The sequence below is a fragment of the Oryza sativa genome, chromosome 7, assembly GCF_034140825.1.
Source record: "Oryza sativa Japonica Group chromosome 7, ASM3414082v1".
Classification (NCBI taxonomy): Eukaryota; Viridiplantae; Streptophyta; class Magnoliopsida; order Poales; family Poaceae; genus Oryza; species Oryza sativa.
The window spans coordinates 22,330,241-22,397,222 of NC_089041.1; the positions used below are offsets into that span (position 1 = coordinate 22,330,241).

At 43.1% G+C, this 66,982-nt stretch overlaps 6 protein-coding genes across 9 annotated transcripts; 5 read left to right on the forward strand and 1 right to left on the reverse strand.

Annotated features, from left to right (window-relative positions):
- Window positions 1-792: 792 nt before the first annotated feature.
- On the forward strand, window positions 793-3,701 carry LOC4343562 (uncharacterized). Of its 3 annotated transcripts, XR_001547372.3 has the most exons (3): window positions 793-2,139; window positions 2,891-2,963; window positions 3,364-3,701. XR_001547372.3 is itself a non-coding variant. In XM_015790232.3 (2 exons), exon 1 carries the CDS (start codon window positions 849-851, stop codon window positions 2,133-2,135), a length of 1,287 nt encoding a protein of 428 aa, XP_015645718.1. In that variant the 5' UTR covers window positions 793-848; the 3' UTR covers window positions 2,136-2,139; window positions 3,364-3,701. The 3 variants fall into 3 exon arrangements, 2 of the variants coding, with proteins under 2 accessions (XP_015645718.1, XP_025882537.1); XM_015790232.3 differs by lacking the exon at window positions 2,891-2,963; XM_026026752.2 differs by lacking the exons at window positions 2,891-2,963; window positions 3,364-3,701 and adding an exon at window positions 2,228-2,536.
- A 2,857-nt stretch (window positions 3,702-6,558) lies between these two features.
- Window positions 6,559-12,609, forward strand: LOC4343564 (uncharacterized). The gene is made up of 3 exons (XM_015791013.3): window positions 6,559-7,912; window positions 8,648-11,008; window positions 12,320-12,609. Exon 1 carries the CDS (start codon window positions 6,574-6,576, stop codon window positions 7,906-7,908), a length of 1,335 nt encoding a protein of 444 aa, XP_015646499.2. The 5' UTR covers window positions 6,559-6,573; the 3' UTR covers window positions 7,909-7,912; window positions 8,648-11,008; window positions 12,320-12,609.
- Window positions 12,610-13,868: 1,259 nt separating this feature from the next.
- On the forward strand, window positions 13,869-22,037 carry LOC4343565 (eukaryotic translation initiation factor 4G-like). Its single transcript, NM_001422199.1, has 12 exons — window positions 13,869-13,996; window positions 14,153-14,354; window positions 14,471-14,649; window positions 14,760-14,903; window positions 14,996-15,060; window positions 15,169-15,228; window positions 15,520-16,866; window positions 16,950-17,094; window positions 17,175-19,929; window positions 20,746-20,940; window positions 21,027-21,377; window positions 21,495-22,037. Exons 2-11 carry the CDS (start codon window positions 14,200-14,202, stop codon window positions 21,358-21,360), a joined length of 5,379 nt encoding a protein of 1,792 aa, NP_001409128.1. The 5' UTR covers window positions 13,869-13,996; window positions 14,153-14,199; the 3' UTR covers window positions 21,361-21,377; window positions 21,495-22,037.
- A 2,019-nt stretch (window positions 22,038-24,056) lies between these two features.
- On the forward strand, window positions 24,057-26,902 carry LOC9267874 (uncharacterized). 2 transcript variants are annotated; one of them, XM_066312048.1, is made up of 3 exons: window positions 24,057-25,367; window positions 26,181-26,276; window positions 26,552-26,902. In XM_066312048.1, the coding sequence occupies exon 1, from the start codon at window positions 24,528-24,530 to the stop codon at window positions 25,287-25,289; it is 762 nt and encodes a 253-aa protein (XP_066168145.1). In that variant the 5' UTR covers window positions 24,057-24,527; the 3' UTR covers window positions 25,290-25,367; window positions 26,181-26,276; window positions 26,552-26,902. The 2 variants fall into 2 exon arrangements, with proteins under 2 accessions (XP_066168145.1, XP_015646502.1); XM_015791016.3 differs by lacking the exon at window positions 26,181-26,276.
- A 787-nt stretch (window positions 26,903-27,689) lies between these two features.
- Window positions 27,690-29,357, forward strand: LOC4343567 (uncharacterized). The gene is made up of 2 exons (XM_015790168.3): window positions 27,690-28,799; window positions 28,990-29,357. The coding sequence occupies exon 1, from the start codon at window positions 27,834-27,836 to the stop codon at window positions 28,332-28,334; it is 501 nt and encodes a 166-aa protein (XP_015645654.1). The 5' UTR covers window positions 27,690-27,833; the 3' UTR covers window positions 28,335-28,799; window positions 28,990-29,357.
- Window positions 29,358-39,664: 10,307 nt separating this feature from the next.
- Window positions 39,665-43,580, reverse strand: LOC107277068 (cysteine-rich receptor-like protein kinase 10). The gene is made up of 7 exons (XM_015790541.1): window positions 43,493-43,580; window positions 42,122-42,250; window positions 41,894-42,021; window positions 40,668-40,875; window positions 40,338-40,575; window positions 40,101-40,257; window positions 39,665-39,961 (listed from the first exon to the last, which is right to left on the reverse strand). Exons 1-7 carry the CDS (start codon window positions 43,578-43,580, stop codon window positions 39,665-39,667), a joined length of 1,245 nt encoding a protein of 414 aa, XP_015646027.1.
- Between the last annotated feature and the right edge of the window lie 23,402 nt (window positions 43,581-66,982).

Sequence of the window (66,982 nt, forward strand, 5' to 3'; positions counted from 1 at the left end):
GCTTAGGAAGATGGCAATCGCAACCACCCGCAGTGTAGGGTATGCTATGCTTATCCATATGGCTTATTAGCTAATAAAAAATAATTTATGAGTAAAAATTTTATATATAGGTCCTTATTGATTAAAAATAAATATTTTAAAATAAATTATTTTTAAAACATATAATCTACTTAAAATTAAGTTTTAAAAATTTAAATTTTGGCACATAAACATGAACAAAACGATTGCATTGATAGACCGTATATATAGTAGGCATTGTGGATTTTTAACTTGTGAGAGTATAGAATTGGATAAACATTACATAGACTCAAACTCAATAATATTGCACAATATTCTCTAAGAATTTGTGTCAAGAGTTCAATTCATGGGGTGTGTATCGGTTGACATTCAATAAATTCTTGTTGATTTGAACAATTTAGGATAAAAACAATTCTAACATGAATGTAATTATAATTTAGGAGTATAAAATAGAGGATTATAAAATACATGATAGACCATTTGATTGGATAGTAGAAAAAAAACAAAAATCGAATAAGAGAGGTAGACTTAAAAAAAATTCAATATATTAGAACTCTTGTTAAGTTTTCTCTAAAATTTCTATATGGTTGTTCATTCCATCGAAACTTCACACAACATGACATGATTTAATATTTTGTTTTAAAAGTTTTCATAGAAAATTATCCAACAGGATTAAAGTGGCGCTTATGCCTTTACCTCTCAAAGATTCCCATAATTCGTTTCATCTTCTCTTGTTTTCAGTCTAAAGTACCCAAAATACCCCTAACCACGTTTGACCTGGTCAGACCCCACTCCCCGTCCTCCCCACTCCTCACTCCCATTCCGCCGCGATGGCCTCGCCGCGCCAAAACCCTGCACCGGCGCCGCCGCCGCCGCCTCCGGTGATCCTCACTGACGACCTCCTGGAAGAGATATTCATCCGCCTCGACACCCCCGCCGACCTCGCCCGCGCGTCCTCCTCCTGCCCGCCCTTCCGCCGCGTCATCACTGACCCCTCCTTCCTCCGCCGCTACCGCGCCCTCTACCCGCCGCCGCTCCTCGGCATCCTCCCCCGGGACGCGGATGCCTTCCTCCCCGCCGAGCCGCCCCACCGCAGCGCCCCCGCCGCCGGCGCCGTCGACCTCTCCTGCGCCTTCCTCCCCGACCGCCACACCTGGCGCCGCCGCGACGTCCGCGACGGCCGCATCCTCTTCTCCCGCGAGGAGGAGTACTACGCCCCCGACGACGACGGCGCGGACGTCCTCCTCATGGATCTCGCGGTCTGCGACCCCTTCTCAGGGCGCTACGCCATCCTCACCGAAATACCGCAAGACCTAATCGACCCCCTCGATCTCGAGGGCCAGAGCTTCCTTTGCTTCGAGCCCTTCCTCGCCCCCGCCACCGCCGCCGACGACGACGAGGACGAGGTCGGCGGCGCCTCGTTCCGGGTGATGTACATGGCGCGCGGCCTGACCAAGCTGATGGCGTTTATCTTCCCTTGGGAAGCTGGGGAATGGCGCGCCGTGGAGTACGATGGTTGGGCTGCTCTGATCAACGGGACATCGACTTGGCTCGCCGAGATGTTCTGGCGATTCCATGTACATGGCAACATCTGCTGGCTTTTGGATTGGGCGAACAAGCTCCTGATCCTGGACACCACAACAAATCAGTTGTCCACAATTGAGATGGTTCCCGGCAGCTGGAAGAAAGACATTGTATTCCTGGAGACAGAGGAAGGTCAGCTTGGGCTGTTCGTTCTCATCAACAATTTTTATACCAGCTTTGACCTCTATTATGCTATTTGGCAAGATAATGATAAGGGAGTGAAGCAATGGCGTGTAATAGAGGCTATCCAGTTGCCCTTAAATTATTGGTATGAAAATCTCCTGGGGATTGATGGGGGTTACGTGCTCCTGCAAGGGATTCCAAAGGGTTCAAAATCATCATGGCAGGCCTCTTCGCGTCAAAATGGATCATCACAGGCCTCAGAATCTTCGTCAGAGGTGCCGGAGCATGTTTGTTTTTCGGTGGAGGTCAAGACTTTTCGGGTTGAGAGGTTTTGTGGGACTAACCATGCCATCAAAACTGCTAACCTGTTTACCAGTTACCCACCATCGTTGTCGCCACCGCGCTTATGAAATGGTATTTTCTTTTGTCTCATAGGCTCATGTTCTTGGTTATTTTTGTTTGGCATATGCTTCATGCAAAGAAGTTATCCTTTGTGATGCAGGTATTAGAATCTAGTCTGTACTGGTACTTAATCTTGTACAGACCTTATTGCAGTTGCAGCAACATTATATATGTATGTTCTGCGCATCATGGCCATCACAGAGCTTGTATGCATTTTACGATGCATTACTGCTTTAGGTTATTTTTAGTTTATGCCAGCCATTAGTGCTTAAATTATTGTGTTGCTGATTGCTTATCAAAGCCCTGAATAGCAGAATACGACAATGACCAATGTCTTGTTGAGTTGTTGAACAATTATACTGGTGTCATCACACTTTGAGTTAATTCGAATGATAAAGTAAATTTGCAAATCATTTAGCCTTCATATAACAGATACGCTGGCAATGTTCTACTAAAAGTTGGGAGTTGGGAGATACTGCAGACATTCATTTTTTGAAAATACATTTTCCTTATTGTTAGCTAGTCCTCATGTAGTTGTATTACACCAAAGGGTGCCTTAACTCTGTGAGTTTTTATAGGCTCTGTTTGTTGTCTGTACTCCCAACAAATTCCCTTAAGCTTGATGTTCTTGTTCTACAAATAGCCAACTGAAGTTTTTATATGAAAGTAAATTTATTCCCAGACCCCCAGAAGTTATTAGTCTCAGAATATTCATCTAAAAAATTGCCATAAGCTTATGTACCTTTTCTTTTCATTATTGTAGGGCAACAGTTGGGCACATATAGGTCATGTTATTGGGAAAATGATTGGCATGATATTATCGTTGAAAGCTTAAGGTAGTGTTCCGATGTTCAGAAAGAAGTCAGTGTTCCCTTTGCAATCCAGGTCCCCCGTTTAAAAATAAATAACCTCCATCATATAGGTCTTGCCATGTTTGCTAAATAACTGGTGCTGTCATCGTGCAGTGTGCATCAGTTCACACAAATACATGTGCTTGTGCATGTAATACTGAAATTATCATACTCCATTTTGGTTTCAAGATTTCAAAAGTATGCAGTGCCGTCCATTTTTTTTTCTATCCTTTTAATACACAGTTTAATGACCTTCAGAAAAAAAAGATTTATAGTTTAACTATAAATCTTGAATGTATGGTTTTTCGGTGAGTATTAAACTGTGAAGATTAATAAATCTGTTATCATGTTCATAACAGTTGTTTCTTACTATATGTATTTGCAGGAATTCTACTATTCTGCTGCTGTTCGTTGGGGAATAGCCGTGATCTGTGGTCCTGCTGCGTCTGCACTCGCGCTAGGCTAGTCTAGTTCACCTTTGCCTGCTTTTGCTAAGTACTTCACGTTACCTGTCAAACACTTGTTAAGCACTAATCCATGGCTAGGTATATTTACCAGACTTATAATACACTTTCGTTGTGTTTCGATCTAAGCTGCTTGCTAGGTACTAGCTAGCTTATTATGTTATCAAACTATTTTCTTTCTTCTGAACGCTGATATGCACTGATGATGCGAATGCTGTGCTGGTATTCGTAGCAGAGCTCTGGTCCATTTCCAAGCTAATGTGCTGCGTGTGGAGCTCAGAGTTTCCATTAGATATCTGGTATCTAACTACCTCACTTCTTTTGGTGAGCAAATCGCTTCCTAGTTTTGTTTTATTGCTTCTTTCTGCTGCAATTAGATGTCTGTGTCCAAATAGGAAATCACGGTTCATCTCTAGAAGAATTTCAGCCAGAAGATGTGTAAATGTTGCTATGATCTTGATCCCACGGCTCGTACAAATTTCTTGATCGGGAGATTCATGTTACACCAGTAATATATGCTTCGTTACATCTGGGGATAAAAAAAAAGAGAGGAGAGATAATACTTACGAGTTTGCATTCCAGAATTCACTTTGGAAGTTGAATTAATCCATATGTAGCAAGCAGCGCGCAACACATAATTCATGTAGATGAGTGCTGGTCACATGAACACATCGTGACAATGGGGATTGATAACATGCATGGTTGTCTGTAAGTTTCTCGGTCTCGTCTGACAAACCAATGCAGCTTCTAGCCACTGACGTCACACTACATCTTGGAGGTTTATAAGAGCTTCAAATTGCTGTGTTATATTATTATACAATGTAGGGTTGATACATCAGATATCTAAATATCTATGCTGCTACGATGATAATACTTATCACTTCTGGAGTGTTTTTAACTTTTATATGTAGCAGTGGTCATCAACTTTGGTTATAGGTGGCAATGGCATGTAGGTAATGACAATAAAATTATCTTAATAGGTTATAAGACTTTCTAGCATTGCCCATATTCATATATATGTTAATGAATCTAGATATATATATGTGTCAAGATTCATTAACATCTATATGAATATGGACAATGATAGAAAGTTTTATAACCTGAAACGGAGGTAGTACTGTATTTTGGGCAGAGGTAGTACTCAATGAAATAGGGATGACAGGTGCTGATGCATGGAATGGCACTCAGTTGAAAATAGAAATGTTCTTTCAGGATAGTTTTCTCTTTTCCAATGAAGATCATGTGAAACACAATATATTGCATTTTCAATTTGTGTTGAGAGAGAGAAAGAGAGAGCGCAAAGTTGATTCCTTAATTTGGATTATGGGTTGAGAACACGTTTTTCACCTCTATATGAATGGAAATAGCCAAATATCCTACTCAACCGTAATCGTGAATATACAACGCCTGCTTCTATATATCTACAAAAGTACAATTGTATATTTTTATAAACCATTATAATCTACGTCCACCATGATCAACAGGCAGCATAAAACTCTCTTGTTTACCTGCTTAATAAGGTAATTTTTTAGTCATTCGAACAAAGTAATACTAGCTCATTTTAGGGCATTTATAATGGTCATTAATAGATGTCTCTTAGTGTTGCTAATTATGAATATTTGTTAATATGGAAGAGAGATAAATAGGAGAGACAAAATACCGTTGCTATATGGTAACAACGGCTCAATAATGACTCATAACCTCTATTGGAAACATGGTTGTATAAGGGTGAAAAAGGAAAGAATAGCAATAGAATAATATTTTTTTGAGTTAATGGTTAGAGTATTTGTTACGTCAATTATTGTAAAAGCACGGTCTTTAAATAATCTAATCTTGTATTGTCTAAGAGATCATACTCATCTCGAACATGTCTTAGTCTTCTCTTTACTTTACTTTGTAGTATAACTGCATATCTAGTTGCTGTGGCACACCGATTAGCCTTATCGTGTGATGGACTCTGACGCCATCTGGCCTCGTGGGCTGTCTCACAGAGCAACTCGGCGAGTCACGCAATGTGAAAACCGAGTGTCCTATTGTCTGGATGGGCACCATCTTGAAGGTTGCCAATTGCATCTAAAGAGACCGCATATGTATGGGCATGAGCTAAAAACATAAGGATATGTGTGCATTGTGAAAATTCTAGCATGATACTAAATCAGACCAAACACACACACATATATATAGATCATACCATTAACCAATCATATATGCAATTATAATGATACATAAATATAACTACGGATAAACACATATAGAAATCTTATATCGTCATAAAGTTAAAGTGTGTGTACAAAGAAACATTGCACGAGAAAGAGATTATAGAAACACATAAATGGTGCTTTTATATGCGGTGAGAAGAAAAGGTGCTTTTGTTGATAAAAACTTATCGGGCACGCAAACTTGGGTTAAGTTGGCATTGCGCGCTAAAGGAGCACGTCACCTACACTAATCATTTATGAAAAAGTAAGGGGTTATTGATTTAGTCCATTTAATGAATGGTGCGTCACACTAAAAGATAGATAGATAGATGAATGGTGAGTCATATCCAAGATAGATAGATAGATAGATAGATAGATAGATAGATAGATAAACGGATAGATAGATGAATGATGATGCATTTGCACTTGTAGGCGTGTGTTTTATGACACATTCTAAGTGGATACGACATAAATTTACGTGATTTTCAATACCACGAGTAATCTAATTCAAACATATAAATTTCATGTTATAAATTATATATGAATATAAGGGTTTCTAACCTTTCGAGTGAATAGAATGCATATTAGCATCAAAGTTCAACCCCTCTTGTAACAATCGGCACCGCCATTTAAAAAGCTCACAAGAAGTTCTAGTGTTGCTAGGTTCTAAAATTATGATTTTACTGGATTCTATCATATCAAATCACATACCTACAAATCTAACACTTTGGCAGCTAACCAGCTGATAAATTTACAAATAAAAATTTGAATATAAATTCATATCCTCAAGTTGAAGAGATCCCAACCCTGAACCAGTGACCGGTTAGGTACTTAGGTTTACTCCCGGTTTCTTTAACATGGCTAGCTGGTTGCACGCAGTGACGTACTACAATAGACACCCCTAGACGCATCCCACACACACCAATCTGTCTAATGGCCAACCTTCAGTTTCTCCTAAAGCGGCTGGCCAAACTGCGGTGCTTCCGCCGCCGCCGCCGCCGAGCGGCCAAGCCCAACGCCGCCACGCCCTCGCCGGCGGCGCGGCCTGCCCCGACGCCTACGCCGACGCCGCCGCCGCTGGCGGTTCTCAGCGACGACGTCCTGAGGGAGATCTTCGTCCGCGTCCCGTCCCCCGCCGACCTCGCCCGCGCCGCCACCGCCTGCGCCGGCTTCCGCCGCGTCATCACCGAGCCCTCCTTCCTCCGCCGCTTCCGCGCCGCCGACAACCAGCCGGCGCTGCTCGGCTTCATCGACGTCGGCGGCGGCTTCGTCCCCGCGGAGCCGCCCCACCCCAGCGCCGCCGCCGCCGCGGGGGCAGCCGCCCGCGACGTCGTCGACTTCGCCTGCCCCTTCCTCCCTTCGTCCCCGGATCCCTGGCGCCGCCGCGACGTCCTCGACGGCCGCGTCCTCTTCTCCCGCGGCGCCGTGGGCGGCGGCGGCGAGGTCGACGGCCAGGACGATGATCCCGGCTTCATGGACCTCGCCGTCTGCGATCCCCTGTCCAGACGCTACGTCCTTCTCCCCGCCGTCCCCGCCGACCTCGCCGCCTCCGCCCAGCTCCACAACCTCCTCGATTTACAGCCCTTCTTCGCTCCGCCACGCGACGACGACGACGACGGCGGCGGCGGCACGTCATTCAGGGTGATGTACATGGCGCGATGCCAGTCCAAGCTAGTCGTGTTCACCTTCTCCTCAGATACCCAACAATGGAGCTCCACCTCCTACGACGGATGGGGGATTTTGGTCGCAGCAACTCCATCTCAGGAAACCGCATTGACCCAACGCCACCATGCTCACGGCTGCATCTTCTGGTTCTTGCGTTGGGCGAAGAAACTACTTGTGCTGGACACCTTCACGATGGAACTATCCACCATCAACCTCCCATCCAGTGAACTGATTGAAATCCAGCAGGTTGCAATCGTGGAGTCAGCGAGAGGCGGGATTGGGATGTTTGCCATGGTTGACGAGATATTGGACAGCACATTCGACATGTTCTATGTGGTTTGGGATCCCGAGGGCGCGAACAAGTGGCCATTGGAGAGGCTGATGAAGTTGCCAGTGGAGTTTCGGTACAACCTGGTGGGAGCAGCTGGGGGTTACCTCCTTGTTCAGGGGATTTCAGTGCAGGGGCCTGTGCAAGATCAGGTGTGCTTTACGGTGGAGCTCAAGACTTTCAAGGTTGAGATGTTCTGTGAAACTAGGCGTACCTTGATAGGTGCTGATCTGTTTGCTGGATTCGCCCCATCTTTGTCGCCACCAAGCGTATGAAATGGTAAGCTTTTCTTTGTAATCTTTGCTTCGTCTAGTTGTCTGCCATGTTCTTTTGTGAGGGAGAAAATCTCCATTGTTATGCTTATGCATTGCATTAGGCCATGATCAGCTTGTTGTTATTGTATTAAGCATTCATTATATTCTGCCCAGCATGGTTATCATGTAAATCGGATGCATTTGACAAATTGTTAAGGCTTTAGGTTATTATTGTTGTCCATGATAGCTTTCATTGCTTAGATTTATCTATTGTTAGATACCTTATGAAAGTCAGGAAATCAAGAAGATAATGTCAGGTTCAGGACTTTGTATGCATGTCAGCAATTAGAAAACTACTTCGGTTTACAACTTGTATGTTTGTTTGTTATGCTGATGCCCTGTAAATCTGTAATCTCTAGATCCATCTGATTGGCTTAGTGGTCCCTGAATTTTGAATGTTAGCCATCCGAGCTAAACTGCACTTTTTAGTTATGAACACAATGACTAAGTAAAGAGAAGATTGAGCACTTAGTATTTATCTTGAGCTGCCTGAGCTCAAGTGTTGAACTTCAAATATGAACATCGGAACTTGGAAGTATGAATGGAGAATGAACACACAAGTGTTATCTTAACTGTCTGAACTAAACTACACTTTCTGATTAAATCAGACTGATTTCGAACATGGTATCTTGAAACTAAGGAGTAAATATTTTTGTTGCATCCATCATAGTGACATCTAATTAACTGAGTGCATTTTCAGGGACAGATGGACGCTGGCCTTTCTCTGGATCATCCTTCTGGAGTTCTGGTGTTGGTGAAGGGACCATGATGGTGTATTGGTGTTGTACTTTTGTTCGGCTACAATGCTAGCAGGCAGAGCCTCCATCAAACTTGTTTCCTGAGTGCGTGTAATCAAAACAAGCTGTCGCTAAACCCAGTCTTTGTCAAATTAGAGTTGGGCGCCTCGGGAAAAAGAAAGAATGAGAGTGTTGGGTAAAACCGAGTGTGTCGGATAGTGTTGGGCGGTACCCAGTCCGTCGGTTAAGTGTTGGCCCGAACCAATGTCGGAATAAGTGTTGTCTGTCAGAGTAAGTGTTGGCTGAAGTTGTGGTCTTGTGGACCATGTCGATTGAATAAGCATTGGAATTTGCATTTTGTGTTTTGTTTGCAGCAATCATGCAAGTTCGCTTTCCATAAATGAAAGATTCAGGTGGGGTCGCAGTCCGCCGACGGCAAGTGTTGAAACGGCAGGAGCTCCTTGTAAGCCAGCTCCACGCGCTGCCTCCGCACCTCCCAGTACAGCCCGCCGACCTCGCCGCTCGTGCGGCCGCCGCCGCCGCCGACGGATGCAGCGGCGCATACCGAGCCGTCCGTCGCATTGGCCAGGCACTCGCACCAGGCGCCGCTCTGGATTTGGAGGTTGGAGGTGTTGAGGAGCACCAGAGTGGGAACGAGGATGAGAGGTGGAGCACGACGAGGTAGAGCATGGTGGAGTTGACGCGGAGGAAGCCGAGGGCGAAGGTGCCGGTGAGGGCAATTCTGTCTTATGACTCGACATTCTAGCGAAAATAATTTTGAAAACACACAAAGTGGTCAAAATGGAAAAAGTGACGGTGAATGCGCGTTAAATATGCTGAAGCGCGTTACATATTGTCATTTTAGCGAAACGTGTTTTTGGATGGTATTCCAGCCAAACCGCCATTTGAAGGTGGCAAAATATCAGTTTTCTCCACACCCACAGTTCAGCTGCCAGGTGGGCCCGAAGTCTAAACCCTACTATTCCCAGATTCCCACCGGCCTCCGAGGCTCCGATTCCTTCTCTTGCACACCACACTCCCCTCCGCCCAAAACCCCAAGAAACCCCCCATCGATCCCCTTCCATCATCAACCTCCGGCGATTCGCCTGCCATGGCCTCGCCGTCGCCGTCGCCGTCGCCATCGAGCGCCAGCAATCAGCGCCGCTCCCTGCCGCCCTCACCAGCGGCGGCCTCCTCGGTGGGATCCTCGCCCGCATTCCCACCCCGCAAGAGGCGCCGGTCGGGGCGCCCGCCTCCCTTCCTCGGGTTGGCCTGCTACGACGGCTTCTACCCGGCCACGGAGCCCCACCCTTCCGCCGAGCGCGCCATCGCCCTCGCTCGCAAGGCCGATTTCGAGTACGGCTTCGTGCCGTGGGTGCCGGAGGAGGAGGCCTGGGGCTGGTTCCCCCTCGACGCCCGCGACGGCCGCGTCCTCATCCAGTCCAAGTACTTCCCCGATGACCCCGACGGCGGCGACTTCCCCCGCCCCCGCTTCATGAACTACGCCGTGTGCGATCCCCTGTTCAAGAGATACGTGATGCTCCCACCCGTACCCGACGACCTAACCGCCAATGAGGGGAGCCTTGTTGATTTCGGGCTCTGCCTTGCCCCCTCCCAAGAGGATGAGGCGGATACATCGTTCAGGGTGATATGCGTGGCACGGTACAACACCAATCTGGTCGCGTTCGTCTTCTCTTCCGTCACTAGGCAATGGGGAATCGGTTCGTCTTCCACCTGGAGTTCTTTGGGCACAGAAGAGCCCCCTAACCGCCATGGCCTGAGTTGCTTCGACTGTGTTGATGGCTGCTTCTACTGGACAGTGCCTTCGGCGGACAAGATTCTTGTGCTTGATGCCATCAAGATGGAGTTCTCTGTTATCAACTATGCTCATCGTGTGGAGGACGGCTTTCGGGCTTGCATTGCAGTTGATACAGAAGGAACCCCTGGGATGCTGACTGTTGGTGAATACTTGGGGAATAGAGAGTTTCGCTTCTCTCGCATCGCGAAACAAAGTGACCGTGAATCTCCCAATGAACGCCTGTCGGAGAATATTATACAATTGCCCAGCAACTGCAATAAGTACTTCACCTTAGGTGCAGCTGAGGGATTTATTTTCCTTAGAGGCATTCCAGAAGAAGAGAAAGTAGAAGACTCTTCATCAGAGGATCTTTACATGGATCCTGAAGAAATAGAATATTATTCGCTCAATGTCAAGACTGTTGAATTTGAGATGGTCTGCGCGATGGACATGGACAAGTGCTACTTTCATGTTTGCCCGTACTTCCGCTTTTCACCACCATCGGCAAAACCATGTGTTTGAAGTGGTAAGCTTGTTGTCATAGCAGTTATCAATGTGGGGTTGTTTTATATTTATTTTGTTTATGCTAGCAGTAGTTTGCTGTCTAGTAGTTCAGGTAGAGGTAAGCTTCTTATTTTTGGGCACTCAGTTTATCTCATCCTCAATGTTGCAATGTAGCTTGTATGCTGCCACCTGTCTGGGAATTTGTCAGTGATATATGTTATGTGTATTTAGATGGTCTTGTAGGATCTAGCTCTTAATCATCCTGTTATGTTCTGAAGGTAGTGATGGTTTGGTTCTGTCTGGCATAGCATCCAGTTGCCATGCATGATCATGCTCTGGCAACCAGGCAAATAGATGACACCAATTTCGTTTTAGGATATATCATTTATCCATTCTCTGCTGTGGGATAACTTGCTTCCAACTTTAAGAATTAACTAGAGAATGAATATTGTGTATCCAGAAAATGCGTAAGTTATACCTGTCATTAATGTTCTGATGGACCTGAACCCGGATCTTCATCTGGGAAACTTTGTTCCTGTCAAGTAGAACAAACAGAAAACTTCATCACTGCTTGCTGTTCAGCACCTGCCTCTTTTATAAATAGACTACAATGTACTAGGAAATTTATCTTAGGTCGCAATTCCATTCCATTCCCAAACCCCCAAATAATCTCTTCCTTTCAGATTATAGCATGTACAGCCATTTTCTACTTATCCCATTTCATTTTGGTGTATCTTTTGTTGTTGTTTGTTCTATAGACCTTTTACCTTCTATATTTTATGAGCACCACATTTTGTCCAATTGATCCCGTCCTATGGTTATCTCGATAGAAAATAATTTTATTAGAAGTAATGGCGCAAGAGATCTGTTGGTTTATTTGTTTAAAGAGTTGGTGTCCATACTTGTATAGGCTTCTATCTTACCAATTTCAAGTTTGTTGTGACTCATGCTCATATTCTGCTTATTACCAATTCTTACTTTTCTTACTATTGATTAGTGGCGAGCAGAAAAACATGTCATTCCATGGCTCATATTGAGCATTCCAAGTCAATCTTCATCTTACCTCGAGCTGAAGCTCAGGCTGATATCCTTGCTGATGATCCTATCCTACTAACCCCATAACATTTTTGTTCGAGGGGTCATCATAATTTTGTGTTGGGACTGTTACGAGGTTTCCTGTAAAAATTTGGCAACACATTGGAAAAATATATAGGACATGTATGGTGTGGTCGGGTGGAATATCAGGCATTAGGTGAAGATGTGAATATGGTAAAAAAAAATCCTTTTGCATTCACAGTAGGTGTCTGTAAAATCTAATTAAATTTATCTGCAGGGATGAAGCCGTGCTTTTGAGCCCATACTCGTGCCATGCATCCGTACTGCTTGGAAGTGCAGGAGGTTCAAAATGGTGCTGCCATTCTGTTGACCCGGATGTTCTTGAGCCTTGGGTTATATTTATCACAAAGTAGTCACTAATGTAGTTTAATAGACCGTATTAAGTTAATGTAAGCAAGACTTGCTGCTGGCAACCTTATTCTCGAACAGTAATCTGTTAGTGGCTTAGTGCCGTACTGTTATTCTGTGCTGGACTTCATCAATGTGCAAGACTGTGCAACGCTCTGAGATGGGAATGTGCTGGAGAATTGGAATGCAGTGTGGACGGGGTATAGTATATATGCAATGGTGAGATTCACAGCTTGCTGGTTTCCATCGAGAAGCTAGTGCCGGTGGCTGTCCCCGAGCGATCGTCGTAATCTTTGGAGGAGGACCATGCAAAACTAGGCAATTTGCCACTACAAAACTTTGTTCGTTTGCTGTGTTCATGTAGAAAATTCCTTGAAACGCCGTTCGCCAACATGGGCCACCTAGTCCAAGCAAACGGGTCGATGGGCCCTAACTCAGAAAGGCCCCAAGTACGGCCCCCTAGTTCTACCATGATTACCTTTCTCTCCTTTTTTAATTACCATCATCACTCAGGCCCAGGTCTGTCTCCAACTGCAATACCGCAATTCTCGCCTGCTTCCACCAAAATTCACCGGTCCTAAACCCCAACTCGTTTCCAACTCCATCTAAAAGATTGAATCCTCTCCGTATCAAAACACCAATATTAGAAACACACTTGCTACAGTGTTTTGCCCCCGCGCACGCTTTTCAAACTACTACACGGTGTACTTTTTTGTAAAAAGTTTCTATACAAAAGTTGCTTAAAAAATCAAATTAATCCATTTTTTTAAAAAAATTAGCTAATACTTAATTAATCACGTGTTAATGAACCGTTCCGTTTTCCGTGTTACTGTAGCGCGCTGGGAAAACGTCCAAACGAACACAGCCTTAGAAACACACAGGAACAGAAGAGAACTCGGCTGACGCCTGCGAATCCTACTCGTTCGTACCGAACACGATCATCGCGGTTGCTGCCAGATATAAAACGCAACCCACACCCGTTTTGCCGAGTCGAGTCGAGTCGACTAGTCTCCCGTCCCGAGCGCACGCACGCACGCACACGCCTCGCAACCAGGCGAGCGAAGCGGGCGGCCGCGCGAGCCAACGCCAGCCATCCAATTCCGCCTGATCTGTCCTCCTTGACCGCTCAAGGTTCGCTCCCCTTTTTTTCCCCTACTTTTTTCCCCTAAATCCCAAAAAACTAACACCAATAATATAAAACAACAATAATTTAGATTCAATCGAATTTTAGAGATAAAAGATGAGATAAAAAATAAAAAATAATTCTGTTATTATTCAGTACAGTAGTAGAAGGACAAGTCCCAGACTATATCTGTTTTTTTCTCTCTCTCTCTTTCTTTTTCATTGCCCTGTTTGGTTTCGTATCGTATGCAGCTAGACTACTACTAGAAGCCCCCGACCCCTCCCTCTTCTCTTTCGCTTCGCCCCCACTCTTCACTCCCCTCCCCACCCCCACCCATCAATTTCTTCGTCCGTCTCGTGTTAAGCCGCCCCTCCACTGGCGACAACCAAACCCTAGGCCGCCGCCGCCCCGGGAGGCCACCAGGTAAAGCGCTCGTTCGTCCATCCCCTCCGGCGAGGGCCGCTCTCTTTGCGCGGCGGCGGGATTAGGGTTCGGTTTGGTGTTGTTTTTTTGCTTTGTATGCGGATTGGATTTCGGGGCGGCGATTTATTTGGGTGTTTGGTGTTTGGTTTGGATCAGGGGGAGGAAAAAGGAAGAGGAGGAGATCGGAAGTGGGAGAGGGATTTATGTCCCAGCGAGGGGACAGGGGCGAGGGGCACGCGAGGAGACCCGGCCGGTCCAGCAGCTTCGGCGGCGGCCACCGCGGAGGCGGAGGAGTCGGCGGCGCGGGCAAGGGCGGCGGGGGCTCCTCCGGCCAGCCTCCCCTCGCAACTAACCGCAGGTAACGATTGATTGATTGATTGATGGATTGGATGCCCCCCCATGATTTGATCTGGGGACGAGCGGGCTCCGAGGAAAAGCTAGGGTTTTTTACTGGACTTTTGGATCCGATTGCAGCTTCAGGAAGTCCGGCAATGGCCATGGCGGGCACCAGAGGGCTGTGAGCCAACCCGACACGCACGGCTTCCAGCCTGCACCTGCCCCGACCGCTCTGCAGACGCCGCCGCTGCGCCCGCCGGCACCTCAGAATGCGCCGGCGCATGTCCCTGTTCCCGCACCACGTCCTCAGCACCATGGTGATTTATCGGCCTGTTCCCTTATGTTGGATTACAAATTAGAACAATGTGAAAAAGGCGTCTTTTGATGTATTGGTTTTGGTGATCGCATGCATTTCTTGAATGAGCAGATCCGTCTGGAGCGCGAGCACCCACCCTACCACCTTCCAGCGAGAACACGGCCAATGCGCCACCACTGAAAGGTATTCCTCATGCCGCTCCAAGGGCACCATCAAGGATTTCAAGCACGTCCACTTCACAAGGAGCACCAAAAGGTTTGGTCCTCGTAGGGGGGTTGTTTGCACCTTGTAATTGATATCCATGGTATACTACTTTGTTAACTGCCTGCTGCCACTCTTCTTTACAGGTGGAGCATATAATCTTCAGTTTGGCAGTTTCCCAATGAATGGTGGAACTGGTGGTAGCACAATGGTACGCTCTTCAACCCTGTTCTTGCAGCTTGCAGTTCTTATTTCAATTTGGTCTAGTTTCTGGTTCTTTTTTTCACCTTTTTTCTAATTTCCAAATACTTTTGCATAGCAATTCCCTGCCAGGACAAGCTCAGCTCCTCCTAATTTGGATGAGCAAAAACGCATGCAGGTATTTTCTCCTTCCCTTGGCCTTTACCATTATTGTTTCTCTGCTTTATGTTAGTTTAATTTGGTGGTATTGGCTATGATTTTTAGTGCGCTTTTGTTAGATATATCGATAACAGTATGTTGTCAACAAATGCACCAAATAATTTATGCTCCTATGTATAATATGCTTTCAGGAGATTTGAGCAAGTCATGCCTTTTTTTGCTTCTATTGTTGATATTGTATTGATAGGTGTTATTAATTTTCAATATTCTAAAAGAATGTATTATTGTGTTATCTTTCTTTGGTGTTTAGGCCCTCCCTGAAGGTCATAAGGTTGTACCTTCTGGGCTTGTTCCACAAGCTCCAAAACATCAGCAGCAACAGCAGCCGTTGCAGCAGCAGAAGCAACAGCCGCAGTCACAGCCACCACTGCAGCAAACAAGAAAGGATGTTGTTAGTTCTAATCATTCATCGAAACCTATCAACCCTCACATTCCTTCCCAAGTTAAGAGCTCTGTGCATGTCTCACCATCCGTGCCCAATGTTGCACCACCAAGACCCCCTGTTCAGCAGATACCTGGGATGCCCATGTCAATGCCATTTCACCACCAGGCACCCTTGCAGTTTGGCGGTCACAACCCACAAATTCCACCACAGGGAGTTGTGCCCAGTTCACTACAAATGTCTATGGGATTGCATGGCGCCAACGCACCCCAGGTTGCACAGCAAATGTACATCCCTACCATTCAGCACCATCATCAACTGCAACCGCCAACAATGATGCATCAAGCAGCAGGTATACCTTATGGTCCAGCTGCTCATCAACTCACTCAGATGAGTGGTATGATGAATGTGGGGGTGGCACCTCAGTTTACTCCACAACAGCCAAATAAGTATGTTACAGGCCCAACTCGGAAGACCACAGTCAAAATTACTCATCCAGATACTCATGAAGAATTGAAGCTCGATAAGAGGATGGACTCTTCTGGGCAAAGGGGTTTACCTAGTGTACAACAACAATCCCAGCCGGTCAGTACTTATGGATCTCCTATGGGCTTCTACCAGCAAAATTCGTATAACCAGTCAACTATGTTTTACCCCACAACCTCTGGTGTCGGTCAGGTTCCCACTGTATCACAGGGTCCTAGGTTTGTATCCACACAAACAGTTTCATACATCAGCCCATCGATGAACACAGGTCCTGGCAGTAACAAGGACAACCTAGCAGGGTCTACAACATCTGGACACTCCCAAGTCACAGGCAAACCACACCCAGCTGGTTTGCACATGGAGAAATCCGGGGTACAAACGGTCACGATAAGTGCGCCGCCTGGTAAATCAGATGTGAACAAGTTAAAACCAGCTGAAGATGTTGTATCACATCGACAAAAGGATAATGAAGCTGTTTCTGGGGTCCGTAAATCAGGTGAAAATGAGAGCAAAGCTTCACCGATCACGGAGAAGCATCCCACACCAGTGAGCCAACCCTTACAAGCTCTAGCTGCAAATCCAGAAACTACAGCAGCTGCATCTTTTGTTGTGAATTCTGTTCCTGGAGATGATGGAAAAAGCAAAGAATCTATTCAAAGAACTGGATCATTTAAGGATAGCAATAAGAACGCCACTAAGGACACCAGGAATTTATCACAAGAACCACAGGTAGTCCTGTAAAATATTCTATTTTTGCAATTTTCTGTTGTTTTGTACGTTTTGCTCAACAGCTTATATATTGTTTCGTTCAGTCAGCTTCATCTGCTGAAGATTTAAAGGTGCATACTTCTGTAAAGGATGTATGTTGTGGTGTTAGTCTCATGGAATCCAAGGGTGTGAATAAAGAGTCTGAACAGACCAATGCAGCTTCCGCTTCACCGACTGAAATGTTAAAAGGTATATGCATTATGCACTTTGAAAATCAATGCCAAAACAGTTGTATTGTGTTGCTTTGTTTAACATGTTTGCTTTGGCAGCTGCTGATGCTTCTAGCATTGATAGGAGCTCTGCAAGATCGACCTCTGAGAGCACTGAGAATGTTCAAGAAGTAGGAAAATCTGATGTTGCTATTGGTGATTCTGAGAAAAGTGGAATAACTAACAAAGTTTCACCAGATCTTACAAAGGATGATATTTCTTCTGGTTCAACTGGGAATGAATCACATGAAGTTTGCACGCTAGATTTGGCGGAGCAATTACCTGTGGGAGCTTCTAATCCTGATAATTTAGATACTGCAACTTCTGTAACTGACCAGGGACAGCTTCTCAAAGAACCCAGCTCATCAGTATCTGATGAGAATGTTATTATGGACAGATCGCATCAGAGTGCTGAAAAAATGTCAGATTTGGTTGATGACACTGTTGCTTCTGTTGCCAGTTCTGAAACTTTGCCAGAATCTATAATTCAAAATGCCAATGCTAAAGGTAACACAAGTGGTAATCAGGAAACAGGGTCTGCTACATCTAGCAATATTCTTAATGTGTTGCCGGTACCTCATTCAGTGGCATCAGAGGATCCACTGAAACCAGAAAGTATGTTAAAGGATCAATCGAGTAGTGCACCAGCAGCCTCTGCTCGACCAGTTTCAAGGGAAAAACCTAGCGTGGAAATTACCAGAACAAAGTTTACAGCTGTGAAAAAGAAGAAAAGAAGAGAAATGCTTTCAAAAGCTGATGCTGCCGGGAGCTCAGATCTTTATAATGCATACAAGGGACCTGAGGAAAAAGTAGATTTCATTGGTGCCTCAGAGAGTCTTGATAGTTCTTCAATTGCTGATCATGAGCTACCAGACGAGTCCTCCGAAAAGGAGGTTAATATGGGTGAGGACGAGGGAAAGAAAAAGGTTGAGCTTGATGATTGGGAAGACGCTGCAGAAATGTCTACTCCAAAGTTGGAGAGGTCTGATTCCAGCAATCAAACAACCGAAGCTAATGGGAGGAAGAGATATTCACGCGATTTTTTGCTAACTTTAGCACAGAGTTGTACTAATCTTCCTGTTGGTTTCCAGATGATTGAGTACGCCAGCGTTCTGTTCCCTAATTTGGCCGGAAAGTCTTATGTTGTTGATCACCCAAGTCCTGGAAGGGGAGCTGACAGGCCAGCATCTCGTGGTGATCGCCGTGGTGTTGTCATTGAGGATGATAGATGGGGAAAGTCGGGCCATCTTTTTGGTTCTGGTCGTGATATGTCCATGGACAATGGCCCTCCAACTATGAATCACCGTGGTGCTCCAGGAGTTATGAGGAATCCACGAGGTGGGCTTATTAATGTAGGACCGGTTGCACCTCAAATGTCTCGAAGTGGCTCTGATGCAGATAGATGGCAGCAGAAGGGTATATTCCCATCTCCTGTTACACCCATGCAAGTAATGCACAAAGCAGAGAAAAAATATGTCGTTGGCAAAGTTTCTGACGAGGAAGAAGCTAAGCAGAGGCAACTGAAGGCAATACTTAACAAATTGACGCCACAGAATTTTGAAAAGCTTTTTGAAAAAGTTAAAGAGGTGAACATTGACAATGTGGCAACTCTTACTGGGGTCATTTCACAGATATTTGACAAAGCTTTGATGGAACCAACATTCTGTGAAATGTACGCTAATTTTTGTTTCCATTTGGCTGGTGCACTGCCAGATTTTAGTGAGGATAATGAAAAAATTACATTCAAGAGATTGCTTTTGAACAAATGTCAGGAGGAATTTGAGAGGGGTGAAAGAGAAGAAGCTGAAGCAGACAAAACTGAGGAGGAAGGTGAGATTAAGCAAACTAAAGAGGAAAGGGAAGAGAAAAGAATCCGTGCTCGAAGGCGCATGCTTGGGAACATTAGGTTGATTGGGGAATTGTACAAAAAGAGGATGTTGACAGAACGCATCATGCATGAATGCATTAAAAAATTGCTGGGAAATTATCAGAACCCTGATGAAGAGAACATTGAAGCACTGTGCAAATTGATGAGCACAATTGGAGAGATGATAGACCATGCAAAGGCTAAGGAGCATATGGATGCGTACTTTGATATAATGCTGAAGCTTTCAACAAGTCAGCAATTATCTTCCCGTGTTAGGTTCATGCTGAGAGATTCAATTGATCTCAGGAAAAATAAATGGCAGCAAAGGCGTAAGGTGGAAGGCCCAAAGAAAATTGATGAGGTGCACAGGGATGCAGCTCAGGAACGACATGCTCAGTCGAGTAGGTTAGCTCGTGGCTCAGTTGTTGGTTCTGGTCCAAGGCGAGGAGCTGCACCTATGGATTATGGTCCTCGTGGCTCAGCAGCAGCATTGGCTTCTCCAAGTTCTCAGCAAGTTGGCCATAGAGGAATGCCTTCGCATTCCCGAGGGTTTGGTACCCAAGATATCCGGTTTGAAGAAAGGAGTCCTTTGGACCATAGAACAACTGTCCTTCCTCCGCGTAAGGATGAAGCCATCACTCTTGGGCCACAAGGTGGCCTAGCAAGGGGTATGTCTATAAGAGGGCAGCCACTGATATCAAATGCTGAGCTTTCTTCTGCTGATAGTCGCAGGATGGTATCTGGTCCCAACGGGTATAATTCTGCTTCAACTGCAAGAGAGGAACCTGGCTCGAGAATTCCTGATCGCTCTGGAAGAATAGCACCAAATACACAGTTTGCTGGACCATCGAACAGGCCTGCCAGCCAAGAGGGCCGTTCAGGGAATAAATTATACTCTGAGGATGATTTAAGAGAGAAATCTATTTCCGCCATCCGGGAATATTACAGGTAATATTTTGTAGCCTCTGAATTTTCATACAAACTATTTCTTCATTTTTTTGCCAATAACTATTATGTTTGTTACAAATTTTGATTATAATAATGACTTACTGTCTTCTTTTGGCAACTGCTAGTTTCTTAGGGTGTGTTCTTTACCAACTCTTCCCAACTAGACTCTCATTTTCTACGCGCACGCTTTCTAAACTGCTAAACGGTGTTTTTTTTTTTTTGGAAAAAAAAACTCTACAGGAAAGTTGTTTTAAAAAATCATATTAATCTATTTTTCGAGTTTATTTTAGCTAATGCTTAATTAATTATGTGCTAATGGATCAGTCCGTTTTGCGTGCGGGGAGGTGAAGTTTGCAATCTCCACCTCCGAACACAACCCTGTTTCGCAATTATTTTAGGCAACTACTAGTGCTTTCTAGTTTAAATTTGTCACTTCTCATTATGTGGATTTCAAGTCTGCTGAGGTACCCTTGTTTCTGACGTTGGAGTACTGGGGGTTTATGAATGCTGGAATTCAAACTTAAGACTTAAGGGATAGACAACATTCTTGTAACGTTGAGCCAGTCACAAGATTGGAGGGCAATTACAACTTCTTTTCCAATTAATTTTAATCTTGAGATATCTATTACTGTGTACTTTATTTAGGAAGCTAGGGTGTTGTTCTTGGATTTCAGTTTTTATTGAGTAACATTTTGTTACTATTACTAAAAAATTTAGAGGACCACAAGAACAGTTTATTGTGGTCCTCTAAATTTTTTAGTAATATATATGAGTCCTCTGCATTGTGTGCTAACATATATACAACTATTTCGGCAGTGCAAAAGATGAGAAAGAGGTTGCTTTGTGTATTGAGGAGTTGAATGCTCCAAGTTTCTATCCCTCTGTCGTATCACTGTGGGTAAATGATTCTTTTGAGAGGAAAGATATGGAAAGAGAGTTGTTGACAAAGCTTTTCGTTAGTCTTTGCAACAGTCGAAATAATTTATTGAGCAAGTCTCATCTCACTGCAGGGTAATTGTTTCTCTTCTTTTCACTCCTATTGACTCTACTTTTGTTTTTTACATTTTACTGTATACTGAACACATGGTTACTTCCAGACTTGCGACTGTCCTTGGTTCATTGGAAGATGCTCTAAGTGATGCTCCAAGAGCTGCAGAGTATCTTGGACGGCTTCTTGCAAGGTTTGTGGTAGAAAGCATATTGTCCTTGCAGGAGGTGGGTACATTGATTGAAAAAGGTGGAGAAGAACCTGGAGAGCTTGTACATCATGGCATTGGAGCTGATGTCCTTGGTGCAGTTCTAGAGTCGATCAAAGTAGAAAAGGGGGATTCATTCTTGAATGAGGCCAAGGCAAGCTCCAACCTCAAGTTGGAGGATTTTAGACCACAGCATCTCAAGAGATCGAAGTTGGATGCCTTCATGAAAGCATAAAGAAGCTTTGTTACTAGGTAAGTCGGGTGTTCTATAATGGCTCATCCATAGTATGATTTAGATCTATATGTCAATCAGTGCTTTATTGAGATTGTAAAATCCTCAAGTTCTAATATACTGTTTTGGCTGAACAGCTTACCGATTCATGGGTGTTGGCACCATGGAGTTTTTGGCATCAGACCAGCCTTTTTTTTATTGACAACTGGAAAGGCCCATCAGATGCTGCCCCTACTTGGCATGCACCCATTAATTCTTCCAGGAGCTCATGCTGTGTGAATTTTCTTCATCCTGTTCAGAGTTGGTTCTGATGGTAAATTATGGAATTGTCCTCGATGTTTGTTGCCAATAGTTAGTCCCATTTCGAGTCGGCCGTAGCGAGTATCAGGGTTATTTTTTTGTGATCACAGGGGGGAGAAGTCTTTCTAACCAATGTTTGTTGGGAGTAGGGAGAATTCTAGGTTCACAGCTTGATGCCTCCCGTGGCTTCTGACCAATATTTCATTGTGATAAGACTTTGTAGTTGCTTATAACTTATCGGCATTTTCCTGATAGCCAAATGTTTCACATGACTCACCTACCACTGCCTTTTGTTTAAATCTTGCTGTACGTATTTCTGTCGCTCTTTTACTTGGTATATATGTTTGTGTGTATTTCTTGGACCTGACGTCCATCCGATCATCTTGTCTGACGTGTAAACGGGCCTCGTTTGATTTATGTGGTGTAGAATTGTTGCTGTCCCTTGGCAAATTAGAGGTGATCTCTGTGTCTCCTTTGCGTGGATCGCACTATTTCTGATGCTCCAACGCGAAGGGAACGGGTGCTTACACAGTTTGAGGTATTGGTGGAATCGTAGATTATTTCCGAAGGATCGTTGTTGGGTCATCTTCTCACTCTGTGTACTCGTGAATTGGCATCCTTGGAGGTACTTACTCCGTTAACTTATTTTGTGATGATGTATGGCTGAGACTTCATTTCTAAATCCATGGGGGTATGATAAGGTTTTCTGTTTTCTCCAATTCTTGTGATGTTATTATGGTATGGGTGTGTTTAGTTCACGTCAAAATTGAAAGTTTGGTTGAAATTGGAACGATGTGATAGAAAAGTTGGAAGTTTATGTGTGTAAAGTTTTGATGTGATGGAAAAGTTAGAAGTTTGAAGAAAAAGTTTGTATCTAAACACGGTCTGGTCTATATAAATACGACTATATAGGTGCATCTTGTAGACTTTTATGGTTGCTTTAGCCCCATGTACCGCCTCGATCACTCTCCCACCTAATAAGACATGGCTAAATTTAACACGGTCTAAAATTAATATATGTGACTTTAAATTTTTTATACACTATAATATTGATATAAAGTCATAATCATACAAAAGAAATCCAAGTGTTAATCTAATGATGTACTCCCTTCATCTATTTTTGATAGTAATATTTCTAAATCTGAAAATTTTATTTTTGATAGACATATTTTAATCCAACAACTTATCATCTTAATGACTTTCTCGGATTTAATGCGTGACTCTTCATTCTTTCACATAAAATTGGCTACATGAGCATTGAGGATTATAAATATTAATGAATCGCTTGTTTACGAGAAATGACTAGTAGCATGTTTAAATGGATGATAAATAGACTTACTTATCCTTGGTCTGTGTGCCAAGATGAAATATGACTATCAAAAGTAGATGGAGGGAGTAGTTGTCATCTAATAAAATTTAATTTATCACAAAACAATTATTGATTAATAAACATTAAAGCTCCCATCGGATGGCCTATTCAGCCAAAGAAAAAGCCAAAATTTGAATTTTCAAACTTAATTTTGACATTGATTTTGAGATATTTTCAACGTAGTTTCTTTTTCAGCATTGGCTTTTAAATCACCGAGAACACATATATATTACCTCCGTCCCAAAATAAGTGCAGCCGTAGATATCCGTGCCCAACGTTTGACCGTCCGTCTTATTTGAAAAATTTGTGAAAAATTTGAAAATATTTAGTCACACATAAAGTACTATTCATGTTTTATCATCTAATAGCAATAAAAATACTAATCATAAAAAATTTTCAAATAAGACGAACGGTCAAACGTTGAACGTGAATAGTGCAAAACTGCACTTATTTTGGGACGGAGGGAGTAAAAGTTTTACCTAAAAATTCATTTTTATTCTCTAATAAGCCGTTTTGGCTTATTAAAAAAAAGCCAAACGATGAGGCCCTAGGACCTTACTCAATGGAATACACCCTCCGTCCCTAAATACTCCCTCTTCTTTTGATAGTAATATTTTATCTTGACACAATGATCAACAATAAGTAATTCTACTTATCATCCATTTAAATATGCTACTAGTTATTCCTCGTAAATAAGCAATTCATTAATATTTACATTTCTCATGTAGCCAATCTTGTGTGGAAGAATAGAAAGTCACGTATTAAATCTGAGAAAGTCATTAAGAAGATAGGTGGTTGAATTAAAATATGCCTATCAAAAGTAAATTTTTTAGATTTGAAAATATGACTATTAAAAATAAATGGAGTAGATGGAGGGAGTATAAGGGATTTTGGTTAGATTCACATACTAGTATTGTATTTAGGGCCCGAGGGAGTATTATAAGTTGTTTTAACTTTTTTTTTTAAGTTGGGGGCTTTATCTGGGTTTATCTGGGTCATATTAACTACTCCGTACATCACTTGCCCATCCGCCTCACTCCTGCCCAGTCCCCCTACTGCTCTCGCCGCCCCGACCACCGGCGGCCGCCGACACGATGTCCTCGCCGGAGCAGGAGCCGATCTACGACCTACCTCAACTCGCCGACGAGCTCCTCGAGGAGATCTTCCTCCGCATCGCCTCGCCCGCCGACCTCGCACGGGCCTCCGCCGCCTCGTCACCGGCCGCTCCTTCCTCCGCCGCTACCGCTCCCTCCACAAGCCGGCTCCCCTCCTGGGACTACTCGGCCACGACGGCTTCCACCCCGCCGAGCCGCCCCACCCCTCCGCCGCCGCCGCCGCCCGAGCCCTCGCTCAGGCCGCCGACTTCACCTTCTCGTTCCTCCCGTCCCCCTGCCGCTGGATTCAACAGGATTGCCGGGATGGCCGCGTCCTCCTCGAACGCAGCCTATCCGACAACGACGACGCCGGTGAAGGGGAACTCGTCCCGTTCGACACCAGGAACATGGCGGATCTCGCCGTCTGTGACCCCGTATCCAGGCGTTACGTCATCCTCCCCCCAATCCCCGACGACCTGATCACCTCCGGTGAGCAGGAGGGCCTCCTCGTTTTCGAGACCTTCCTCGCTCCCGCCGCCAAGGAGGAGGAGGAGATGGTGGGCACGACGTCATTCAGAGTGGTGGCGAGGGCGAACTACGAAAGCAAGGTGGTCATCTTCGTCTTCTCTTCACTCACCGAGGAATGGCACAGCTCCAGATCTGTCAGTTGGTCTCTCTTGACCGCCGATCCCTGGTTGTCGTCGACAGCTCAGGCGCATCTATGGTTTTTCCCGCGTTACTACGCGCACTTCGTCTACTGGGTGATGCATCTGGTGGATATGTTGCTCGTGCTTGACACATCCAAGATGGCGTTCTTCACCATCAACTTCCAGTGGGATCGAGACTTTGCTATTCTGGAGACAGAGGAAGACATGATTGGAGCATTCTGCCTGAAGGGAGACTTATCCGGAAGAACTCACCTCTGTTATGGGACTAGGCGAATCGATGCTGATTTTGCCGATAGTCCACCGTTGAACTTAGACAAGACAATCCCCTTGCCCTTGCCCTTGGATCATTGCTATCACATTATAAATGCAACCCAGGATACTTGCTCTTGCAAGGGCGGCGACTACACTCGTCCAGACGCACTACGGAGGAGGATGATACAGATATGCTATATTTCACATTGGAGCCCAAAACAATGCTTCTCGAGAAGGTTTGCGGAATGAGTAGACCAAATGTCACTGCAAAGATATATACCAGTTTCCCACCATCCTTGTCACTGCCAAGTCTGAATACTGAATATGGTAAGCTTTTTATTATAGCATCAGTAACATCTTGCCAAGTCTGGCCTTGGGGATCAGCTCTTGTGATGTGGATTCAATGTTGATAAAGTGTTTACCTTCCTGGTTGTTCCCGGATTGCTGGTTTTTGCTGTGCCAAAATGACCTCATATGTGCTTGTGCATTCTTAACCATTGTCACCATTTTGATTGTATATTGTTTGACAATTTCCTAGAGTTGCAGGCTCACCGAAACTATTATCTGTTGTTTGAAAGGTTTTTTAAATTGAAGAAATAAGAAATGTGATCATTGAAACTTCAGAAAGCACATTTAACTCTTATCTAAGGCTCTGAGCTACATGCAATTTTTTCCCCGTTTTATAGTCGTTCTGACATAAATGGAACCTATTCGTGCAGTGTGGTTACTCTGGGCATATCCAAATTAGCTCATCCCTAGATCTCCACAATTGCCCCAATTCATTTCTTCTGCCCCTTAGCCATTTATTATAGTTGTGTCTTCATCCGAGTTGTTTCGTGGTGGTGCTTGAATGGCTAGTCATACTTGGGAGTAGGGAATGCAGCCGTGATGATTTGCAGTGTTGCTCTACAAATTAGCAGCAAACTTAGTTTTGCACAAAATGGTTTCTGGTATGGAACAGCACTGGCACTATTAGATTGCAGACCATTGCTACCTACATGGCAGATATGTATAAAAAGATATGAATGTGATATATCATATGAATATAATTTAATGATTACCCATAGCCTCACATATATGAACCAATAGTGGGTTCAGTTATACTGGAACCAATATAACTGACTTTTACCATTTTGTTAGCTTCGATGCTTCTTGTCATACACAAGCACAACCTAGGTCAAGGAACAAGCAATCAACAAGATAGACCAGGAATGGGAACATTGGACTTACTTTTAGGTCTGTGGCTTTGCTTACCAGATTTATAGTCTATGTCATGTTTTATCTGAAAATACATTCAAAGTGATTTTTTTCAAAATGAATTGGCCATCATGGTTTTTGTATCTGGTTTTGCATGTACCATGTACACCCTTGGTCCCAAAAAAAAAAAAAACCAATCCTAGCTAGAATTGGTTTTTTATGGGAAGGAGGGAGTAGCTATCATTTATAGAGTATAATCACGTTATCCTCCGGCATGATGAATATCTGGTTTTTTTCTGTATGACTGTATGTAGGCTTGTTTGGTTCAATGAGAAGGAGTGCTCAGGAGCCAGGAAGGAATATCTTGGTAGACATGAAGCTACAACTGACGGTGGTGGCATCTATCAGTATTAGTTTGTTCAAACGTTGTCTAGTTTGTTTAGGTAGTCCTATTCCACTTTTAGCCCTTGTGATGTATTTTTGTATTTGGTTGCAAGTCAAGTCAGGCAGATCGTGGCTTTTGGAGCTTTTCAGGTTTGTCCAATAGAATCCTGTGAAATTAAGGTGGATGGAATCTATTAAATGTTTGGAACCATGTTTTGTCTGTCATCTTGAGCATAAACTTCTTTCTAACCTTATGCAATTGCTCGGATAAATTCTGTTGAGTTCTTTAACCCACTGGCAAATTCTTAATTGTCATATTGTGATATTGTTTCTGAACATTGATAGTGTGAACTGAAGTGTACTTTGGGGCGTGAGGTCTCACATTTAGAATATGATTCACTGATATTTGATGTGGTAGCTTGCTATAAAGCTGTATGCAGGGAAACTAAAGTTCACTGTGTTTCAAGATCGAGCTGATTTAAGGCGATTTACCTAGCGGTAAACGCAAAACGAGGTGTTCTGCAAAACGCCAAAAATAGGGGGCTGTTTACAAAAATCCCACTACACGGCCACAAATTGACCGGTGAGGATTGTATGCGCTACTGTGCAGTAGCGGACATTGACGGGCCGGCCCGGCACCTCCTTGGGCCGTGCTTGGGCTGAGGCCTTGGCACGTGGGCCGGAACGGCACGGCCCGCTACAGTTACCACCAGCGGGCCCGTGCCGTGCTGGGCCGGGCCGCCCATTTGGCCTGCTATAGGCCATGAATTCACCGCTCTCCAGTCTCCAGTGCTCTCGAGTCTCGACGCTCGCCTCTGATCCCCTCCCCCTTCGATCGAGCCGTCGATCTCGCCGCCGCCGCCGCCGCCGCCGCCGCCTCCGATGTCCTCGCCGGAGCAGCCGGTCGACCCTACCTCGCTCTATACGGAGAATATTTTGCCACCCGACGAGCTCCTGGAGGAGATCCTCCTCCGCGTCGGCTCGCCCGCCGACCTCGCGCGGGTCTCCACCGCCTGCGCCGCCTTCCGCCGCATCGTCACCAGCCGCTCCTTCCTCCGCTGATTCCGCTCCTTCCACCACCCGCCTCCCCTGCTGGGGCTACTCTGCGACGACTTCTACCCGGCCGACCCCGCCGCCGCCGCCCGAGCCCTCGCCCATGCCGCCGACTTCACCTTCTCGTTCCTCCCTACCCCTGACCACTGGTGGCGCTGGATGCCCCTGGACTGGCGGGACGGCCGAGTCCTCGCCGCCCTCGTCCCCATGACCAAGATCATCACCCACGAAGGCGACGAAGGGGAGTTCGTTCCGTTCCCCAGGAGGGACGACGTCACGGACCTCGCCGTCTGCGACCCCATATCCAGGCGTTACGTCATCATCCCCGCGATCCCCGGCGACCTAATAACCTCCGGTGAGCAGCGAGATTGCCTGTTCGATTTCAACGCCTTCCTCGCTCCCGCCACCGAAGAGGAGATGGCGGATTCGTCGTTCAGGGTGGTGGCTACAGCGCAGTGCAAAAGCAAGTTGTTTGTGTTCGTCTTCTCTTCACGCTCCGAAGAATGGCGTAAGCTTTCAATTCGACAGTGGGAGCATCTTCGCCGCGGATGTGAACTCGTCGGTGCTGGTTCAGGCAGATTTCTTCTTGGCCCCGCGCTACTATGCACATTGCCGCTTGTACTGGGTGCTGAAGGAGATGGACAAGTTGCTCGTTCTTGACACTTGTGAGATGGTGTTCTTCACCATTGACCTCGAGAGGGATGAACACATGTCAAACATTGCCATTCTGGAGGAGGCAGAGGAAGATATGGTTGGAGTTTTCTCTCTCAGGACAGACTTAGGCTTCACTACAAGAACTCAGCTCTGTTATACAATTAGGCAAGTCGAAGCTGATGCTGCCAATGGGCCACCATTGAATTTTGACAAAATAATCCCCTTGCCCTTGCCCATGGAGTATATGTTTCGCATCATAGATGCAGCTGACGGATACTTGCTCTTGGAAGGGAGGCTACTGGACTGGTTCGAATGCTCTTTGAAGGAGGGCAGGCCAGATACATTATATTTCTCACTGGAGCCCAAAACATTGGTTCTCAAGAGGATTTGCGTGTTGGAACGTCCAATTACCGCTGCAAAGATATATACCGGTTTTCCGCCATCCTTATCACCGTCAAGTCTATGAATATGGTAAGCTTATTAGAATTGCATTGCTATTTGTGTTTTACTGGCCTTGGGGATCAGCTATTATGATGTGGATTCTATGTTGAGGAACATAAATTCTGTGTGATTGTTTTTCAAAATGATTTGGCCATTATGTGGGTTTCTTGTTTTGATGGAATCTCTCGGTAATTGTAATACTACATAATTCTGTATACAGGCTTTTTGGCATGATGATAGGGACATCGAAAGGGGACAGAGCAGCACTGGTTATCAATATTGCTCTCATTGCTCAGGAACGCCGTTGACTACATCAAGCTACAACTGATAGTGGTGGCATCTATGTAATTTTTCAACAGTAATCTAGTTTGTTTCTGTAGTATTGTTCCACTTTTAAGTTTTAGCCCTTATGATGATGCATTCTTGGCTATTTGGTTGCAAGTCAGGAGGCTCTTTCTGATGTAAGCTGTATTATACTTGACTAGTGGCTAGTGGAGCTTTGCAGGTTTGTCCAATAGAATCTGGTAAAAATTTCTGATGAAAGTTGATGGAATCTGTTAGTGCAGTTTATAAGCAGTTTTTCTCTAAGTCATCTTGAACTTGAACTGCTGTTTCAAACCCCACTATCAGTAGTTTGTTCAACTGTTATCTATAGTTTGTTAGAGTAATCTTGTTCCCGCTTTTAGCCTTATGACGTACTACTATTCTTGAACTATTTGGTTGCAAGTCAAGTCAATGAGGCCCTTTCAAACGAACTCTCTCCGTCCCAAAATAAACCAACTCGTACGGGATGTGACACATCCTAGTACGATGAATCTAGACGGTACGAGATTGATTTATTTTGAGACGGAGGGAGTATGCTATTAAATCATATGGAGGACATATTCCAGCCATAAAAGACACGTCCCAAACAGATAGGCGATGCAAAATAGGCTTATTCTAGCACGATGGGCTGGTCGTGGTTTCGGGCCGGCACGGCAAGGCCCACATCTTATTGGGTCGTGCCTAGGCCGTAGGTACAACCTGTGGGCTGGCCCAGCACAGCACGAAGAGTATCCGGGCCATGCTGGGTGTCCCATTTAGCTATCTATACCAAAGGATGGAATTTTTTTCGGTTTTAGATTTTTTTTAAAAAATATTTACAGAAATAATCTATCGGCCAAAAAAAATTACAAAAATAGACCCTGCCGCCCACCTCTGGGGCGGCAAGCTGACGTGGCAAACGGGGGAGGAACGGGCGGTGACGGAGGGAGGGTTTTTTGCAGGAAAACCCTTGCCGCCCTCTGGTGGGGCGGCAAGGGGCCCGAATGCAAAAAAGCCAGTCGGGGCCGGCTATTTTGCAGGCGGCCCCTTGCCGCCCTCTGGCCGGGCGACAGGCCTCGCTGCCTATAAAAGGCCTGCTGCTCAGCCCCCAGCCCTCATTCTTCTCTCCTCAATTCCAGTGAAAAAAAAGAAGAGAGGGGAGGAGAAGAGAAGAAGGGGCGAAGCCCTGCCGGATTCAGACGCCGATTTCAGGTAATATTCATAGATCCTATATGTGACTATTGAGTTAAATAGTGTGTATTCTTTAAAAATTTGTTTGAATAAATGCATTATATTTTTAGGGTTTTAGTTGTACTAATCTAGAAGTGTGTATTGTAGATATCGGTAACTACATAGATCTGCTAGTTTGGAATCAATACATTACCGTTGCATTGGCTTACACAAGAAGATATTACGTTGTAGATGTTTATTGCATGAAAGAGTAATATGATCTAGTTATTTCGTTGACAGATATGTCGAACAAACAAATATTCCAAGTTTACCATGGACCAGGAAACGTCCGTTACGGGCCAACTGGGGTAGATCTATCAGATTTTATTGTATCAGAAAGGGGAATTGATAAACCGGCTGAGAGGAGTGTACCTTCTATAAAAGGATGGTTAATGAGGGGCTTGAGAGTTGATCCACAGACAAGTGACATAACAATCAATGTTATAGTAAGTCGGGCAACTGAGGGTTTTTATTGGGAACTAATGCCAGTTCAAAACTCTCGAGTGTGGAGATGGTATTTGGAAAATGCATTGCAACACGGGTGGCCTCTAGCTTTGGTTCCGTTTGTTCACCCGAAGGATCCAGGTGTGCAGATGAACATGGATGATGGCGAGGGACCAAGTGCTGAAGTAAACGAGACTTCTGTGGAGGAGGTCAACGCACGAGAGGACGGGGGCGTAGTAGCTCCAGTGGGCATTCAACCAGGTGGAGTGGCCGACGAGGGGGAGACTGTCGGTGCCATTGTGGATGAAATGGAGAGGGAGGATTCTGACAACGAGCGTGTAGAGGAAGGTGATTCGTCAGATGATGAGACGGATATTAATCCAGCAGAATGGGCTAGTGAGGATTTTTTTGGGCTGATCGTCTCTGAAGAGGATAGTGTGAGATGGGAGTACAAAGAAAATGAGGTTATTCAGGGAGCGATTTATAGTAGAGCAGAAGATATGAAGGAGGCGGTAAAACATTTTGCAGTGTCACTTCATAGAGAGTTTAGGGTTGCCAAGTCGAACCGGTCGCAATATGAAGTTCGGTGTGTTAAGGAAAAAGATGGTTGTCCCTGGAGAGTGCACGCGTATAAGGGGAAATGGAAGGATTATTGGACAGTGTCAGTCGTTACCAAGCATACATGTTTTCTACCTGGTAATGTTATGTTATATTATTGAACTCTACATATATGTTAAATTGCACGTCATCGTTATGTACCATTAGTAACGTTTGCTATATTTAAATAGCTTGTACTCTTGTTGTACATAATTAATCTCATGATTTTATTACTATTTCATAATTTTGCAAGTTATCTTTTGTTTTACATTACTATTTTTTGAATTGTTCTAACACGAAACACTATATTTTTCAGAGATGGCACGTCAGGATACACCTCAGTTGTTGGACCCGGCGATAGATCACCGACACCGGTCTCACCTTACTGCGGTGCAGGGGGCTCAGCTTGGAACGTTCCGGGCACGGACGTGCGGTGAGCTACTCACGGTTCACGACTCCTTTGTCGAGAGGTACGAACAGTGTTTTACTATAAGTTAGTTGCACTGTAATATTTTTTATAATGACATATTAATTTGTTATTGCAGGCTACGTGAGGCCGGCCTCCTACCGATGTGTCGGCTGGTGGAGGCTGCGGCCGGTGACGCGGACCCAGCTAGACGATGGACTGTGGACAGGTCCCTCCTAGCAGCTTTGGTCGATCGATGGAGGCCAGAGACGCACACTTTTCACTTGCCGTGCGGTGAGGTAGCCCCTACCCTACAGGACGTATCGTACTTGTTGGGGCTACCGCTCGCGGGAGACGCTGTTAGGCCAGTGACCACGGCTGTGGACTGGCAGGACGATCTGACGGCACGTTTCGCACTAGTACAGCGCGCACCGCACCTCCCGCTCAAGCCGTTGGCACACCACCGCAACACCGGACCTACGAAGAGGTGACTGCTTCAGTTCACCGTGAGTGTTTTTGTACCGAAATGACAATCGTATTACATATTTAGTCCGCAGTTAAGGTGCCTAACATTTTATCGACTGCTTGCAGGTTGAGCAGCTACAGGCGGAGGCCGACGAGTACTCCTACAGCCGATGTTTGGAGGCGTACTTGCTCTGGCTTTTTGGCTGGGTGATGTTCTGTGGCGGTCACGGGCACGCGGTCGACAAGGGACTCGTGCACTACGCCAGGACAAGGGACTCTGGCTTTCAGAACTCAGTCACATTCAGTACTCTCTTCCCCACTTGCTTCATTACAAATCCGACCGGCTTTCGTCAATGGCTAGACGCCGGGGTGTTGAGGATCCAAACTGGCGTAGCGATCCTTGTGTATATCTACTACCACCTTGGTGCCAGCGTCCTCTCTGCCTATGCGGTGATCGATGCCAACTAATGGCTTCGAGGAATCCTGATATTCGAGGAAGGCGCTTTTTTAGGTGCCCTAACTATGACCGTGAGGTATTTTATTATCTGCATATGCTTATTCATTCCGTATGGGCAATCGCTTTATTCTTCGTAACACTACTCTATTCGGCAGACCCGCACTACGGCTTGCGCATACATCGAGTGGGTCGATACAGAAAATCTCGTTCTCGACCTAACTACTTGTTTACAAGAAGGTCGCTGGTATTTCGCATCCGAAAGTAATGAGCAATACTTACAGAGAAAAGCGGTTTATGAACGACAATGTCATGAACAACAGAGCGACTGGCGGGTGCTAACTACGGCACTCCCTCCATGGGAAGCCCGTCCAAGATGCAGGTGTGGTGATCGTTGTCAGGTTCTTCGTTCCATAAATCCTACAACATTGGGTCGAAGGTTCTTTGTTTGTCCAAATATTCTTGACGACGATTTCATGGTAAGAATATTTTGATTACATGAATCCTTATTTTCTCACAACATTTACTAACTTTGCTTGCTTTACATCTATTCTTTCCTCCCAGGAACCACCAAGGAGATGTCAATACAGAGAATGGATAGACACCAGAAGGGTTCTAACTCCACCTAGCCGTGTTGTGCAGCTTGAACTAACAGAGCAATACAGGGTTACTAAAGCGCGGTTTGAGAGAGGAGAGGGATCCTCACGTAGGGGTTAGCTATTATCGGACAACTTGGCATATTGAAATTTCTACTGTCATGCTTCCTTGTCCCATTACTACATCGTCGTTGTGTTCAACTATTGCACTACCTCCCTCCTAGTTCGAATCTAATATCATCTATGTAACCGCAATGCAAATAGTCGTATCATGTTCAAATTGTACTACTATTTCTTCATGTTACATAATTCTCCTTGTTTAAGTCCATATAATGTTTCTACGACCCAGACTGCGATAGGCCTATCTAAATTATCCGAGTACTAATACGTCGAATAAGGTACAAAATAATACCTCACTTAACATATGAAATTGCGCAACAACCAACTTCAATACATTTTTATAACAATATTAACAAGTTTTACCAATAAATACTTCTTTATTTATTATTAACATAACATAGAAAAATCTTTTGGCCGTACTTTTTTCATCTGGGTCCCTTGCCGCCCTCTATTGGGGCGGCAAGAGACGCAGATGAAAAAGTACGGTCGCAAGCTCTTTATGGGCGGCCAAAATTGCAATTAGCCCCTTGCCGCCCTCTGTATGGGCGGCAAGGGCCTAATCGCAATTTTGGCCGACGGCGGCAGACGGCGCGGTCGACCCACCGTCTACCACGTCAGCTTGCCGCCCACCATTAGGGCGGCAGGGGCTATTTCTGCAATTTTTTTGTCGATAGATTAATTCTGTAAATATTAAAAAAAAATCTAAAAACGAAAAAAACTCCCAAAGGATGCAGATAGGTTGGAAACTGCCATTCTGGAGGCAGATGAAATCAACTGATATATAGTACGATTTGTCGGCTGATGGTGCCAATGGGGCAACACTTGGATTTGCACAATACAATCTCTTTATCATTGCCCTTAGATTATAGCTTTAGCATCCTAGGTGCAGCTCAGGGATACTTAATCTTGCGAGGATGTCACGTCACTCCTTGTCCATAGACTCTTTGGAGGACATGCTAAGGTGCAGCTCAGGGATACTTCTCAGTAGAGCCCCAAAAGTTGCAGTTTGAGAGGGTTTACAGGTTTGATACTTGGATACCTACTTTGCAATGCAGGGATATATACTGGTTTTCCACCATCCTTGTCACAAGCAAGTATTTGAATATGTGGTAAGATTATAAAAGTTGAAATCGCTAGTAATCGCGGATTAGCATGCCACGGTGAATATGTACCCAGGCCCTGTACACACTGCATGTCACACCCTGGGAATTGGTTTCGCCCGAAGCATCAGACCAATGATCACCCATGACTTATGTGTACCACTAGTGCCACAAAGGCCTGCCTTTGGTGGTCTTATTGGCGCATACCATGGTAATAATCTTGATAATTGTGTTTTGCTGTCCCCTGAGAGATTAGCTCTTTCCATGTGAACTCTTTTGGTGATTATATGTGTTTACCTTCCTGGGTGTTCCTATACCATTTACTTTTCACCGTGCCTATATTATCTCATTTTTCGTTAACCATTGTCGCCGTGTTGATTATTTGTGGTTTGCCAACTTGTTAGTGCCTAAGACTGTAAACTATGCACTATATATGTTTTCTATCTTGGTTATGGTCGGTCTGTTTTCAGTCCAATTAACATGCACGCAGTTACTTTTGGCATATCTGAATTATCTATTTCCAGTTATCCGTAATTCCCCACAATCGATGACTTATTGTTGCTGCATCCGAATTGTGTTATGCTGTTTGGAAAGATAGTCAGATCAGGGAGTTGGGAATGCAGTGACGGTTTGCAATGTTCTTCAAAAAATTGCCGTTCTAGATATTAGTTTTTTTTACTAACTGATTTCCAGTTTGGAACAACATTCACACTTTTAGATCACTGGCCATGCGGAGTACATGTCAATTATGTATGAAAATAAACTGAATGTGACCATTCTTGTGAATATAATTTAGTAATTGCCTATAGCTTCACATATATAAACCAACTGAGTTCATTTATGCTGGATTCATTATAAATAACCTCTAGCATTTTGTTAGCTTTGACGCTTCTTGTCATGCACAATACTAGGTCAAGGAACAAGGATCAACAAGATAGGCCAGGAATGGTTTTACAGTATATGTTGCCCTATTGTGTTTTAGTGCATCTCGTCACTAGCATTTCTAGATAAACTGACCTCATCCTCTGCCATAAGGAAGCACTTAACATTTCTTGCCTTCAGCCTTGGTAGTATTTTTATTGACCATTTTAACACAATATATTCTGTATACAGGCTTGTTTGACATATTGATAAGGAGACATCCCAAGGGGGCAGAGCAGGATTGGTTGTCAACATTGGTCTGAGTAATTAGGAATGTCGTGAAAGACATCTAGCTACGACTGAAAGTGCTGGCATCTAAATTATGCCTTAGGCTGTGTTTAGTTCCACGCCAAAATTGGAAGTTTGAAGAAATTGGAATGATGTGACAGAAAAGTTAAAAGTTTGTGTGTGTAGGAAAGTTCGATGTGACGGAAAAGTCGGAAGTTTGAAGAAAAAAGTTGGAATCTAAACTGTGTTGTTTCCATCGAAGTTTGAATAGTAAATTATTTCTGGTTTTCGGAAACGGAATGGATATTTAGAAAAAAAAAACCACATCAGTGTGCTACTGTTCTTGTTTGACCCTTGCATGCTCTTGCAGAAGGACTTCTGACTTCACCGTATGCTCCCTGTAAATTGTACCCATGGCCTGCCGTCTGACCGCTCAAAAGTTATAAATAACGAAGGCAAAGAGCAATGGTGAAAGTGGCTGCCATTTTTCCGGACAGAAATATTCAGAAGAATGGCGTCAAGCCTGCAGTCTGCTTGGAAGCTGCTGATGCTGCTGCTGCATGACACCGAAACAGCAGCACCGTCGTAGGAGTAATAGCAAATGTAAACCTACTCCTACGTCGGGAACAGATAGCAATCGAGTACATTTCTGCATAGCAATGCTGCAGATACAGACAATTTTGTCAGTTTAATTTCCTGTTAAACCGATCAGTTCCCTGTTAAACACCACGGTCAAATGCAATTCATGCACACAAATGATTTATGTTGCTTGATGCTGTACTTAAGATCTGTCTACCAAAACAGAGAGAACTGCTCTTTTCTTAACATAAAAGGCAATCAAATTTCAGGAAATTCAGGTGCATACAGGTTAGTAAGTCTCCTTTTCCCATCTTCACATTTTTTCCCACTTTGCCAAGTGATTGATATCCTAAGGTCCTGTTTATTTTTTTGAAAAAAAAAGCTTATGGCCCCAGATTATTAGTGTGCATGAATTTCTCTAAAAATATGATTCTCTAAAAATTTCCTTATGCAACATTGCTTAGATACCTTTACCCAAATTATTTGTTAACAATACAAATAAATAGACTATTTTAGCTCAAAAAGAATAGGAGAGTCTTCAACAGGCTCTCCAAATGGCTCTCTAAATCAAAATTTAACAATTCTAGCAAAACAAAAACGCGCTCCAACAACCTCTCCAACTAACGCCAAGCCATTCGGCCAGCCAAATCCCTCTCCTTGCTGACCATACTTGACTGGCCTAAATGACTTGTCAATGGTGACCTCACACACATTCCGCTTCCCTATATGGCTACTCCCTTCTTCTCTCTCGCATCGGCCGTCTACCAACCTAGCCACCACCGTGGCCCCTGCTAACAATGACAGCACATAGCAGAGAGGTGCCGGATCACGGGCACCACCAGAGCTACATGTTAACATCCAAATATGGTACCTAAGCACGGGATAGGAAAATATTGCTGAATTTGGAAAGGACCAGTTTTTTTTTCATGGGGCCGGTCTGACCTACGACATGTGGCTGGTCAGACCGGCTGAGTCCTAATCCGACTTGAATTTCATTGGGTCTCGGGTTCTCTTACTTGGGCTGAGGATTTTCAAGTTCTAATTGGTCTTTATCCCGAATGAAACGTGGATAAGATCTTGTAGGAGGCAAGACTAACCTCTTTATAAGGACTATGGCCGGTTTAATTGAGCACACAATCTACTCCAACACAATTAACCAATGGAATCACTTTTTCAATATCGCATCTACTTTTTACCTAGTTCAAGCCTAGTTTTTGTCTATCTTCGTTGGTTTGAGCTGAAAGCCGTCCGTCCTCACCGCAAGAGTGTAAATTCTCTTGTAGGTTTGTCCCGAAATTCTTCCGTTCTGCTTACGAGATGGGTGTTTATCCCTATATCATCTAAATCGGCTCCGCTAGCTGGTTTCGATTTACACGAGCTTACCCACTGCTAGTGGGACGTCTTCGACGGACCCCAAGGCACTGAGCATTGGCCTACCCTCCTACCCACGAGCGCCAGGCAAGTGTGGGAACTCGACGGATGCCATGTACCCCCCCCCTCCTTCTTCCCCCACCCTGGCCACCATCCTCATCACCCCCAAAGATGGCCACGTCCACCACGCCATCGTCATGCTGATGGAGCATGTAGCAGGCTGCACAGGTCGCCGCCACGGGGGTAGGAGCCGAGCGGCGTGGGTGGCACGGGGACTATGTCGTCCCTAGCTCTGGAGTGGCCGTTGGCCGGAGGTCACAAGGAGTGGTCGTCGGTGGGTGGATGAGGAAATAAAAGAGAAGAGGAAGAAAAGATGAGTTCTTAAGACACTAATATGTGGGGTCCACGAAATTCGGAGAGTGTGAGATGGAGAGGTTATTGGAGCACACTGAAAACATAGAGAGAGATCTTTTTGGCAAGTTAGCCAAATGGAATGGGCAAGATAGAGGGTCAAAAATAACCATGCTATTATAGCATCTCCAATAGTCTCTCCAAATCTGACTCTCCAAATATTTATTTGGCTAACTCTCCATCTAATTTGTTAAGTCAAACTCGTTATTTACTCCAACAGCCTCTCCATCCACCCTCTCTATTCTAAGTCTATGATAGTGGGTCCCACGTGTCAGTCCCTACAACCCTTTCTTCTTCCTCATCTTTCTCCCCCTTTTCCCCAAGTCCTTCTGCTCAGCTCGCGGTCCCCTCGGCCGCCGCCGCCAAATCCCCATCCGCCCATCGCCATCCGCCGCCGCCGCTAGGGATGAAAACGGATCGGAAACGAACAGAAACTAACTTTATCATATTCGTCTTCATATATTTTTTTCGGAATCAGAATCGGAATTGAAAACTCGGATACGGAAATGAAATCGAATATTATCGAATACAGATACGGAGCGAATACGAGACGGAACGAATACGGTAGCGAATATTTACCGGTATATAAAAAAATCCCTCAAATTGAGTTTCTTGATAAAGGAAGAGATATCGCTTATTATTTTAGTTCAACATCTCCAACATTTATATCGTCAATTTTGTAGACGGTCCCACAACTATATGTGAAAATCGATTTTCATGGTTGTTCCTCTAAGAGATCCATATGCAAATATGATTATCATTTTCTATTCCCAAGACCTTTTACTAGATGTATAACTTACTTACCATTGTATAAATTGGAGATGTTATTTATTTTACTTCACATCTTCGAAACTTGTAATGTTTGTATTATACTTTAAATGCTTTCAAATATAAATGTTATAAACTACAAATGGTAAATCCCGTTGAGCTCTAGAAATTCCACGAAAACAATCCGAAACCAACTCCCCACGGAATCTGCCGATCTGACCGGCAACCTAGTGCCACCCTGCACTGTTCACCCGCGAAAACAGTATTCACCATAATTTCCAAAACACTCACTTTTGACTATTTGTTCATCATATAGATTGAATCTAACACCTTGATTTCACAATGGAAAGGGCTATCTCTGAACCCAATCTTTAACACATAAAGAGGAGAGAAGGAGTTGAGACGAAAAGCATGGAGCGAGCTGCCTGAGAGATTGAATGGGATAGGAATCTCCCAATGTGGACACTTTTCATTAATCCTTTCTTACTATAAAATTGATGCCCATTAACTCCTAAAACTCATCATGCAAGTGTGCGACATCATCACCCATACTAGCAATTATTATCTAGACTATTTTAAATATCATGCAAACATTACGTATCATTTACAATTTTGCTGTATTATTAGAACTCAATATACAAGCAATGGCAAATTATTATCTCCACATCATTTTCACATTATTTAAACATATACATTTACCATTTCTATATTGTATAACATGTATTCATTTACACATCTTGCAGCAAAGCATGGGGTATCAACTAGTTAAACTATATTTAACCCCCGAGGAGTAATAGTCCCTCAAAACTCTTCACTAATTGAACTTGGATGCTATGGATTGCAAATCGAGAACAAATAGTTTGAATATGAAACAACACAAAGCAACAACATCGGTGACAAATCTAGCTCCCAGCTACCAATTGGTTGCAACCAGACCATTCTGTTGAGTAACCTGTTGAGTAACCAGAGCTTCCATCAATCAAAGATGTTGGCCTAGGTGCAGGAGCCGGCAGAGAGCAAGTAGCGTCGCTGTTAAGCAAAACCATGACATCCGCCATTGTAGGTCTATCTACAGGGTTTTGCTGGACACATAGGAGTCCGATGTTGATGCATTTTACCACCTCAGCCTCATTGTAGTTTCTTCCCAAGGAATGGTCGATCATCTCTGCTGTTGTCCCCTCTTCCCAGTGCCTCCATACCTAGCAATAGTCACAAATATGTATGTCTTCAGCAGTCAGTAGTTATTACGATAGACATGTGCGGCTATACACAAATACGCAAATATTGCAATGCAAAGCAATATCATGAATTCCTATGTGAACTACCGGGGATACTCACTATGCTCAATATATCTACACCATTTTGCTCAGAGAAATATGGCCCACTGTTCCTTCTTTGGCCCGTCACTATCTCTATTACGAGAATGCCGAAACTGAACACGTCTGATTTTGTAGAGTACTGCCCGCACATCACGTACTCAGGAGGCATGTAACCGCTGCATCCACAATGATGATTGTATTACTTTGCTAGTTAATATAAGCATAAAAATATAAAGTATTCCATCAACTTAATTACAATGTCCCAGCAATGCGGCTTGTGACTTCTCGAGTTTGGTCCTGCTCGAAGAGCTTGGCGAGGCCAAAGTCCCCAATCTTAGGGTTCATGTCAGCATCTAGCAAAATATTGCTTGCCTTCATATCACGGTGGACGATCTTCTTCTGAGAGTCCTGGTGAAGATATTGGAGTCCCCGAGCGGTACCTTCTATGATCTTAAATCGTGTGGCCCAGTCTAACCGTTTCCTTTGCTCTGTATCTTTTTTCACCAAATGTTAGAAAAGTCACTATTATTGGTGGAGTGAAATGATTACAGGAGTAACAAATGATCAAAGATAATGCTAATAGTACCAAAAAGAAGGGTGTCGAGGCTTTTGTTTGGCATATACTCATAGACGAGCAGTCTCTCCCCTTTTTCGAGGCAAAACCCAACGAGACGAACAAGATTCTTGTGATGAAGTTTGGCGACAAGAATTAGCTCATTTTTCAGCTCTTGTAGCCCCTGGTGAGAGTCCTTGGCCATCCTCTTCACGGCCACTTCTTGCCCGGACAGTAGTCCCTAAATAATTTAGCTTAGTATCTTATTTTCTTACTAACTTATACATGGAGACATGGACAGAAATACAAAATTTTGTAATGGGTTAAAAACCTAATAATATAACATAACTAATTTTAAAGGTTACTATAAAAATCAAAGTTTGTATGTGATTTCTTTATAGAAATTATAGAAAAGTAATCTTAATGAAACATAACCTCCCTAAAAGGAATTGGAGAGGACACAAGCAATATAGTTTCTACAATGTGCAAGAAACAATTCAACACCTATTTTGATTGCCATGTTGCTCATTTTGCACGACAATGTGTTCTTCTCCTTACAATATGCCTCCTCCTGATGTGCCAAAAAAATTTAGTAACTCACTTCGGGAGTGCCTAGACGCTTGAAATTCGTCAATTTGGCATTGAGAAAATGATAAAAGTCTTAATAACAAAAAAAATGTTGTCTAACTCTGCAATGCAGGTTATCTGTCCAACTGGTTCAAATGTTGGTCTATGTTATTACGATGGGTGGAGCAGTATGTTATGCGCAAGGATATGCTATATATTCTTAGAGCTAGTTACCGAAGGTCTTTTACTTTCTATGTGTGGCCTAATACATATAGGCTTACTTGTTGCTAGAATTTGTGTTTTTTAAGTATATCGATTGGTTTTCTTTCAAAGGTATTTGAGGATTTGTCTCACCACCTATGTCTTTTTTAAGTTAAAGAACTTGTTAGCTAATTATTATGTGGCTAAAGTCGAGGATGTAATATATTTTCACTATTAATAAAATACTATAAATAATCTGCACTAATAGTTTTTTTTTCTAAAACAAGGGGCAGGAGCTTCGCCATTTGTTTCAAGAGGACACAAAATTTGCGACTCACTCACAATTGAGCAGTAGTGCATTCATACTTCTAGTCATTAATTTAGAAGTTATATTTTGACCATTGCCAATTCACACCATCAAATCAACATTTTTTTCTCAAAAGAAATCAACAATGATTCAGAAGTAGACGTAACGACTACGGGCCTACTACCTGATAAACTTCACCGAATCCCCCCTCACCAATCTTCTTGCTTTTGTGGAAGTTATCGGTTGCCACTTGCAGCGATGCCAGAGATAACAGGCCTGACTTGACACTTTCAAAATCCTCAGTTGTATCAGCTGGCAAATTTGCATGAATTTGACGAAATGTTAATGGACGCTGGTGGTATAAGAATGTTAACAAGAATATATATGCCAAAATTATGTGCAGAGGACTCACGTCTGGAGTATCTCGCCAAACTTCTCTTCTTACGCACATTCCAGATACAAAGGGAAATTGCAGCTACGATGGCAACTGTCACTGTCGGCAAGGTGATTACCAGAATTTTGCTTGCTGAATTATTCGTACCTGCATTTTTGCAGTGAAAAATAATCAGTTCAAGTACGTGAAGAACTAAATATGAAACTGATTAGTCAAAAAAAACAAACCATGGTTTCCGTGTCCAACGTTTAACCGTCCGTCTTATTTAAAAAAATTATGAAAAAAATTAAAAAGATAAGTCACGCATAAAACATTAATCATGTTTTATCATCTAACAACAATGAAAATACGAATTATAAAAAAATTTCATATAAGACGGACAGTTAAAGTTGGACACAGAAATCTAAGATTTGCCTTTATTTTTTGGACGGAGGGAGTACATTTTTTACAACTATACTTAAGTTTCATCCAATCGTAAAGATTGATTCGACTTATTTTGTCTTTAAGTGCATCCGACGGTTAATACTTGTTAGATGACATGGCATATCCTGGTTTCTTTGTGAGATTTAGTTTTCACATAGAGATATCAATGTGCTAGGCATAAATAACATGTTATAAAGATAGAAAACAATCTATTTGGAAAGAAAGGGGAACTGAACCACATAAACGATCCATTTGAGTATTATTCTTTCAGCGCGTTCCTCTAGACGAAAACAAACATCATTGACTAGTACAGATTCTCTCATCTGTGACGGCCCATCACATGCCTGGGCAATATGGGCCGTCAGAATGAAGTCATCTCAATTGAGCCTAAATTAATACCGTTGTAGATGTACTCGTACAGATATAAGCAAGGTGCATATAACTATAGTCCGTCACCGATGACACTCATCAGTGACGGGCTCACAGTTAGGCCCGATTGAGATTACTACCTATGTCTCAATCGGGCATAATTACTAGGCCCAACAAAGGCCCGATTGAGATGGCCTTACTGCCAGTCACCGATGACTCTTGTTAGTGTCGGGCTTCTATTTATGTCCGTTAGAGATAGCGCCCATTACAGAAGTCGTATTTTTGGCCCAATTGAGATATATTTTGCACACTATAATAACAGTGCCCCGAGAGTGGCAGCCGACGTGCAGTGCCAGAAAACATCCGACCGAGAAATTCAATAACCCTGCCTCGTTGTTCATCTCATCGGATTACTGGTACACGTACGTGCAGCGTGACTACATTTGACTCCTTTCAGAGTCTCACCTTTCATCAGCAGCAGTTACGCTGATGCCAAGCACGCCAGGACGCTCTACCAAGCTTGTCTCTCTCTGTCTGGTGGTGGTAAGTGGTAACAATGCATCATATCCATCACTTGCTCCTGGTTCTTTTTATTACTGTGTTTGCCAACCTCAATGCTTGCAAAAAAGTTATTACGAACTCTGAAGAAGTTGAGGTTGAAGTTCGCGATGGCCGGCGCGCGCATACAGACGCAGCACTGTTGTAATAAGTAGAAAAGTTTCAGAGATTGAGGAAGGAATCCAAAGAGAAGCTCTGCAAAGTTTAAGATTGCCAACTTGTCACTAGCAGTTGGCACACACCGCACACCGGATGTACAGACCAAGGCGCATGCAAGAGCTGTACCTTTTCTATCTATCATGGTTTGAGGTAACATGTACTATTGTGTAGGTAAAGACATTCAACGGTAAATACACTCACTTTAAAAATAACTAGATAAAACTCTGTGCATTGCTACAAAAGTTTTTTATGATATTAATAAAAATAACATGTAAGATTAGCTATTGGCAGCGGTGGCTTTCCTAAGCACAACATTGAAGATGGATGGCGGAACCAGGTCAGTAGATGGTGGCTAGCAATGTGGTGTCTGAACCTCCGTTTTTCATATCCATATGGCATTAGCAGTGGAGGAGACGGGAAGCGGTGGAGACAGATGTTAAAGGTGGCCCAATGGGCAACTCCGGCGCGGTGGAGCCGCCGCCTCCAACGTGCCATGCCAACTGCCTCACCTCACCTAGATTTTACAGCGACATGTCGTGCAAACAAAAAATGCCGCAAGTCAATCCCGTCGTCACCCTCCTTCCGCTTGACGCACGGCTTGCTCCAATAACGATAAGGCGGAGGGTAGGAGATGGAGTGGGGCGGATAGGGTTCGGTTCACCCCCTAAGATCGCCCATTCGGAGGCCCATCCTATAGCCCTCTTGTTTGGATTAGAGAGCAAATTGCTGAATCCATGAGAAATCAACAACGCAACTCGTTACATGAAAAGCCATTGACATTTATGCATACTAATTACTCGTTTCATCGATGATAGACACAACTATTTAGCACCTAAATATATATACAAGAGGTCCGAGAGGCACCATATCTTTGGCCACACAAAACAGGAATACGACGACACGGCAGTTTAACTAGTAACCAAATTGCGCCTCTTTCCATCTAGGATTCTGCTGACGCAGGGGTTAAAAACAAAGGCTAACGTGGGGGGGGGGGGGGGGGGAGCTTTGTACGTACTCTGAAACTTAGCAAACCTGGTACAGAATACTTTTGTTCATACGTACAGCACGAATCACAAGGCTCTGAACTTTGGTGAAACCCTCCAAAATCGCCAAACCAGAAAGCGTAGAACCAACGGGCAAAATCTTGTCTTGTTATTTTTCACATCTCGCATCGACGAGAGCTAGTGGCCCATCTGCATTGCATGCATGCACATTTTGGGATGGACTCTTGTGCCTCCTCTTCGCTGACATCGATCCATGGCTCCATGCCCCGGCCGAGCTGCAAACCGTCAGATCTCACGCCAGGACTAACCATCAGATCATCGTATATACGACCCCCTCCATTATTTTCCTGCTGTGATGTCGTCACGTACTGCGGTTTCTCAGTAATTACTCTGTAACTGATCACAATGAAATCTTGGGAGTAAATGGATGGCGACCAACTTCAGCTTGCCGACAGGCTGCGTATGCGTACATTACCGCAGGCATGTTTGGAAGATTCTGACAAGTAGCTGGTTGGAAGCCAGCTTCTAAGAATCTGGAAAAGCTGGGTTTCCTAGCTTTTGACTTCTAATTCTTTTTCTAAATTCTACATCTACAGATTCTCAGAATAGACTGTTTGGAGAAGCTTCTGATTCTGGAAGAAGCTGCAGCAGCCAGAAGCTCTCCCAAACAGACCCTACATTACGTGGCCCTTGGTTTATGAAACGATGTGCCCCCGAGGATATGTCGCGTGAGATTGAGTTAGCTAGGCCTGTTTGTTTCAAGATTATCGTAATCTAAATTATTAATGAGATTATTATAAAGTGAATTATAATACGTTAAACTGAATTATAATACGTTAAAGTAGAATAAGTTGCAAGATATGTGTTATTACTGGAGACATATATTATTGGGTTTAAATGGCTAAAGTCTGTAATACCCTCAACTATTGGTATGGGTGGATGGCAAAGGTGAGTAAATTTTTTTAAGTCATTAGGGGCAGTGGTTATTTAGCCACCCAATAATAAGGAAAAAGCACCGTTGAAGGAGATTACCAGATCATACCAATATGGGTTCTATTTTATAATAATCTTTCACAATAATCTATCTATTTATTTCAAATTACTCATGATAATTTAGATTATAATAATCTTAAGTTGAACCAAACAAGTCCTTAGACATGTCCGTATTTCCTAGTTCTTTAAACATAACGCCATCTTATTGCGCTAATATAATTGCTATGTCTGTCAATATTCTAATACTATGTAATTATGCGAGTTTAGGAGAAGCATCCACATATGGTCATGTATAGGAGATGTAGGCCCTGTTTAGTTCCTAAAATAAAAATTTTCACGTTGTCACATTGAATGTTTTGGCATATACATAGAGTATTAAATATAGGGAAAAAAAACCAATTTCACAGACTGCGTGTAAATTGCGAGAGGAATCTTTTAAGCCTAATTGCGCTATGATTTGACAATGTGGTGCTACAGTAAATATTTGCTAATGACGAATTAATTAGGCTTAATAAATTCGACTCGCAGTTTTCTGGCGGAATCTGTAATTTATTTTGTTATTAGACTATGTTTAATACTTTAAATGTGTGTCCGTATATTCGATATGACAACTAAACTTAAAAATTTTCCCCAACTAAACAAGGCAAACAAGGCTGTAGTATTCGGTTGAACATCATAATAAATAAATATTGTGCTTATGTGTTACTAGTACGTCTGGATCTAATCTCCTAAAGCGACTGCATTGTCTGATATCGATGTTGATTTCGATGCCGGTTTTGATAACAAACATACAAAGTTTCTTAGTAACTAAGGATATTATTAGTATGATGGTGTACTTTAGGGGATTAAGGGTGTGTTTTTGGTTTGTCTGAGCTCCAATATCATACCTTTCGTTTTTCATGCTGACGTTTTTTAAACAGTTAAACGGTGCGTTCTTTTTTAAAAAAAATTATATGAAAGTTGCTTTAAAAATTCATATTAACCTATTTTTCTAAAAAGATTAGCTAACAATTAATTAATTATGTGCTAATGTGTCGCTTTTGTTTTTGCGTGATGGAGGGATTAATGACTATATACCGATCAGCTACTTATTGAAGTCTCCGAAGCTTTATTAAACATGGCAAATGTTCCGTTTGAAACAAGTCCTAATTCCTGTGACAATTAAGCTGATTTCTGTACAACTATTTATAGAACTCATCCGATCTAGGGGTATTTGGATGGGGCTAAAAATTTTTAGTCCGTCACATCGGATGTGTTGACACTAATTTAGAGTATTAAACATAGACTAATAAAAAATTAATTTTATAAATGAGAGATAATCCGCGAAACGAATTTTTTAAACCTAATTAATCCATAATTAGCAAATGTTTACAATAGCATCACATAGGCTAATCATGGATTAATTAGTCTCAATAGATTCGTCTCGCGAATTAGTCCAAAGTTATGGAATGGGTTATATAATTAATCTATGTTGAATACTATAAATTAAAGTCGAAACATCCGATGTGATTTAATCCATATGAACCAAACAGGACAATTTACAGAAGAGGTTATCTAGGGACTGAAACACTACAACAAGGTTGGATAGTCAATCATACTCATAAAGTCATAAGCTTACATCTAGCTAGCTAGCTACTCCAAATCTCTGCTCTGTCAAACTGTAGGTAAGACATGTACTTCATTCATATCATAACCACTGTTACCCATCCTGTATCCCTAATCAAGTTGAAACAGTCCTTTCATGGTTGTATGATCTGACAACCTGCCTCGCGACGACGACCTCCCATATGCCGCATACGCTAACCGTGCTTAATTGGGCGCTGTTTGCAGAGCAGAACCAGTACTCTGCCATGTCCCCGGCCGTGCTCCTCTGCTTATGCCGCCAATATACAATCTTGGCCAGGACAGGCCAGAGAGAAATTTGCAAGATCTACCTGAATACCTGATCATTTGCACCGGTCAAAAATCGTTTTTAGGTCAACCAAATACACCAAGATGATACAAAAGCACTGAACACACTTCCGGCATTTGCATATCGGTATTTGTATAATTAGGATGCACACAGCCAAACCGGTAAAAAAATCGTGGATATATACCATGCATTCATGGGATTATTTGTGTTGTTTTCGTGTCCGGCCTTGTGATCCAATCATGCTCATGCAGAACTAATGTCAGGTCGATATCAGGTTTGTAGTAGTAGGCATATGGTTCGATCGGGTGTAACGTACGTGCGAGTCCCGTGATAGAGCATGGTCCTGTATATTATGTACAGATGTGTAAACAAAAGTTAGTGGTGCCCAAGTATCTGGATAAGATTTGTGTCCGTTTGTTGGCTCACGTACATGACAAAACTGATAGGTTCAGACAAAATAGTGCACGAATACAATGTTGGTCGATCAATGAAAGGACGGCGCGTGTCGTGGAAAACAACTGTGCATAACGCCAAATAAACCAAGTTAATATCCATGTGTGGTGTGTGTGATCCAAACGTGCGTGCATCTAGGCTCGTCCCTTTTTTTTCCTCACTAGCTTGATGTCTCACCAAGATCTGGTCCACAACTCTAGCCTAACGAAGCTAGCTGTTGCATCCTACGAGTGCTTTTTGGAACGTGGAAATTTTATAGGATTTTCATGTGAATTAGTTTGATTTCTTAAAACCTCTAAAGTTCCATTTTTGCAAAATGAAAAAGAAAAAGAAAAGGCCCAAGGGTTATTCTTTTACGTTTATTCTATAAAATATCAGAATGTACCGTGTTTTCTGCTGCCTACAATTACAAGACAACAACGTAGTGAACCATTTTTTCCTCTTATGCAAGTAAAGCAAGATAGAATTTGTTCCTCGTAGAGTTAGCCATTGGGTCAGACCGAGCGATATGATCTCGGTCTTCACTCTTTAGGGAAATTTTGGCCATCTAAAACTTAAGACCGAAACGCGTTACGAATTACAAAAATCAATATCCGTTATGACCAAAATCGTCAACAATGTTAGAGATGAAAAAAATTACAGAAACCATCAACAATTTCAAAGATGCAAAAGAACTTACATAAATAATCAAATAACAAAAAACCGTTAGCATCCGCTCTAGATCTCCACCTCGCAACCCTCCACATGTCGCCAGCACCAGCGCCCTTCTCCATCAAAGTTGCTTGCTGCCTGACCCCTCAGTGTAGGAGGTTGATGGAGAGCATGTTGGCGGTGGAAGGGTGCACCCCTCACCCATGGGGGGTTTATAACCTGAAATGAAGCATGTTGGAGAGGAAGTGTGCCCGATGTGCGGCCTACGCCAAAGGTGGAGAGGAATGTGTCGAGCCAGAAAGGGCATCCTCTTCACTGAGCCGGCGGTCGAGGCATCACCGGATCTTGGAGAGGTGGAGGTCATGCGCGACTAGCGACCACGCAGTGTCAGGGATACAAGGAGCATTGGAAAGGGGGTTATGGTAGGGCTGTCAACGAGCCGAGCTCGAGCGAGCTCGTCTGCCTAAGCTTGAGCTCGACACGAGCTCGAGCCGAGCTCGAGCCGAGCCTATTGCACCTTCGAGCTTTTAGGCAAGCTCGGTTCGAGCTCGTTCGAGCTCGAGCTCGGTGCCGAGCTCGGCCATAAGTAGTATAATATATATTTTAATAATAATCTCTTGATAAGTATAATTATTTTCTAGTTAATCACACTAATAAAAGAGTAGAAAATGATTAAAATAAATATATTGTGCTAACACATGCTAATTTATTGTGTAAATAGATACAAATATATATATTTATCTATTAGTTTATTATATTAATAAGGTGAACATGCAATATAGACTATACACAGCCAAGCTCGGTCAGGCTCGGTAGAAGCTCGAGCTCGGCTCGGTAAAGCTCGCGAGCTTTTGCTCAGGCTCGAGTTCGGCTCGTTTGGAGCTTGAGCCGAGCTCGAATCGAGCCTAGGACGAGCCAAGCTCGAGCTGCTCGGGAGTCTCGAGCTTTTTTGACAGCCCTAGGTTAGAGTCTTAGGATTCATTGTGCTCTATTAGGCTATTTTAGTTAATGCGATAACCGAAAGGTGATGAATAAATTAGCCGAATATAATTCCGTTAGTAAGAGGTTGAAACCAAATTAATGTTCAAAATTTTCTCTATCTGTCTTGTCTCTCCCGTTTCTTTTGGTTTTGGTCTGTTTTGCACACCCTTATTTGTCGATGCAATATATGCATGAATGCTTAATTTGTATATTGATTATTTGAGTCAATGGTACTACTAGCTAGCTAGTACTATGGAAATTTGGTGTATCTAATTGTCTGCCCTTGCAAGTGATGCGAAAAACAAACGGGAAGGTGACGACGGGTTTGGTTGGCTTTGTGTTTCCCGAAGCCATTGGAAGGCAGCCAAGGTCTTTTCACTAAACTGTGTGTGTGTTGTTGTGTACTGTACTATAGTGTTCTGCATCGTTTGCCTGCCTGTCTTGGACTTTGGTTTTTCCCTGCTTTCTTTCCTTGTCCTTCACTTCCCTGTAGAGTATCTTCGAAGTCAGAGAAGGAGAGTAACTAAACCAAAAGTTTTGTACTTTTGACTGCACTTACGATAGGCACGTTGTACTATAGCATGCAGGCCCTAAACAAAACAGAGCAGTAGTTGGATTACATTGTTAACATTGCTTTGCTTGTACGCTGTTTACTGTATTATTAAGACTTGGGGCAATTCTAGGATCACAAATTTCAGAGAAGATGGAACCAATACTGTCATGCATAGCAGGACACCGGTAAATTAATGTACTGCAAATAGCAACTCATCAGCCATTTCAACTATCTCCGTACTTAGATAGCAACCAAATTATCAAATTACTAGTACATAGTAATGGTAACTATATTTGGAAACAGAGACAGTAACTTTTAGTGACAATCATGGTGATCACCTAACCCATGACAATGAGATCATCCCTGCATGCCAAAGAATGCAGAAGCACTAGTTTACATAGGCATTGATCAAATTTTGGGAGTATATGGTTTCAGGACTGTGCAACTAGATTCATAGTCCATGATGTCCACACCGCGCAGCAATGTCAAGAAAAGCATAGCGTCAACTCGACACAAGTGCCTTTTGCTTGTAGTAGTAGCATACTATACACCTTGCTTTTGGGGCTCAGCACTCATGATGTAGCATCCGATGGTGAGGGTGGATTTAAAGAAGAAGGGTTGGGGAAAGCAAAGGTCTTCATGCTACTAAGCCATAAAAGCGTGCAAGACCCATGCAAAGGTGTGTGTGGTCACGCCATGGAAGCAAAGGGGGGTTAAACTGAAAATGTTTTTTGCAGGGACCAAAGTGCATTTATAAGGGTGCCAAGACATTCATATTGACCTTGGGGGAATTTAGCATGGACATATTAATTTGACCATAGTTTACAATGCTGACAGCTCAGATCTCTAGTAGGCTTTCTTTTACATGTATGTTACCCTAGGGGTTCTTGCTCTGTTGCTATTCTAAGGATGCAAACCCCACTGTATGGTGAGATTGAGGCGTGAATGAAATCCAGACAAAAATGTTTCACTTTCAAATTGTGGTCCAAAAAGGATAAGGTCCATAGTGTGCCAATTCTTTTGATTTCCTACTGTTAGATTTGTCGCAATGGCGCGCATCGATGGTCGGTTTAATATAGAACTCCCTCCATCCAAAAATAAGCGTAGCCATAAGTTTTCGTCTTCAACTTAGATCATCTGTCTTATTTGAAACTTTTTTATGATTAGTATTTTTTTATTAGATTGTAAAACATGAATATTACTTTATGCATGACTTATATTATTTTAGATTTTCTAAAAAAAATAAATAAGACGGATGATTAAAGTTGGACACGAAAACTCAGGGCTGCGCTTATTTTGGGAATGAGGGAGTACGGAGTACTAATATCAAACCACAATGCACGGACAAAACCACTCCAAAAGCTAGGTGGAATCCAACCCAGATTCATACTTATAAATACATATGCACCTTCATCTCACAAATTCATGCCGTTTTAGGCATAAATAGTACATCAAATATCCAAATCATTTTTCAAACATTTTGGACAACAAGGAAGGTAGCCCGTGCATTCGCGCGGGCATGTATCGTAGGTTGTATTTCAAACACTATATGGGTGGAATATAAATCAAAAAACATTTTCAAAATATAAACTGGAAATAAAGCCCACATAGATGCATTGACATCTTATTTGTTGTTCAAGAAAAAGAATAGTAACATAAATCATATATCATTATATACACTGTAAGGGAATGTAAATTATCTTACAATAAAAAAGAAATATATTTGCTGTAAAATAGATGGTATATTTTAATATACTACTAAATATAAGAATAAGAATATCTCTCATATTTAAATAAAAATCATTTTGTCGTGGTCATATATAAACTCCCCTATTGTTATTGTTTTAAATGCTATGTGCATTTTTAATAAATGAAACTGCATTAATACCACTAAAATAAATTATATATTATTAATACACTAAAAAATCATCTACACTGCTTAACTCGATGTCCATCACTTATTTTCACATCTATGTATAAATAGTCTAAACATACCACTTCTACCGGATAATACGATAACACCGTTAAAAATAGTCATAAATGTCTCTCTAACGGATGAAGTCGATAACTACTAAAGCTTTCTTATGTAATGCCCCTGAAACAGGGGGGTTCCTAATGGGGCGATCGATCAGCACACCACAACAAAATTTTAAAAAAACAAAAAGTTAGAAAAATTTATGTGTAAAAAATTTGAATTCAAATTCAAATTTGAATCAGGTATGTAAACTTTTGACTTATAAACTTTGGATCTATAAACTTTAGATATATAGAAATACTATATATAGAAAATATTTGAATTCAAATTCAAATTTGAATCGGGTATATAAACTTTAGGTCTATAAACTTTAGATGTATAGAAATACTATATATGAAAAATATTTGAATTCAAATTCAAATTTGAATCGGATATTTGAATTCAAATTCAAATTTGAATCAGATATAACTCAAATTCAAATTTGAATCGGATATATAAACTTTAGGTGTATAAACTTTAGATGTATAGAAATACTATATATAAAAAATATTTGAATTCAAATTCAAATTTGAATCGGATATATAAACTTTTGATCTCTAAACTTTAGATGTGTAAACTTGAGGTGTATAAACTTTAGATGCATAAATTTACTAAAATAGGAAAGTAATGCGGTGCCAAAAAAGGAAACCAGGTGGAGGGAGGGAGAGGGAGGGGGGGGAATCGATCGCCCTCGCTCGCCCGGTAGCATTTCCGCCTGAAACATGGGTCCCACATTGACATAGCCGTACACTTAAAGACCAGCCTATGGCACCATTTTAACACTTAGTTTACTATGGGCACACCTACAAAGGATTGCATTAGTATGCCACTTAACTCAACCATATGCAAATGCCTGCGATATTTACGATGGCATAGTAAACACTACACCCTGCATTGAAAGGACAGGGATGGACAAAAAGGAGGAGGTGATGAAAATAGTTATATTTTTTGCCCCCTAGTTATTTCTGTGTGGTATTATTTTTTTAACAAAATCATAGTTTAAAGATGATCATAAATATAGGCAGTTTGGTTTTCCATCTAATAAGTGAGAAAGAAAAAAAAGGAAAAAAATAATTATGTGGGACGTACTTGTTTTTTTTGATACCTATACGTGCACATACAATGCGAGTTTTTGAGATAAATTTAATTGCATTTTTTATAATAGATCTAATGGTTATAAATTTGGGCCCACCGCATTCTAAAATTTTTTAAAGCGCCACGTGTTTAATGGATTTTTAGTAGATAATAGATAATAGATAATTGATAGATTGAAGATTAGGAAAGGGAAGAGAAGATGAGGGGAGAGAGGGAGTACGTACGTTACGTACCATCTGGAGGAGAATGGGAACGTAGAGGAGGTGGGGACCGGTGTGGAGAGGAGGATTTTATTTTTTTTATTTGATCTAATGGTTGAAAATATTGGACCCACCAATTTAAAGGAAAATCAACGGTTAGATTTTTAGACTGTCACTTGGCATCTTTGGAGCGTTCGTAGGAGGACATGTGGCGGCTTAGGAGCGCTTATAGGAAGTTTAATGGACTTTTAGTATATAATAACTAGGAAGGTAGTCCGCGCAATTGCGCGGGCATCTATTTATTTCTAAATGTTAAAATCCTTTATGATGACTGAAAATTGTTTGTATCTATATGAAAAGATTTTGTAAAATGTTCAATATATATAGTTAGTCAGTCCCATATCATGCAGTTTGTTTTGATACTTCAAAGCTTGATTGGAAGTAAAAAATTTAAGGCCTAGCTTGTTTCACCTATGAACATTGATGAATAAATCTATGACTGATATCTTCAGATAATATAGAACTAATTATTCTTTGAATTTTGATATCACTATTTTTCTTAATGACTCAAGGATTTTATCATGTTTTATAATGGTTTCAAATTGATCGTTCATAATTTTAAATTTAACTAAATGTGTTGGCACTGATTAATATGATATCTATAGATTGGTTAATCTTTTAGCGTGACTCCCTAGCGTGTTAACAGCCTATAGAAGTGGTGCAATTGAGGCCATATATGCTAGATCTTTTTTTATAATTGGTGGTTTAATTGAGGCCATATAGTATCTATGGGTTAATTATTTTACATGAAATAAGATGAATGGCTTGGTACTGTAAAATATCAACAATTAGTTTAAGCTAATTTCTTTCGGTCTTTGGTTGTTTTATGTAAAACATATTTTTTTAAAGATCTAATGTTTAAAATTAATAGGTCCATTTATTTAGAAGAATTTTTTTAGAGATGTAATGGTCTAGGTCCAAGAGTCATGATTATTTAGCTATCTAATATTGTTTTATATAGTTAGCGCTAGTTAGAAAATAGGAGAAGTTAAATAGAAAATAGGAGAGGAGGGGAGAGTGGGAAGGTGGAGGGAATACATAAGTGCGCACATACGTGGTTAATATCCATGGGTATTCTGTTTTCTCTTACATATTCTTCTATTTTCTGATATGATCTAGACAACGGACTGTAAGGAAATACTCACAGGAGAGAATGGTTAAGTTGGTCACGTATGTGGTGTTGTTATGAGAAAAGTACGTATTATCGTACTTGTATGGGAGATTAGGAGAGGTTTATATACATGATATTAGGATTGCTATTTCAATAGATCTAATGTAATGGTCTAAAATAACACGTCCATCGGCACTAATTTAATTGAAAATCGATAGCTGGATGATATTTTGTTACTTTCTATGAATTTTTATGATTTTCTGTAATTTATTAGAGCACCACATGACAATGTTGGAGCATTTAGGAGCATTTGTATAAAGTTAATTAACTTTTACTTATAACAGGTGTATGATGCAATAACTTTTTGTGTATTTATAGACCTAAGTTGAATATCCTAGTCGAGCCACAGAGGAGGCCTCATATGTAAGTTCGTACTCGTCCAGTTTTTATATGTACTCGTATAAAATAGGAGAGGATGGTTAAGTCGGTCGAGGGAGTATATTCGTTTACACATATGTAGTGTTGTTAATGAACTTTTACTTATATATAACATATATATGATGCAATATATTTTTAGTGTATTTATAGACTAAGTTAGATAGATTTAGTAGCGCCGCAAAGGAGGCCTCATATGTACATACATACAGATATAACGATATTTTAATTTTTTGTTTGAGAATGAGGAGGGAAGGTATAATATCGTTACTTTTCAGCAAAAGACGTCGCTTTTTAGCTTTTTTTTTAACGAATTTTACATACTTATTTTTTGTCCATTCTAATAGCACAGTATGAAACCGATATCTATGCAGGAATAGCATCGAGAAAGTTCGTTTGCATAGTTACTTATTAAACCTAATCACCAATTATAGATGGTAAAATTTCGTTGAGCTGCTGCTGCCTATGGATTGTACACCAAATGATCAAATGCTGCTGCCTGTGGATTACATTGCCAGCTACTGAAAGTCAAATGCTTGTGCAATCCCAGTCTCATGTAGCTCATTTTCCCCGATTAATCTGTGTGGAGGCTTTAATTTGAAACCTAATCCAAGTCTAGGCGGCAGCAGGAAAGCTTTCCTCTATCGAGGCCTTGAGCCCAACACGGACGAAAGGCACCGGAGTAGGCGACAGGAAGCGTGATCGGATTTGGGGCAAGAATTTGGGTCACCAATTTAATTAAAAATCAATGACAGGTATAGATCTAATCTAACGGTATAAAATAATGGGTCCACTAACTTAAATGAAAATTAACGGTGAGATTAGACTGTGCCACGTGGCGATCTAGGAGCGTTTGTAGGAGCGCCATATGGCGGTTTGAGAGCGTTTGTAGGAAGTTTAATGGATGACAGGTATAGATCTAATCTAACGGTATAAAATAATGGGTCCACCAACTTAAATGAAAATTAACAGTGAGATTAGACTGTGCCACGTGGCGATCTAGGAGCGTCTGTAGGAGCGCCATATGGCGGTTTGAGAGCGTTTGTAGGAAGTTTAATGGACTTTTAGTATATAATAGATAGATAGATAGAAGATAGATAGATAGATAGATAGATAGATAGATAGAAGATAGATAGATAGATAGATAATAGATAGATAGATAGATAGATAGATAGATAGATAGATAGATAGATAGATAGATAGATAGATAGATAGATAGATAGATAGATAGATAGATAGATAGATAGATAGATGATTAGTGCCCTTTTGAAATGTTTACATCAAACATAATAACATTTTTATTCATAGATTTGCATGGAGATATATTTCATAATAACGTAACTTTATCGGATATAAAACATGGTTGTGAAATTAATCTATTTCAGTCTTCAGAGAGCATGTGTTGATATCCATAAAACACAATTGATCATAAGTAAAAAAGGGTGAAGTGTAGCATATTGTGTACTCCATTGGCCCAAACAATTCAGATTTGGGAAAGTTTAATTGAGATAATTTTGATCTCACAAATATAACATGCATATGTTCCTAATTAAATAGGAAAAGTTTTAGTTTGAGAAAGTAGAGGCGGTGTGGGACGCAGTTCCATGACATGATTAATTTCTCAACTACTATCACATAAGCCCTGAAACATGGTAAGAAAAGTTGATAGTGTTGTTATTACTCTGTCTAAAATATAATAATTTTTAGCTATAAGTCTAGATAAATATCTAAATTCATTGCTAAACTTGTTATATTTTAAGACGAATAAAGTATAAATTGGTATAACATGGTAGGTGTGCCATGTCGTTCTATTGATCGGATGAGAATCATAACATGTAATTCTTACAGCCTCTCCGCGCGACACCGAGCGGTCTCGCGTATTTACCCCGCGACACCGTGCATATTGTGCTAATAATATTGTATCCTGTATATTTTTGAGAAATAAAAAAAATGAGTAGTATATTTTTAAACTTAATTCCTCTGTTTTCGCGATCAATCATGCTGATCTCCAATGGAACAGTGCCTTCCACCTTTTGTGCTGCAAGTCACATGACACGATCCGGACCAGATACGTGCGTACGAGAGCGCATCGATCGATCGCCTTTGCTAGATAGATCCGCCCGTTGAAAATGCCCGAACACCCGCGCCTACCCGCGCGCCCCCCGCGTACCAGTTCATGCGTGCGCGGCACTACGTTTCGATCGTACGCGCGTGGCTTAGCACGTCGCGACGCCCGCGAGGCCGGCCGGCTAGCGGACCCGCCCGCTGCGCGCACACATGAGACGGTGGGATCGCGACCGCGACGCGTACTAACGTCTCTCGATCTCTCGGTCTCTCGTGCGAATGCAGGATCGAGTGGCACAGAGCGTGGAGGCGGGGAGAGGGGGGATCGTGATTCTTGCCGTGGCCCGTGGTCCTCGCGTCGCGTGAGGTCGTTTCCTGCGGTTGCGCGCGTCCGTCGTCCGGTCGATCCGGTGCCGTCGCGTCTGCACGTCCCACCACCGGATTCGGTCGCACGCGCCTCGTGACAGGGGCCACTGCGCTGCCAGCCAGACCAGCCATGCCTCTACGTGGTACGTGTACGTCCGTCTCGTCGACGATTCAACACATATCGTCGAGCCATCCAGATCCAGTCGCAGTGTGTACTGGAGCATATATGTGTGCGTATCAGTGCAGTATATATGTGCCTCTTAACTTTACTGTACTCTAGTACACGTACGTTGGAGGTAATTATGAGACGGTTGGGTTGGGCATCGTGTCGTCCGCGGGCGGGAGAAAAAGCCAGGAAACACGGGGATGGAGAGAAAGGCGCACGTTACGAGCAGCGCTCCATAGCTTCGCGTTCCCGTCGCATGCATGCTGCTACGCTATACCACACTGCCCCTGCCCTGTGCTAAGCTAACCTCGCAGAACTAGCAGCCACTGCGTACGCCACAGCCTTACGCGCGCTCCCGGGGTGGTGGGTGGGCCGCGGCCGGTGGAGTGGTGTGGCCATGCGCGCCGTGTCAGCGCCCCCCCGGTCCAGCCAACACATGCGCCGCGCGCGAGATCGTGCATTCGTGCGTGCGTGCGCGCGCGCGCGCGCCTGTGCCGCTGTGGCCAACCCGGTAACCCGAGCGAGCGAGCGCGCCGTGGCATCCATCCGCTGCGGCAACTTTAACTACCACCAGTCCAATCCCGCGGCCTGCGCGGCTGCGCGACGTCATCTCGGCTGCCCTGCAGTGCGCAGCGCGCGGCATGCAGCCGGTGTGTGCGAGCTGATCTATGCGCGCCCTGTACTTGGGTGTCCGGGCCGCGCGGAGTCCATTGGCCACCGCCGATTCGCCAATCTTCGCTGCCGCACGCCTGCAACTGCAACGCATGGACGTACGACGGACACCATCCCCGACATGGCCGGTCTCCGTCCATTACTTCCCTTTTATTACTCGCATCTCCCCTTCTCACCTGATGGAGGTTTTGATTGGACCAATTTCCCTTTCAGCTTTGGAGTGATCGAAAACTACTGAACCTGGTTTTCCTTGCACTGGCAGTAAAATGAACCAAAATGCTTGGCAAATTAACTAGAGGGATGTTACATTTTTACTTATGTGGTCATATATAGCCGGGGCCCCTGTCATGTTTGTAAGGATCCATCTGACGGATGTAGCAGCTGATACTGTAAGATATACCCCATACCCCAGTACTGCTCTTCAAGGACTCAAGCATGAGTTGCTGACAAGGGCGGAGCAACTTGTGTCTAGGAGGTACCAGGAACCCGATTCCGAAATTCTTTTAATCGATCAGTTCTTCTATTTTCATCCTATCATATGTACACCTCTCAGCTAAAACTTAGATACCCGTATCAATTTAAACTCAGTCCAAAATAAAGTAAAACAAATGATTAGAATTCTCTCCATTTGATTCTAGCTCCGTACCTGGTTGAAGGGAACATGTGTTTGTGCTGCTGAGCAGATGTTGATGATGTTGGAATTAATGAATAGGCCTTAGCCCACTCGAAGATTAATTCTTTGGAAAATCACAAAAGCCCACCTCATGGGATGGCATGCATGTGGAGTTTAGTACCACCTTGCTTATTCTAGGAGAGGGGGACCTTATTAAAAGGGAGGATGCCCTCCTAGTCACTTGAAGCATGTGTGGTGGAGAGAAGAGGGGAAACACACGCGCGCGCTCGCTCGCCTCGCCTGGCAGGGCAGGCGGCGCGCGTGCACGACGTACGCGTCGAATGGTCCGAAAAATTGGCTCCTCACCCTTGCGCAGATGCAGCCTCCTTTTGCAGTTTTGTTTTGCTGCAAATTCGGATTCGTTTTTGTTTTGGAAACGTTCCGAAAAATCCGGTGCGTGCAAACGGCGTGGAGTCCGGATAAGTTACGCGCGACTTATCCGGTTCGGTTACGCGCAGTAGAGATCGTGCGGGCGCCCTGATCAAGCGACCCTTCTCTATATAAACCGACCTGCCGTCTTCACGCAGCACACGCAAAATCAATCTAGGGTTTGCCTCCTACTCTGTACTGCGCCGTCGCTCGTAGACTACTCCATCCCGCTCGCCGGCGTGCACCAGCGATCGGGAGAGCAGGTCTCCGGAACCTCTGTCTTTGACGTCCTGCACCGGGAGAAGGCGGCAATAAGGTTTTTGGGAAGCGCTTCGCGCGACTGCTCCCTGTTCGTTCGCGACGGCTCGCCTTCCTCTTCGCTCGCGTGTTTCGTGCCTTCGTAGACACCTGCGAAAAGTTTCGACCAAGCAGCCGGTCTTTTCGTCACCTCGGTACGTGTTCAATATGTTGCGCATATTTGATCTGTTCATGTTATACTGTGTAGTTTACATGTGTAGATCTAATGATGCATTCATGCTAGTTTTCATCTGTAATGTCATGATTTATTTATGGAACAGATTAAATCATTATATGTCTATAATCTCAACAATCCAAAAACCTTATTATAGGCACTGTGATTTTACTATGGCTGGTTTTGCCGATGCACTGAGGCCGGATAAATTCACCGGTGTGCATTTTAAGAGATGGCAGATCAGGGTCACTCTGTGGCTGACAGCTATGAAATGCTTCTGGGTGAGTACTGGCAAACCTGAAGGAGTTCTTACTGCTGAACAGCAGAAGCAATTCGAGGAAGCCACTACTCTCTTTGTGGGATGCATTCTTAGCATTCTTGGCGATCGTCTGGTCGAGGTGTATATGCATATGACCGACGCTAAGGAGTTGTGGGATGCACTGAATACTAAATTCGGTGCTACTGATGCTAGCAATGATCTGTATATCATGGAGCAGTTTCATGACTACAAAATGGCTGATAACCGTTCTGTAGTCGAACAGGCTCATGAGATACAAACCATGGCTAAGGAACTCGAACTCCTTAAGTGTGTCTTACCCGACAAATTTGTGGCCGGGTGCATTATTGCAAAACTACCTCCATCTTGGAGGAGTTTCGGTACTGCACTCAAACACAAGAGACAGGAATACTCCGTTGAGGGGTTGATTGCGTCTCTTGATGTTGAGGAGAAAGCTCGGGAAAAAGATGCCGCGTCTAAGGGCGATGGTGGGCAGTCCAGTGCCAATGTTGTGCACAAGGCCCAGAACAAGAGCAAGGGGAAATACAAAGCTCAGCAGACCACCAACTTCAAGAAGCAGAAGAAGAACAACAACAATCCTAATCAGGATGAGAGGACTTGCTTTGTGTGTGGCCAAGTTGGTCATCTGGCTAGGAAGTGTCCACAGCGCAAGGGGATGAAGGCACCTGCAGGGCAGACTTCTAAGTCTGCTAATGTGACCATTGGCAACACTGGAGATGGAAGCGGGTATGGTAATTTACCTACTGTTTTTTCAGTTAATCAATCTACTAATTGGTGGGTTGATACTGGGGCCAATGTACATGTTTGTGCTGACATCTCATTGTTTTCTTCTTATCAGGTCGCACGGGGTTCCACCGTCCTAATGGGGAATGGGTCACATGCTTCTGTTCATGGTGTTGGCACGGTAGATCTGAAGTTTACTTCGGGAAAGATCGTGCAGCTGAAGAACGTGCAGCATGTCCCTTCTATCGACAGGAATCTTGTTAGTGGCTCCCGTCTGACTAGAGACGGATTTAAGTTGGTTTTTGAGTCTAATAAAGTAGTCGTGTCTAAACATGGATATTTTATTGGTAAAGGTTATGAGTGCGGAGGCCTGTTCCGCTTTTCCCTTTCTGATTTCTGCAGTAAGTCTGTGAACCATATTTGTGGCAGTGTGGATGATGAGGCTAATGTTTGGCATTCACGTTTATGTCATATTAATTTTGGCTTGATGTCTCGGCTTTCCAGCATGTGTTTAATTCCTCAGTTTTCCATTGTCAAAGGTTCTAAGTGCCATAGTTGTGTGCAATCAAAGCAACCTCGCAAGCCTCACAAGGCTGCCGAGGAGAGAAACTTGGCACCACTAGAACTCCTACATTCAGATCTTTGTGAAATGAATAGGGTGTTGACGAAGGGTGGAAAACGATATTTCATGACATTCATTGATGATGCTACTAGATTTTGCTATGTGTACTTGTTGAAAACGAAAGACGAGGCTCTAGACTATTTTAAAATTTATAAGGCAGAAGTTGAAAATCAACTTGACAGAAAGATAAAAAGGCTTAGGTCTGATCGTGGTGAAGAGTTTTTCTCGAACGAGTTTGACTTATTCTGTGAGGAACATGGCATCATACATGAGATGACGCCTCCCTATTCTCCCGAGTCTAATGGGATTGCTGAAAGGAAGAATCGCACACTGACTGACTTGGTGAATGCCATGTTGGACACCGCGGGACTGCCTAAGGCATGGTGGGGGGAGGCATTGTTGACCTCAAATCATGTGTTAAACAGAGTTCCTAACAGAAATAAGGACAAAACACCATATGAGATATGGATTGGTAGAAAACCATCACTTTCTTATTTGCGCACATGGGGGTGCTTGGCGAAAGTCAATGTACCAATAACGAAGAAGCGCAAACTTGGACCTAAGACTGTGGACTGTGTTTTTCTGGGATATGCTCATCATAGCATTGCCTATAGATTTTTAATAGTTAAATCCGAGGTACCGGACATGCATGTTGGTACAATTATGGAGTCTCGTGATGCTATCTTCTTTGAGAGCTTTTTCCCAATGAAGGATACACATAGTGGTTCGAACCAACCATCTAAAATAATTCCCAGTTCAATCACACCACCAGAACAAACTGAACATACACATGAACTTGTCTCTGAGGAGGATGTCAGTGAAGCTCCTCGAAGGAGTAAGAGACAAAGGACGGCTAAGTCTTTTGATGATGATTTCACTGTGTACCTCGTGGATGACACTCCTAAGTCAATTTCAGAAGCATATGCATCTCCTGATGCAGACTACTGGAAGGAGGCTGTCCGTAGTGAAATGGATTCCATTATCGCTAACGGGACTTGGGAGGTGACAGAGCGACCCTATGGGTGTAAACCTGTGGGGTGCAAGTGGGTGTTCAAGAAGAAGCTTAGGCCTGACGGTACTATTGAAAACTACAAGGCTCGGCTTGTTGCTAAGGGCTATACTCAGAAAGAAGGCGAAGATTTCTTTGACACTTACTCACCTGTTGCTAGATTGACCACAATTCGTGTGCTACTTTCCCTAGCAGCCTCACATGGTCTTCTCGTTCATCAAATGGACGTTAAGACAGCTTTTCTTAATGGAGAGCTGGATGAGGAGATCTATATGGATCAACCTGATGGGTTTGTAGTTGAAGGTCAAGAAGGCAAAGTGTGCAAATTGTTGAAGTCTTTGTATGGTCTAAAACAAGCTCCTAAGCAATGGCATGAGAAATTTGACAAAACATTGACATCTGCAGGCTTTGCAGTCAATGAGGCAGATAAATGTGTGTACTATCGCCATGGTGGGGGTGAGGGAGTTATTTTGTGCTTGTATGTTGACGACATACTGATATTTGGGACAAACCTTGAGGTGATAAATGAGGTTAAATCATTCTTGTCTCAAAATTTTGATATGAAGGATTTGGGAGTAGCTGATGTTATCTTAAACATTAAGCTAATTAGAGGTGAGAATGGGATTACACTCTTGCAGTCCCATTATGTGGAGAAGATCTTGAATCGCTTTGGCTACATTGATAGTAAGCCTTCTCCAACACCTTATGATCCTAGCTTGTTGCTTCGCAAGAACAAGAGAATTGCTAGGAATCAACTGGAATACTCCCAAATCATTGGCTCGTTGATGTGCCTGGCTAGTGCAACTAGGCCTGATATCTCCTTTGCTGTGAGCAAGTTGAGCCGATTTACCTCTAATCCGGGAGATGATCACTGGCGTGCGCTTGAGCGAGTAATGCGCTATCTGAAAGGTACTGTGGAATTGGGGCTTCACTATACTGGGTATCCTGCGGTACTGGAGGGTTATAGTGATTCTAACTGGATCTCTGATGTGGATGAGATCAAAGCCACTAGTGGATATGTTTTCACACTGGGTGGTGGTGCTGTTTCATGGAGGTCTTGCAAACAGACCATTTTGACGAGGTCAACCATGGAAGCAGAGCTAACGGCACTGGATACTGCTACTGTTGAGGCAGAATGGCTGCGTGATCTATTAATGGATCTGCCTGTTGTTGAAAAACCGGTGCCGGCTATCCTTATGAACTGTGACAATCAAACGGTAATTGTCAAAGTGAATAGTTCTAAGGATAATATGAAATCGTCTAGACATGTGAAAAGACGATTGAAGTCTGTTAGGAAATTAAGAAACTCCGGAGTTATAATGTTGGATTACATCCAAACAGCGAGAAACCTGGCAGATCCCTTCACGAAGGGACTATCACGAAATGTGATAGACAATGCATCGAAGGAGATGGGTTTGAGACCCATATGAGTTATACTATGGTGGTAACCCAGTCTATGTGATCGGAGATCCCGTGAATTAGATCCTGGGAAGAACAAACCATTAGTAAACTAGAGGAGAGTATCAATATATATACCCTCTCCAAGTGAAGATGCATGTACTCTCGTGAGCTGCAAGGCAGGTTGGCTATGCCTTAATGAGTTCTGTTGACTTTAATTAGCAAAGATGTTGTCCTGCAGAGCATTCTTGAAAGAACTCACCTTTGTGAGCTTGACTGTTGGTCGCAGTCTATGAAGATTTTGGGTGAATCTTCTAGGAAGCTTACTAAAGACCTAGAAGTATGACTTATACGCTCCACCCGAGGGGTAGTCTACAGACGGTCTAGTACCAGATAAGACTTTGAGTGAAACTTGCTTGCACAAGACTTGCAATTCAAGGCGTAGTCCATTGTTCAAGTTGTGAGTAAGTGTAGCTTGGAATTCTAGGTGGATGTTCAACCTTAATTGGTCTCCATCGAACCGCTGGTATATAAACAGTACATTGGAAAAGGCAAATCTCAGTGGGATTTTGAGATTTGGTGGGGGATTGTTGGAATTAATGAATGGGCCTTAGCCCACTCGAAGATTAATTCTTTGGAAAATCACAAAAGCCCACCTCATGGGATGGCATGCATGTGGAGTTTAGTACCACCTTACTTATTCTAGGAGAGGGGGACCTTATTAAAAGGGAGGATGCCCTCCTAGTCACTTGAAGCATGTGTGGTGGAGAGAAGAGGAGAAACACACGCGCGCGCTCGCTCGCCTGGCCTGGCCTGGCAGGGCAGGGCAGGGCAGGCGGCGCGCGTGCACGACGTACGCGTCGAATGGTCCGAAAAATTGGCTCCTCACCCTTGCGCAGATGCAGCCTCCTTTTGCAGTTTTGTTTTGCTGCAAATTCGGATTCGTTTTTGTTTTGGAAACGTTCCGAAAAATCCGGTGCGTGCAAACGGCGTGGAGTCCGGATAAGTTACGCGCGACTTATCCGGTTCGGTTACGCGCAGTAGAGATCGTGCGGGCGCCCTGATCAAGCGACCCTTCTCTATATAAATCGACCTGCCGTCTTCACGCAGCACACGCAAAATCAATCTAGGGTTTGCCTCCTACTCTGTACTGCGCCGTCGCTCGTAGACTACTCCATCCCGCTCGCCGGCGTGCACCAGCGATCGGGAGAGCAGGTCTCCGGAACCTCTGTCTTTGACGTCCTGCACCGGGAGAAGGCGGCAATAAGGTTTTTGGGAAGCGCTTCGCGCGACTGCTCCCTGTTCGTTCGCGACGGCTCGCCTTCCTCTTCGCTCGCGTGTTTCGTGCCTTCGTAGACACCTGCGAAAAGTTTCGACCAAGCAGCCGGTCTTTTCGTCACCTCGGTACGTGTTCAATATGTTGCGCATATTTGATCTGTTCATGTTATACTGTGTAGTTTACATGTGTAGATCTAATGATGCGTTCATGCTAGTTTTCATCTGTAATGTCATGATTTATTTATGGAATAGATTAAATCATTATATGTCTATAATCTCAACAGATGAAGGGAACATGTGTTTGTGCTGCTGAGCAGAGAACACAGAACACAGAGACACACACGCGAGGCATGCTCAGGCACAGGCACAGCCTTAAGTGATAATGACCTTACATTCATGGCATTACACAAAGATGTACGGTAACAATGGTGGCTCTAAAGGCTCCAGGGTGCTTTTAGGTAAGTTCAGCCCTTTCGGCAGGTTTTCGTGTATTCTTCTAGGCGACAAGCCTGGCTCCGAACTGCTCATCAGTCATCAACGGAAGTTTTGCTTCCCATTTCTCCTGCTTACTGTCATCCTAGATTTGGTACTTTGTACTACATAAATTTCTTATAAGATAGACTAAGACCAAATGTCTATCTATAGATCACTCAATTATTGTGATTGTCTGCGCTATCATGGTGTGAAAGAAATTGAAGAGTAATTTTAATACTCGTCGTTGAAGGTAGTCCCTTTTAATCAAGAAAAACATCTTCAATCTTTGCTCTACAGCTTATAAACTACTGCCAAATTTAGAATTTTAAAACTTAATTAATTTGGAGACTTATTATTGTAGTTTTTATATTGACTCTTTAAATTGCTAAGAACATATATAGATATAAAAATTTTATTCATAAATTAGGTACTGACACGGCTTATTAATTAGCTTTAGGCCAAACGATTGATTAGCAACCATCACATTTTTATTTAGAGCTGTAAATCGAACAAGGTAATAATGGTAATTCAAGATACACACTTTGCGACACAATTCTAAAGAGATCTCCAACACAATCATTCATACACGGCGCCACTCAAACATAGGCATGCATGTCCATTTCTTACGTACAGTATCTACAGCAGAACGTGCCGGGCAGCACGAGCAATAGATTGCACTCGAGCAAAAAGCCCCTCCCCTCTTCTCACCCCGTCTAACGAAGAAAGAAAAGGGAAGGAGGAAAAAAAAACATGAAAAAGAAGCCTCCTCCGCACCGCACGTCAACGATTGCTACGAAATCTCGGGTGTTCACGGAGCAGGCAAGATGGGGGAGGAAAGACCACATGTTACACGTACAGCGGCACATGCGACACGGCACTCATTGTCACTCATAGGAGTCAAATGTCATGTCGTAACGTATGTTCAGCAAGGGCCCTTCCTATCATTTTGGATGCACTATGGTGAGACAAAAATGGTGACCCTTCGGAGAAAAATAAGATACGATATTTTTTTTCATTTCAATTACAAGAAATATAGAAACAGAGGGTACATAGACAAGCCCCACGAATACGCTCTAACACACGCCCAATGAGATAAAAATCAACTTGTTAAGTTTCTTGTGATGGAATATACTCAACCGGATTCTAAGTCTTACACTCGATATGGTTGCTTACATTTACATCTAATTATACCGTCAACAATGAAATAATCATGATAACTCCATCAATCTCAAAATATATCGGATCAGACTTTTGAAGGTCTGATCATTAAGGTAGATTATGTGGGCATACGTGTATCCAATGGTTATCGTGTGTGCGTTTGTGT

What these genes read in the sequence shown, in the direction of transcription:
- LOC4343565 (NM_001422199.1), top strand. Translation starts at nt 14,200, where the DNA reads ATGTCCCAGCGAGGGGACAGGGGCGAGGGGCACGCGAGGAGACCCGGC. An exon ending in TTCACAAGGAGCACCAAAAG is followed by an intron (nt 14,904 to 14,995) that starts GTTTGGTCCTCG and finishes TCTTCTTTACAG; the next exon opens with GTGGAGCATATAATCTTCAG. An exon ending in GAACTGGTGGTAGCACAATG is followed by an intron (nt 15,061 to 15,168) that starts GTACGCTCTTCA and finishes ACTTTTGCATAG; the next exon opens with CAATTCCCTGCCAGGACAAG.
- LOC9267874 (XM_066312048.1), top strand. Translation starts at nt 24,528, where the DNA reads ATGGCGGATCTCGCCGTCTGTGACCCCGTATCCAGGCGTTACGTCATC.
- LOC4343567 (XM_015790168.3), top strand. Translation starts at nt 27,834, where the DNA reads ATGCCCCTGGACTGGCGGGACGGCCGAGTCCTCGCCGCCCTCGTCCCC.
- LOC4343562 (XM_015790232.3), top strand. Translation starts at nt 849, where the DNA reads ATGGCCTCGCCGCGCCAAAACCCTGCACCGGCGCCGCCGCCGCCGCCT.
- LOC4343564 (XM_015791013.3), top strand. Translation starts at nt 6,574, where the DNA reads ATGGCCAACCTTCAGTTTCTCCTAAAGCGGCTGGCCAAACTGCGGTGC.
- LOC107277068 (XM_015790541.1), bottom strand. Translation starts at nt 43,580, where the DNA reads ATGCGCGCGCCGGCCATCGCGAACTTCAACCTCAACTTCTTCAGAGTT. An exon ending in TTTGGCGAGATACTCCAGAC is followed by an intron (nt 42,022 to 42,121) that starts GTGAGTCCTCTG and finishes CAAATTTGCCAG; the next exon opens with CTGATACAACTGAGGATTTT. An exon ending in CCTCGACACCCTTCTTTTTG is followed by an intron (nt 40,576 to 40,667) that starts GTACTATTAGCA and finishes TGGTGAAAAAAG; the next exon opens with ATACAGAGCAAAGGAAACGG.